The sequence below is a fragment of the Astatotilapia calliptera genome, chromosome 10 (genome assembly GCF_964374335.1).
Source record: "Astatotilapia calliptera chromosome 10, fAstCal68.1, whole genome shotgun sequence".
Lineage (NCBI taxonomy): Eukaryota > Metazoa > Chordata > Actinopteri > Cichliformes > Cichlidae > Astatotilapia > Astatotilapia calliptera.
The window spans coordinates 34,294,477-34,359,476 of NC_137431.1; the positions used below are offsets into that span (position 1 = coordinate 34,294,477).

At 45.5% G+C, this 65,000-nt stretch overlaps 6 protein-coding genes and 1 long non-coding RNA gene across 18 annotated transcripts; 2 read left to right on the forward strand and 5 right to left on the reverse strand.

Moving 5' to 3' along the window:
* Positions 1–10,484: 10,484 nt before the first annotated feature.
* LOC145431314 (uncharacterized) lies at positions 10,485–13,905 on the reverse strand. The gene is made up of 2 exons (XR_013911610.1): positions 13,265–13,905; positions 10,485–11,443 (listed from the first exon to the last, which is right to left on the reverse strand). It is a non-coding gene; the product is annotated as an uncharacterized LOC145431314 (long non-coding RNA).
* A 38-nt stretch (positions 13,906–13,943) lies between these two features.
* Positions 13,944–15,152, reverse strand: LOC145431315 (uncharacterized). Its single transcript, XM_080306930.1, has 2 exons — positions 14,627–15,152; positions 13,944–14,387 (listed from the first exon to the last, which is right to left on the reverse strand). The coding sequence occupies exons 1-2, from the start codon at positions 15,107–15,109 to the stop codon at positions 14,076–14,078; spliced, it is 795 nt and encodes a 264-aa protein (XP_080163056.1). The 5' UTR covers positions 15,110–15,152; the 3' UTR covers positions 13,944–14,075.
* A 966-nt stretch (positions 15,153–16,118) lies between these two features.
* LOC113030003 (uncharacterized) lies at positions 16,119–26,327 on the reverse strand. 4 transcript variants are annotated; one of them, XM_080307647.1, is made up of 6 exons: positions 25,548–26,327; positions 24,347–24,555; positions 23,924–24,044; positions 23,740–23,785; positions 23,560–23,697; positions 16,119–16,539 (listed from the first exon to the last, which is right to left on the reverse strand). In XM_080307647.1, exons 1-5 carry the CDS (start codon positions 26,070–26,072, stop codon positions 23,561–23,563), a joined length of 1,038 nt encoding a protein of 345 aa, XP_080163773.1. In that variant the 5' UTR covers positions 26,073–26,327; the 3' UTR covers positions 16,119–16,539; position 23,560. The 4 variants fall into 4 exon arrangements, with proteins under 4 accessions (XP_080163773.1, XP_080163774.1, XP_026036775.2 ...); XM_080307648.1 differs by lacking the exon at positions 23,560–23,697 and having other exon boundaries at positions 23,698–23,785; positions 25,548–26,326; XM_026180990.2 differs by having other exon boundaries at positions 23,560–23,785; positions 25,548–26,324.
* Positions 26,328–30,232: 3,905 nt separating this feature from the next.
* On the reverse strand, positions 30,233–34,407 carry LOC113031054 (acyltransferase PGAP2-like). Of its 2 annotated transcripts, none has more exons than XM_026182922.2 (6): positions 33,822–34,407; positions 32,809–32,977; positions 32,331–32,580; positions 32,140–32,246; positions 30,777–30,885; positions 30,233–30,693 (listed from the first exon to the last, which is right to left on the reverse strand). In XM_026182922.2, the coding sequence occupies exons 2-6, from the start codon at positions 32,974–32,976 to the stop codon at positions 30,563–30,565; spliced, it is 765 nt and encodes a 254-aa protein (XP_026038707.2). In that variant the 5' UTR covers position 32,977; positions 33,822–34,407; the 3' UTR covers positions 30,233–30,562. The 2 variants fall into 2 exon arrangements, with proteins under 2 accessions (XP_026038707.2, XP_026038706.2); XM_026182921.2 differs by lacking the exon at positions 33,822–34,407 and adding an exon at positions 33,452–33,792.
* Positions 34,408–34,560: 153 nt separating this feature from the next.
* Positions 34,561–43,470, reverse strand: LOC113031056 (acyltransferase PGAP2-like). Of its 5 annotated transcripts, none has more exons than XM_080307651.1 (6): positions 43,337–43,470; positions 41,488–41,704; positions 40,629–40,872; positions 40,444–40,550; positions 40,141–40,249; positions 34,561–35,632 (listed from the first exon to the last, which is right to left on the reverse strand). In XM_080307651.1, the coding sequence occupies exons 2-6, from the start codon at positions 41,653–41,655 to the stop codon at positions 35,289–35,291; spliced, it is 972 nt and encodes a 323-aa protein (XP_080163777.1). In that variant the 5' UTR covers positions 41,656–41,704; positions 43,337–43,470; the 3' UTR covers positions 34,561–35,288. The 5 variants fall into 5 exon arrangements, with proteins under 5 accessions (XP_080163777.1, XP_080163778.1, XP_080163776.1 ...); XM_080307652.1 differs by lacking the exon at positions 43,337–43,470 and adding an exon at positions 42,274–42,522 and having other exon boundaries at positions 41,488–41,656; XM_080307650.1 differs by lacking the exon at positions 43,337–43,470 and adding an exon at positions 42,274–42,510.
* On the forward strand, positions 42,815–50,363 carry LOC113031035 (uncharacterized). Of its 4 annotated transcripts, none has more exons than XM_026182882.2 (7): positions 42,815–43,136; positions 43,904–44,449; positions 45,575–45,783; positions 46,397–46,511; positions 48,056–48,242; positions 48,516–48,623; positions 48,764–50,363. In XM_026182882.2, the coding sequence occupies exons 1-7, from the start codon at positions 43,131–43,133 to the stop codon at positions 49,225–49,227; spliced, it is 1,635 nt and encodes a 544-aa protein (XP_026038667.2). In that variant the 5' UTR covers positions 42,815–43,130; the 3' UTR covers positions 49,228–50,363. The 4 variants fall into 4 exon arrangements, with proteins under 4 accessions (XP_026038667.2, XP_026038669.2, XP_026038666.2 ...); XM_026182884.2 differs by lacking the exon at positions 42,815–43,136 and adding an exon at positions 43,660–43,802; XM_026182881.2 differs by lacking the exon at positions 42,815–43,136 and having other exon boundaries at positions 43,880–44,449.
* A 2,155-nt stretch (positions 50,364–52,518) lies between these two features.
* Positions 52,519–55,077, forward strand: LOC113031048 (uncharacterized). Its single transcript, XM_080307649.1, has 4 exons — positions 52,519–53,185; positions 54,114–54,322; positions 54,412–54,529; positions 54,733–55,077. The coding sequence occupies exons 1-4, from the start codon at positions 52,691–52,693 to the stop codon at positions 54,907–54,909; spliced, it is 999 nt and encodes a 332-aa protein (XP_080163775.1). The 5' UTR covers positions 52,519–52,690; the 3' UTR covers positions 54,910–55,077.
* Positions 55,078–65,000: the final 9,923 nt, after the last annotated feature.

Below are 65,000 nucleotides of genomic sequence, written 5' to 3' on the forward strand. Positions count from 1 at the left end.
TTGTATTCTATTTTTATCTTATTGTATATTTATTTTATTCTACTGTATATAGTATTTTATTTTATTCTATTCTGTACAGCTGTGTACTGTATTTATTCTTATTGTATTCTAATTTTTGCCTCATAACTTTTGCACTGTCCACTTCCTGCTGTGACAAAACAAATTTCCCACGTGTGGGACTAATAAAGGTTATCTTATCTTATCTTATCTTATCATAGAATGCAGAACTATTGTGACTTATGTATGTATGTATGTATATATATGTATATATTGTACTATTCTTAGTTAGCGTATTGTCTGTCTTGTCTTAATGTTGGTTTAAAATGGAGCACTGTAACAAAAAATAATTTCCCCCAGGGATCAATAAAGTATTCTAATTCTGATTCTGATTCTGATTATTGTAGAGACATTGACACGGCCCTTAATATAATAAAGGCCTCACTGTGTTGTGAACTTAGGAGTAGATTGTAGGAGACCCCTCCCCCACTGAGTGGAAATTCCCCAGAGGATGTTTGGGTGGGGGTCTCAACATTTGTAACTGGATAACTGTGGTCTGGAAGGGAGATGGGTTTTATGACCTAGGGAGTCACCTACACCCACAGTGTTTTAACTGTCACGCACACACATCCACACGCACACTCACTCATGTGCACTCACACACACACACAGGTATGCGCACACAGTCACACACGAGCACTCATATAGGCACGCGGGAACGCGCACATGTAGGCATTCACAGGTTCGCACACACACAAGTGAAAGTTTGTAAACATAGTACTTAGATTTATGGCACCTTGTAGAGGGTTTAGAAGGCGGGTCACTGATACAAAACTGCATGTAACAGACAAAGGAGTTGAGATCTGCAGAGAAAGTCCGGGGTCCTGTACATCTCCCTTCTAGAAGGTATAATCAATAAGTGTGATCAATGAGTGTGGATTAATAAAAGTGTTGTGAATTGACTACTGAGTCCCCGGTGTTCTTTCTGGAGGCCTGACGAATCTACGAACCGGGCAAAACTGTGAAAAGGTAACAACAGCTAGCTGGTTTACAAGGCAAATGTCAGAAATCGTTTGCTAACATTAACAAACTTGTTAGCTAACAGCATGAATTCTAATAGAATTACAGAGAAATAGAAATCTCTAGAAAGATATTAAGAAGCATTAAATGATGAACTAAAATTAATAATATAAAATAGTTCACTACAAATTAGATTTATTGTTTAGTGAAAGCAGCACAATGCATGTGTGTAAGTTAAAGCAGCGGTCTGAATATTTCAAATGTATTTGAAATTTCATGGCTGAATAAACTCATAGATGATCGGCTGGACGTGGTGACTTAACCCTCATAATGTCCTCCCGATTTCCACACACCTGTTCTCCTGTCAGAAATGACACCACTTCATTTCAGTGTTTTTTCAAGTACAAAGTACAAATTGTCAATCAATTCAGTGTTACACCTTAGTTTTACTTAAGATTAACACATTAACACAAAACTGACCTTTCATTTTGCAATTTAGGGCCACAGACCTTGTTTACATAAAGTATCGTCTGTTTTTGAGCGAAAATAAAATGAAACAATAAAACGTTTAAATGATTATTTTGATCTGAATAACTACAGAGTGCTGTATGTTGAACTTTTGTGAGAAAGGTGTTTTTGAACCATTTATGAATTTTAAATGGCAGCACATAACCACAGCTGTGGTCCTCAGGGGTCAAAATGACACCATCTGGTTTGATTGATACTTAATTAATATGAGGTGGATTTTTCCCCCATTTTTAATTAAAACTTAATTCAAACATTTTGACACTATTTCTTTTTTCCATTTCAAATTTAAGTCTGATAAAACCTCATAAAACTTTTCTTTTTCTGCAGTTGCAGGCCAAGGGGCATATACAGTAAACAAGCTGTTACAGGTGATTGTTTTCTTTTGGAAACCTGCAATGTTAGGGACAACTCGTGTCCTGACTGCAGGACAGACGGTTTGCCATCGCACACGAGCATGTTCCATGTACAGCTGGACCTGCATCACATGCTGCCCATGTTTTTATCTCATAGTTCCCTGGTTTACTTGGATGTTCTGTTGGACAGAGTCCTCTGAAGGGGACTTGGTGCTCATACAGTCACATCAGTACCAGGATCTTACATCACAGCAGGAGGAACACCCACTTGTGTTTCAAGTCAAGTCAACACCAACACACATCATACACCTCAAATGGGAGCACGTTTGTGTCATGAACGACGATCATCTATTGTGTCTTTATCAAGAAATTATGTCCTTTTTGTGCTTCTATGATTAATCTTGTGTCAGCATGAAAACTTCTCTACCAGACTCAGGATGTCATAAACTGGCCGTAGCGACTCTACTGGATGCACGGCAGTAAGAATCAACACACCCACATATGCCTACAGCTGCATTCGGTCCATTTTTCTTCCTCTCTTGTTGTCCCTCCTTGTTCATCATTGAGTTGGCTGTAGAGCAGGTCATCTGCTAATTGGATGGTTGTTGGTTCAATCTCTGTGTGCTCTAGTCTGGAGTTCTTACCAAGGTGTCCTTGGGCAAGTTACTGAACCCCAACTTGGTCTCTGATGCATCCATTGGCATGTGAACGTTAAAAAGCAGAATACAAGCAGAATACACTGTGTGTAATGCTTTCAGTACTCGAGTAGAAAAGCCACTGAAGGAGTATGGGACCTGGCACATGTGCTTGGACTGTGGTAGATCATCTTTCTCTGAGGCACATGAGAGAGTCAGGCATCGTCTGTCACTGGGAAGGTTAGAAGACCAGATCAGTGTTTCCTCACGTTACTGCAAATATTCCTCTGTCTCAGCTGATTCCTCTTTCCTGCTTGATTCTTTGTCTTCATCATAATTGAAATGGATGATGTGTAGTCCTCTGACACATCTTCTATTTCAGTTTCACATTCTGAAAATTCAAGAAACTTCAAGAAGCCCAGTCACTTTCTCTCCAAGCTCCTCAGACTACCATGTCCTGGATGCCTGAGAACCTACTTGAACATAGTTCAGATTCTTCATCACTTTTCTTCACTTCATAGCCTTCTTCCACTTCTGCAGGTGGCTGATGTGCTTTTTCAGAGAAAGGGTAGCATGTGCTCTAAATATTGACAATATTTTCTATATCTTCTAACCCTGGATCTTCCTGAACATTGATTCTCCCTCCTCATTATACTAGAGGACAATATGTGCTTTGTCCTACTGCTCATGGTAAAAAAAAATAGCTCACAAGCCTCCAGTGCAGTGGAGGCCTGTGAGCTATTTTCTGTGTATGTATTATTGTAGGGTCGACCTTACAATATGAAGCACCTTGATGCGACTGTTGTTGTGATTTGGAGCTGTATCAATAAGATTGAATTGAATATAGAGCACCTGCCTCCTCATTGTGGTTTGTTGTTGTTGTTCTTGTGACCTTTGCTTGACCCCACACATCAGTGATCCAAGATCAAAGATGTTTGAAAGCAGTGTGGTGTGAAAATGTGGTCCTTTGCAACACTTTGTACTTTGGGGTCATTTGACCCGCGAGGACCACAAGTGTTATAAAATCCAATAAAAAAAAACATAAATGAATCAAATGACTTAAAACTTATTCCAATCATGCGTAGCATAGTACTGAACAACTCCTGTTATTTTCAGACCATTTGATGAAGAAAAAAACATTTTTGATGGCAAAAGATTTCTTTAGAGGACAAAACAAAGGTTAAAGTAAAGAGTAAAGTCGTGTTTAACCCTGGTGACAGTGAAACAGAGAACAGTGAGCTGAAAGGTCCAGATAAATCAAAATATTTGAAGATGATGTGGATGAAGCAGGATGAGTCCATCGGACAGGACCGACTTATGAAGGGACCAACACCGTCACCGAGCTCAAAGTCGCGTCCTCGTAGCGTGTGGATATCTGGAGACTCTGACTAAAAGATGCTCACGTCCGTCTGCACGCTGCTCACACGACATCAGAAAGTGTGTTAGAGACCACAAAGGGTTAAAGAGGCTGAGCTCTTTCAGGATGTCGTGTTTTCCTCTGGAGCGTCTCTTCATACGCAGGGAGCCACTTCCTCTTCCTGTCGAAGCTTTGAGACGTGATCCTGCAGTTTGTTTCAGGCCAAAGCTGCTCCTCTGTAGAGCGTCTGGATCAACATGTTTGTAGCTGATAAACAGCAACTGAGACCATAAACTCAACACAGAAGTTCAATTCACTTTTATTTATTTAAATCACAACAGCAGTAAATCAAGGTACTTTATATTGTAGGACAGACAATAATAAACTGAGCTCAGAGATTAAGGCTCTCTGACCTAGGAGCTACTTCCATCATTGTCTACAGTCTGTGGTTACAGATCAGGTGCGAGTGGCGTTTATTTCCGGGTCCAAACTGGACTTCAGCTCCAATGAAATGATCTCCAGCTGTGTCAGTAAAGTTTGATATCCAAGTGGCTACAGAGCTGTGGTTAGGCTCACGTGAACATGTTAGCAAAGATGGAGGGCGAGGGTCAAACTGTCCCACTGAGGCAAACGCCATCACACTGAAGGAGAAACGGGCCAAACTTCAGCAGAGAGAACGACTGAGACGATCCGTCCGGCTCATCAGACTTTATCTCCACATTAAACTTGACTCGCCAATATTTTTGAGGCCACAGGGGGCGCTGCTGAGCAGAAACATTAAATCCCAGTGGGTCAGGCAGGGTTGCAGCCTGTCAGCATTTTACCGTCTTTATATTTAACTTCACACTTACTAAAAGTAAAGCGAAGAGACTCGAATCAGCAGAAGAGCAGAAGAAGAAGTTGATGACATCAGCAAGTCACTTCTTGTTTTCCTTTTTGAATCAGTGAGAAGGTTTGATCGGACCGTGACTCACAGCCCAAACATCAGCGTGAGCCTCGTGACTCCAGTGACTCACCAGTGTTCCCAGTACGATGGACAGACACCGTCACCCAAACTCTCATGGTACTTCCTTCTTTGCATCAGTGATTCACGCAGCATGTTTAGTCTCTGCAGCGCCCCCTGCTGTGCAGACGCTGCCTTCACAGTTTTTGTCTAATGATGGAAACGACACATTTCCCAAAATGTGAAATGTCATAACAACAGACTGCAAAGATTTTCAGAGCTCATAAGCTGTCAGAGCCTGGAGATCTCTGAGGTCTGCTGCTCCGTGCTGCACCTCGCTCCAGGTTAAAGACCAAAGGCGACTGTGGTTTCGAGGTTGTGGCCCCAAAGCTGTTGAACTGGTTTCCATTGGAGTGACGATCTGTGACACTGCTGATTTCTTAAAAAGAAACTGAAAAGCACTGAACAAATAAAACATATTTACTATTTTATTGACAATATCAAAACTTAAATTAAATATTTAAACTGCAAAAACGTAACATTTTAATAAAGCTATGAGCTCAGTTTAAATGTAATGGTCTGTTTCCATGTTTCCACTCTAACATCAGTCTGGTCTGATGGAGGGTTCCAGCTGCTCAGCAGCGTGACCGCTTTGGTAGTGTCACAGGTAGCAGCGTTAACATGGCGGCTGTGGGTGTGGCTTCCTGTCAGCTGTTACCTGTTTTGTTTGTGGTAGCTTTGTTTACATATGTTTTCTTCAAAAATGTCCTAAACTCTTCAGCTTTAGGACTTCCAATCGCTCCTAAATATCTGAGCCACTGTTGAAGAGGATCCCAACTGGCCCCAGGATGTCAGGAATCTCGTGTGGACAGCTGAGGTGTAGTTTGACTGTAATACCTGCGTACCTGACACAAACAGTATGATAGCTGAACAAACTCTAAAAATAATGCTGACGGTAACAGAAGCTGAAAATAAAGATTGAAAACAGTAAAAGCACAAATGCTGAAACACCGGGAACAGAAAGAAACTAAATCTAATGAAAAAAGTGCTAAACTATCGTTCCTGGGACATTTAACCTCCTGGGACCTGGCGTCCACATACGTGAACATCACATTCTGGGACGTCTAGACCAAACTACAAGGGCCTGATGTCCACTTACGAGGACGTTATGCTGCCACTGTCCTATCAAAATTTGAAACAAATGTCCTCATATGTTGATCTCATTTTTCTCAAAAACAAAAATTAGGTAAAAAAATCTTTAATTCTTTGTTTGTACATTCATCTGGTCCCAATCAGCCCAAATTAAAAATGCCATGAAAGAGTTCGGGTCTTACGAGGTTAACACACTTTTCATGAGCACATTAACTTCGACCCGTGGACTTCATGAACTCTGGGTTTGCTGCTTCCTGGCTCTGCTGGTCCTACTAAACTGGTTTATTTTAGGATTTTTCAGGAAGCTGACTGAGGCTCATTTCACTGTCAAATCACAGCAACACCTGCTGAGCGTCATCCAGTGTGAACCTCATTTATTCTCCGTCTACCTGCTGATGATTAACTCGCCTTCGGCTCGTTTACATTTCATATTTTCATACCTACGTCTGCTGCAGGAGGCGGTGCCCAGTGAAAGGGTTCATCGTCATGGTGATAATAATCTGTCCCACGTCTCTGCAGAGTCACTGACTCACGTCAAAGGTGGACATATTTACTGTGACATCATCAGGCTGACTTGGAGTCGCTCAGCGAGCCATCAGTCAGGAGGTAAACCACCTCGCCAACAGACTTTACAGATAAACGCTGATGATGTTCAGCTCGCAGCTGGGATGAAGGTCAGAACATCTGCGGACGAGGTTCTCTGCTTGGAAACATTTCACTGCTCCTTCTTAGTGTCCCTTCGACTCTATAAGGACACTAACAAGCCACATGAGGATGTACAGCAGGAGGTTTAGGTAGTTTGAAGTGTCAAAACCTCCTCAGTAACCATGTGATCCTCCTCAAGTAGTGCTTGAATCACAACAGGGACAAAGAGGACGTATAACTGCACTCCCACAACCATCTCAAGTGCCAAAAGAACCTACCAACTGGTCCTTTAAGGCCATCCTAGGCCTACTAGGACTTTATAAGTACACAAGAAAGACCCCCAATGATATCAATGACCTTGACAAACCCACAGAGGGGTAACGAGAGCACATATAAGCACTCTCAGAACTTCACATACCAACCTAATGTAAGTGATCACCACATTTTTGTCCCAGAACCTCAATGGTGGCACCAAAACCTCTTCCAGCAAAGACAAATGACATATGTAGGCACTCCAACAACCTCAGGTACCAACGAAACCTGATAGACCTGATCTCTGAATCCTTCTTTGAACACTAAGAAGCACCTCAAGCAGTCCTGGACCTGAATGAGGGTATCAAACCTTAAGAACCTTGTAATTCTTCCCAAGAAGTCCAAAGAACACCTCTGAGCACTGCTATGGCCACCTCAAAGCTCAGAGGTCCGGAAATCCTCGTCTGTGATCACTGAGAGCTACACGGGGACAGTCGCAGCACTTTGGGAAGATTACAGAATCGACTGGTTCACCCAGCTAAGAGCTCATGGGGTGGGTTTTTAGATCAGCAGCGCCCCCTGCTGTCAAAAACTCAAACACTATTGATGGTGCAGCAGCACTTCAGCAGTTTTCTTGGCTGCTGAGCAGATCATATCAGAGCCTTAACTAACTAATATTTTAATTATTGCATAGATGATTAGTTCATCTTGCAGTGAAACACGTCTGCTATGAACCTGAAGACGATCTGTTTCCTCTACAACGAATAAAAATCTGAAGAAGAAACAGTGAAAAGAATGAAAAAGATTCAGTGGGAGAAACGTTTCATCATCATCAGGTGACGTCTTCAGTCTCAGCTGACTGCAGGTTTCCAACCTTACAAACAGGACATTTGCATAATGACTGAAAATAGCCCACTGAAGGAACGAAGGGCTGTGAGGTCACTTATGATAATTAATATGCACATTGGCATGACGATTGATCAACAACACTGATCGAAACACAAAGGCACCAACGACTTTGTTCAAACCCTTTGAACCGCAAAGGATTGTGGGAAAACTAAAGCTTATGACTGAACCATCGAGTCAAATGAATTTCAGATTCATGTTTTATGTAATGTAACTCAATGTAATGTAACTCACTGTAATTTAACTCACTGTAATGTAGCTCACTGTAATGTAGCTCACTGTAATGTAACTCACTGTAATGTAACTCAATGTAATGTAACTCAATGTAATGTAACTCACTGTAATGTAACTCAATGTAATGTAGCTCACTGTAATGTAACTCAATGTAATGTAACTCAATGTAATGTAGCTCACTGTGATGTAACTCACTGTAATGTAACTCAGTGTAATGTAGCTCACTGTAATGTAACTCACTGTAATGTAACTCAATGTAATGTAACTCACTGTAATGTAACTCACTGTAATGTAGCTCACTGTAATGTAGCTCACTGTAATGTAACTCAATGTAATGTAACTCACTGTAATGTAACTCAGTGTAATGTAGCTCACTGTAATGTAACTCACTGTAATGTAACTCAATGTAATGTAACTCACTGTAATGTAACTCACTGTAATGTAGCTCACTGTAATGTAACTCACTGTAATGTAACTCAATGTAATGTAGCTCACTGTAATGTAACTCACTGTAATGTAACTCACTGTAATGTAGCTCACTGTAATGTAGCTCAATGTAATGTAGCTCACTGTAATGTAACTCACTGTAATGTAACTCAGTGTAATGTAACTCACTGTAATGTAACTCACTGTAATGTAACTCAATGTAATGTAGCTCACTGTAATGTAACTCACTGTAATGTAACTCAATGTAATGTAACTCAATGTAATGTAGCTCACTGTAATGTAACTCAATGTAATGTAACTCAATGTAATGTAGCTCACTGTAATGTAACTCACTGTAATGTAACTCAATGTAATGTAGCTCACTGTAATGTAGCTCACTGTAATGTAACTCACTGTAATGTAACTCAATGTAATGTAACTCAATGTAATGTAGCTCACTGTAATGTAACTCACTGTAATGTAACTCAATGTAATGTAACTCAATGTAATGTAACTCACTGTAATGTAACTCAATGTAATGTAACTCACTGTAATGTAGCTCAATGTAATGTAGCTCACTGTAATGTAACTCACCAAATGTCGCATTAACAGCTTTTCTGATGTTTCTGATGATTTTTCTCCCACTTTTTTAAAAAGCATGTCCTAACCAGTCTATATAAATTATTTATTTTCATTTTACTTAAATTATATGTTATTGTTAAGTTAAAATATGTTTTTCTAATAAAGTCTATGTAATTGTCTCTATTATTGTCTGTACAGAATACTAATGTGTTACTTGATGGCATAACATTTAAGTTAAGTTAATTAGGATCGATATACTTCGTATATCCACAAGGCGGCAGTAATGCAAAAACAGTTGTAACTAGAAGAAGTTGCATTTCCTGTGAAAATGCAGTGTGAATGCAGTGTAGTGTAATCTGAAAATAGCAGAAGAAGAACTACCTGCTGGAAACTGAACTGTTTGCTGAAAACTGCTGTATTTGAAGGGGCACACTAAGCAGTGTCAATAACGCAGAGTGCATGCAAGCAGGAAAGATGCGCCGCAAATGTCACATGTAGGATTCGAACCTTTGCCACCAGACCTCATCGTGGCTGCTCAACCCACTGAGCAACGCCTGCTCTGGTCTCAAGCAAAGATATGATGAGAGAAAAAATATTCACTGTGCAGAAGAAGCTGAATTGTGCTGACAAGAGCAGAAGAGGATGAAAATTGTGCTAAGAAAAGGTGAATCAGCAGACTTTCTGCTGAAAAGAGGAAAAGAAGCTGAAGTTTGTGCTAAAAACAGCTTAAGAAGCTGGAATTTGTGCTGAAAAGTAGTGAAAAAGCTGAAATTTGTGTGGAAAAGAGTTTAAACAGTTGAAGTGTTAACTGAAGAAAATGTTGGCGTAAGCGGGACTTGAACCCGGACCTCCTGGTCTGAGAGCGGCTGCTCATCTCACTGAGCTAAAACAGCCCAGCGAGCTAAACTGGTGATCACGTCACACAAGCAGGAGTGAATTTTGTTCACTCAAATAAATAAAATAAATTTCTCCTCAAAATGCAACACTTGCACCTGCAAACTTTTTTTTACGTGCGCTCAATTTTTTTTTTGAGCGCACGTAAAGAAAAGGGTGCTTTGATTCATTTTTGGGGGTGCTGAAGCTGAAGCACCCCCAAAGATTTCTTACTTTTTTGACAAGATTTGCTGTTTGTGGGACACACTACTAAAAATATAAAAAGCATACAGTGCGTAATTGAGACGGAACACTTTAACAACAAAAGTATAGACCCCCTCCCCCCCAAAGTCTTAAGTCAAATGACTTAAAGATTTTTGCTTTAAACAAACACAATGTAATTTCATGGAACCTGTTGACAAACTAATTTTAATTAAAGTCAACGTTTCATTTTTTGAGTGTAGTTATTTTTTAAAAACACGATTTACAACCTGAACAGGTGATAAAGCGACAGATCTTTCAGCCCAATTCTACTTTTTCTACATAATCTATCATATAAAATGTAATCAAATGGAAAAGTCTCTTTTTAAAACTTGTTTTATTAGTTTTAATCTTTTAACTTTATGCATCAAGCAAAAATTTAATTATATGCAACATTCTCTGACTTGAATAAATTAGTTTAACATTTAAACCTATTTTCTGCACATTCCAGCACATAAAATAAAATATGTTTTGTGTTTACACTCAGTCTTTCAAATAGATGCAAGTAAAACACAGCAGAAAATAAATAAAATCAAAGACTCAGCGGGCCTGTTGCTCTGTTTTCACCTGTAAAGCAGGCGGAGGTGTGCTCTGGTGCAGGTGAGCTGCAGCGGTCATGTCAGTGGGAGGATCCGGGAGTTTCTCTGTGTCACATTCCCGTGGCAGCGTACTCGGTGCTCGCTCGGAGGTTTAGGGTTTTTTCGCTGTAAAAATAAGTTTTCTTCCCACGCGGCGATCAGTGGACGCTAATGTTTTTGTCACTTTTTATGGAATCAAACTCAAAGTAATGTGATTACTTCCACGCTTTAAACGCTGCACGCTCATACTCTCTCTGCACTCGATATATTATTCTTCTGTTTGGATCAAAGCATGAATAAATGAATAAAGTCATCTTTGTGTTTCAGATACAAAATAAAACCAGCTTTCACTTTGCCAAAATACTGAATCATTAACTTGTCCTACAAACAAACTGGTTTTAGTGATTTTTAGTTTAAAAAAAACAAATATGGAATAAAGTTTTGTACCAAAGCATAAACCTGGCATCTTCACCCAGTCCGATAAAGGAAATGCTGGTTTCAATTATGGATTAATTACCTTTGAAACTGAGCTTGAGTGAAGGCTCCTCCTCCAGCAGGGAGTCTGAGTCGGGCCACAATTGGTTAACCAAGATTTTAGCATTTTCAAAATGATCAAAATAGAAGTTGGGTGTGACTGTGGGTCTGTCTGGTTCACAGAATTTCAGGTTCTCTCTCAGTTGGTCAGAATCAAACTTCAGTACCTGAAAAAGAAAAAGAAAAGAGAGAGTGAACAATAAAGCTTAGTGACTACAAAGATTAGTTAAGAGCTTAACTGTCAGACACACATCAGCCTGTGAGTTTGTTCTATCCATCCATCTTCTTCCGCTTATCTGAGGCCGCGTTATGGAGGCCGCAGCCACCTCCTCCAGTGTTCCCGGGCCAGCCAAGAGATATAATCTCTCCAGTGTGTCCTGGGTCTGTCCTGGGACCCCCTCCCAGCGGAACATGCCCAGAACACCTCACCCAGTAGGGCACCCAGGAGGCTTCCTTGTTACATGGCCAAACCAGCTTAACTGGCTCCTTTCGATGTAGAGGAGTAATGGCTGTACTTTGAGCCCCTCACAAATGGTCAAACTCCTCATCTACCAATGCCCCTACAGTCAGAGGACACCCTTCAGTCCCTCTTCTTGAAGATGGTAACCACCATCCCAGTCTGCCAGTCCAGAGGTACTGCCCCTCTCCACACAACATTGTAGAGGCATATCAACCAAGACAGCCCTGCAAGATCCAGATCCTTCAGAAACTCAGGGCGAACTTCATTCACACCAAGGGCCCCGCCACCAAGGAGTTGTTTAGCTGCCTCAGTGACCTCACTCTGGTGATGGACTAGTCACTCCCCAGGTCTCCAGACTCTGCTTGCTTTATGGAAGACTGGGATTAAGGAGGTCCTTGATGTATTCCTTCCAACCCAACAATATCCTCAGTCAAATCAGCTGCATCTGGTTTGGGGGTTACCACCACGACAGGCACCAACGACCTTGCAGCCGCAGCTCAGTGCAGCAGTTGAAGATCTCGCCTCTGTCAGGTGTTCCCAGCGAACCCTCATTTTACGTTCAGGTGCACCAGGTCTGTCCACCATCGTCCCCTGCCACCTGATCCAATTCTGCCTCCAGGTGGTGATCAGTTAAAAGCTCACCATCTTTCTTCACCCAAACGTCCAGAACATACGGCCACAGATCTGATGATACAATTACAAAATTGATCATCGACCTGTGGTATGGGGTGTCCTAGTGCCATGTGCAGTTACAGACACCCTGGTTCACACAGGAGTCCAGCTCTGGTTCAGATCTGGCAGACCCTTCCTCCCAATCATGCCCTTCCAGGTCTCAGTGTTGTTGCCCGCATTAGTGTTGAATTCTCCCAGTAAGACGACAGCCCCCAGGTGGAGCACGCTGGCAGGTTACTCTGAACTGATGTTTGGCGCACAGGCACAGATGACAGTCAGGACCTATTCCCTGACCTGAAGGTGCAGGGAACATATCCTCTTGTCCACCTGGGAAAACTAGGGGATACTAAGATATCCACCCCAGCTGAGACAAAGTCCGGCCTGTCTCCGGAACCAGTCACCAGTCACCTGGAGGAGTCTCAGTAGCTGGGATCAGTTTGCCAGTGTGTGCTGGCCACTGCCCAGCACTCCGACAATAAAGCCTCTGGGATCACTGGGACTAGCAAACCCCTCCACAACAATAAATCTGCAATTCACAGAGGAGGTTAGTTTGTTGTTGTGGGGCGATCGTGGCTCAAGAGTCGGCAGTTCGTCTTGTAATCGGAAGGTTGCCGGTTCGAGCCCCGGCTCCGACAGTCTCGGTCGTTGTGTCCTTGGGCAAGACACTTCACCCGTTGCCTACTGGTGGTGGTCGGAGGGCCCGGTGGTGCCAGTGTCAGTGCGCCCCAGGGCAGCTGTGGCTACAATGTAGCTGCCATCACCTGTGTGTGACTGGATGTGTAAAGTGCTATACAGATACAGGCCATTTGATTTTTACATTTAATTGTTATTTACAGCCAGATTATCCCATAACCACCTGTCCGTTCTCCACATGCAGGGCGATGGCAACATTATCCCAAAGATAAAACTCAGGCTGTCCAAACAGCTCCAGAGAGTCCATCTGACTTGCATCAGGTCTGTGGATCAGCTCGTACCTGAGAGGAAGGCCAAAGACAAACAGTATCAGTGTGGCAGTATTATCTGACTCCACGTAAAGCAGACAGTAAAAGTCTTAAATATACTTAAATATATACATAAAATTATTGGAAAAGATCAGCTGACTGGATGTCAGGAGGAAACTTTTTAAAATTTGGTAATTGTCATTGCAGGGACTCCTCCACCATAGTTATAGTGGCAGCACGCTCATGATATTTGAGGGCTGCAATGTAGATTGAATGTATTTGCCTTCAGATTGAGCTCCATCACAAAGGTCTGGTGCACATTACTGAGGATGCCCCCCCAACCCCATCCTCCACCTTCCCATCACTTGTGAATGAGGCACATGATTTCTCTGACTCAGGGCAGTGACTCTAACTAACACATTTTTACTTTTGTGAAACCCGCTGAATTAAAACTGAAAGCGTGCACTTCAGTCACATCTTGATTGTTGGAATTAAAATGACGCACGCAAAACTACAAATGGTGTCATGGTCCAAAAAGCTCTGCACCGACCTGGATGCCTCAGATCAGATGTACGACAACTAAGCTGATCACTGACCTGAACACAGCGTGTCCTGGTACAAGTGCATTCTGGAGCAACCTTATCCTGTAACAGGATGTTAAGGGTGAAAAACCAACACCACTCTGGTTTAGATCAGGCTGTTCCTGTCTCCTACATCCAAGTGTTCCTACCATCCCAGAGTCTCCAAGAAGCCCAGGTGTTCTTCCCTGCTGCTCAGCATGAGCACAGACAATAACTTGTTGACCCTCTTCCTTTGTCTGTGAGCGTTTATCTGTGTCTCACACATGGCCTCCGACCTCCAGATGAAGCGTCCGTCTCTGTACGCGCAGACAGCGTTCGGGTCATTACCAGGAAGTAATGGAAACTCTGAGAAGAGCTCGCGATTGGCTGGGCTGTGGACCAACACAGAGTACTGCACTTCCTTTTTGAACAGGCAGGTCCTGAACACTCTCATGATGGGCGGAGCTCCGAAGCAAAACTGGACACAACAGAAGGTCTTTCAGTGGGAGACTCACACCTGTCACACACCTGAGGTAATGTACATGATGTACTGATAACATCATGTACATTACTGTTCCTGGTCACACGGTGTTTATTATTTTTAGTGTGTAGCTTTGACACAAACTCAGACTGTTGTGGATAAAGAGTTGTTGAGTTTTGAATAATGTTTGTATCTTCAGGAAGAAAAAATTCCCCCCTCTGTAAATGTAAACATACCTGCTGGCTGTAGGCGCTCAGCACGTCCTGCAGGGGGAAGGTGAAGCGGTACGATCCATACCTGGACTTCTCACTGAAGGCAGGAGAGGTGGCAAATCTCCACAGGAAGCTCTGCTGCTTCACAGCCTGCTCCTTCGTCCGGTTTGGGTAGGTCTTCTCCAGGAGCCTCGTCTCGGCCGCCTGGATCTCCTCGGGCCCCACAGCCAGACTCCACCACACCAGGGGCCATTTGTGTGGATCCCTGAAGCCTCTGTGAGGATCCTTGAAGCCGCCGTCTGTCCTGATCCAACATAAAGCCCCTCGCTCTGTGTCGTGTTTCAGGTGCGACACGTGAAACTCGGGTCGGGGGTAGTCAGGGACGTTTTCTTTTAGGAGATACGGGTTCTTCAAGTCATGAGCGAGCTTCTTCAGCTCATTCAGCCACAGATGCTTACAGTTTATGAAGTGTTGTATATATCCTCTCCTGTTTCTTTGTGTCTGCATGATCAGGTGGAGGCTGATGCTTCCTGTCAGGAGTGTGAGTGATCTCTGAGCTTATGAATATAAGCCTGGTGATCAGGGGGCGTGGTGGGCGTCTGGATAGACCACGCCCCCACTGGACTGTGGGGCGTGGTCTATTCAGACGCCCACCACGCCCCCACAGTCCAGGGCATGCAAATGGGACAAAGCCTGAGCGCCCTCACACAGGAAATAGTCTAAACATCAGCTTTCATATTTCAGCACCAGCACTGATAAACATCACACAGGGAAAGAAAGAAGACACGGGTTCTTCAAGTCATGAGCGAGCTTCTTCAGCTCATTCAGCCACAGATGCTTGCAGTTTATGAAGTGTTGTATATATCCTCTCCTGTTTGTGTCTGCATGATCAGGTGGAGGCTGATGCTTCCTGTCAGGAGTGTGCTTGCCTTTACCACGTCCCCACAGTGGGGGCGTGGTCTATGCAGACCCCCACCACACCCCCGTCCAGGGTATGCAGGAAATAGTCTAAACATCAGCTTTCATAATTCAGCACCAGCACTGATAAACATCACACAGGGAAAGAAAGAAGACACACTTCCCCTGCAAAACCACCAAACTCCTGTCATCTACCTCTATTTCACTGTTTCCGCTTCTGTTACAGGTTCAAGTGTTAATGAAGTTAAACCCGACTGCAGCTCAGACAGCAGGCTAATGAAACTCATTAGTAATTCATTTAGCAGATTACATAGACACATAGAGTTTAGCAGATGTTTGCTTGTTAAACACCTGCAGACAGCAGCAGGATCCATGTGAGCGTCTGCAAAGTAACGTCTCTCAGTAGCTGCATCGGACAATACTGTGATATTGAAAGGTTAAATATACAGTAATATACATATGATAACATTCGCCTGTTTCTGGAACTTTAAGATCAAAATTTAATCTTAAATTATTATTTTTTCCAACATTTTTGATCTCTCATATGTCACAACCCGGCTCAAGGACGTGACAAGCAAGTGGGAGACCACACACAGGCTTTTAAAGGCTGTGAGATATTTTTAATGACGATAAGGTGAAAAAACTTAAACACAATTGAAATGATATAACAGCCATAACTGAAGCCTCAAATGAATCTGATGGGTGCCAGATGGAGAGAGCCAGCGAGAGCCAGAGACCACGCTGGTTCAGTCAAGGTGTCTTTATATACACTGGGTGTGCTGCATCTATAATTGGGTCAGCTCCACCTACCTGCAAGAAACAGGTAACAGAAAAAGCAAAACACAAGGCCAGCCCACTGGCCGTCAGGGCTGAAAAACACATTTAAACTCTGTTAAAGACGAGATGGGCACAAACTGTCCTCAGTGGTCTCCTGCAGCCACCTTTGACCTTTTGTTCGATGTGTTTTTGGAACAGGAACTATTGATGAGGACTTCCTGCTCGTGGATGTTGTGTGTAATCTAGAGAGATGTGGAACACAGGCTGAGGTCAGATGCTTTGGATTTACATATGTTTTACTTTCACTTCATCATCCCCTTGAAAAAGCTCTCTGAGTTTCTTTCACGTCTCATTCAGCGTTCATCGCTCGTACGTATCAGTTCTGTCACTTGTGAGCAAAAATAAACAAATGTAAGTCTGTTAGTAGCAACCGACCCGGAAACTTAAAGATCCCTTTGTTTGCAAACGCTTTAGACTGCGATGACTGAGAACAGTGAGAGTTTGTCTCCATGCTGTTCATCAACCTTCATACAGGTCTGAAGATCACAGCCGTGTCACTGCGCAGAGATTCCTGCAGATTCTCTGAATCCTTTGATGATAATATTACTGTAGATGATTCACAATTTCACATCAAGAAGAATTGTTCCACATTTTCCAGACACAGTTTTTTGAACCTTAGCGAACCTCTGCCTCTTTTATACCCAATCATGTTGCCATGGTTACGCTCCTCCAGCTCTTCCTTTTGTGCCGTTTACCTTTTCATCCATTTATCCACAACATGATTACAAATAGCAAATCATACAATAAGTGGAGCTTATTGTATGATTTTTACAGTCTGTCATAGAAAGTATAAGATTAAAATCTGGACAGAAAAAAAAGAATACAGATGATTACAATCAGAATAATCAATAAATGCTCAATCCATTTATTGATTATTCCTCATCACACATGACAGCAAACCAAACATCAAGTTTTTAACTGTCATTCAGAATAATGTGGACGTCTGAGTTGAGAAACAGCCATCTGTCAGTATTTAGTCATTTATTTTTTGAGCTGATAATTTCCTGATCAATAAATAGTGCAAATATTAGTGTCTGATGTGATCTGACTACAGCCAGGAAAACCACCGAACTCCAGAGCTGCTGCACCGTCAGTGCTGTTTGGGTTTTCGACAGCAGGGGGCGCAGCTGGGCTCATAAAGCTTAAGAGCATCCTGTGGTTGTCCTGGTGTAGGTCTGAGTGAGCACAGAGGAGGATGACTCTGAGTTTGTTCCTGTTCTCCTTCAATGATGTCACTTCCTTTACTGGCACACGCTCTAAAAACTGTAACTTTAACATTTATTTCTTAAATCCAGCTTCACAGAAAGAGTTCTGTGGCAGTATTTTAGAGCTCCATGCTGCACATTAGAGCTGGGCGATAGAACGATAACGATATGTATCGCGATATAACTTTTTCTCGATAGAAAAATTAAACTATCGCGATAGACCTCGCCGCTCTTGTCCTCTTAAAAAAAAAGAAAGAAAAAAAAAGAACAGCCAATCCAAATTAAGTAGCGCAGAGCCGAACCAATCACAGCCGCAGCGTCACGTGACTTGTTACGTACAGCACAAGTGCCAAGCCGCACATGTGTATTTGTTTGGGAAGCAGCCAGCCACCGTACCGCCCGGGTAATGGAGGAAATGAGTGCACCGACTAGAAAAATCAACCGAGCGTGACCGAAGAGAAAACAGATGATGGTTCCAATGCCGGAGAGATTGTCGAACGGACGAGCCACAGAAGTTCCGTAGTGTGAAGGTATTTCGGCTATTTCAAGTCTGACAAAAAACAGAGTAGCGTGCACTGTAAATGTGCCGAAAGCAAGTCTGGAAATACAATAAACTGGTGCATGCGCAGATTTTTCTATGCGTTTGCACCTTTCGTCCACACGTAAACGGCGTTTTTGGTCACTGAAAACGAAGATTTTTGAAAACTCCGTTTTTGCATTTACGTGTGGACCAGAAAAACGGAGAAAACGCAGCGTCAAAGGTGTGCGCCTTTTTTGACGTCACACTGTGCGCCACGTTATTGTTTCGGTGAAATGAATTTCTACAATACTGTTACTTCTACTCTCTGCAGTGTTTAAATGCTTACATATACACACAGTTACTGTCCCTCCACACATACGACTCGGTTCTGCTTCTATGCCCCAGCTTTGTTTACTTTTTCCCACCGAGGCTTCTAGACTTCTGATTGGCCAACATTTCTGCACGGTTAGGAATCTAGCGCCACCTGCTGCTTTGGCATGTTCATAGCAGCGTTTTCCTTCATTTCTGCCTTTATGTGTGGACGGGATTATTTTTTAAAATGAAAACTGAAAATCTCCGTTTTCAAAAATACCCGTGTACGTGTGGACGTAGCCTCAGTCTCTGACTGGAAGCGCTAATTCGTCATTCGGCTTTTGTCAGACTAAAGTAACTGTTAAAACTGTTTGAAAAGCTCAGCTATACAACAAGGAGAGATTGAGAATTTCCTTTTAGTTCTCAGTTTATTTGATATTGACAAAAGTTAGTCAGTTTTGTCTGTTCTTCTGTAAAACAAACTAAGATTTATTTTTAGAATTAATATTTTGTTTCTAAGTGGAATTGACAGTTTAGTCTGTTTCGTTTGTTCTATTTTGAAACTTAAACGCTTTAGCGGCTGCCTTTTGTGTAGTTTGCAATATTTGCCTTTATTTATCTGAAAAAGTCTCATGTTCCTTAAGTACATCTACCCTGTTGAACTTATTATGGGAAATAAATATTTAAATAAAAACAAGCTGCTGATTATTTCACATTTTACTTGTGAGCAACGGCACATTTAAATCTTACAAATATAGTTATTTGGCTGATATCGTGATAGATATCGTTATCGCCTGAAATGGAAAAAAACATATCGTGATATGAAAAAGTCTTATATCGCCCAGCTCTACTGCACATTAGCCTTCATACATGTGTGTTTCGTGTGCACTTTAATGTAACAGAGTAAGGAGCAGGTTCTTTATAGAGTCACTCTTTTAATGAATATGTTCAAAACAAAATGAAAAAAGCCCATCCTGATGTTCTTAAAGGTTTGAGCTGAACGACTCAGATGCATTCATATGGTCTACATTTTTGTCATGCTCTCCAGGATCTCTGGGATGTTGTTTCTTGTTGTTTTGCTGTTTCTCACCAGGGCGGAGTCAGGCTCCGGTCCCCACCTCTGTCCTTGTCTGTACAGCTCTACTCAACTCCCTCTCATCACGCATGGTAACTCCTGCACCACTCAAGGCCCCAGTGGGGTTTGCTTCTTTGCTGGATCGTTGTGCTAACCTGTGTCAGTGTAGCCCTGGTTCACCGAGTGATCTCGTATCTCGTAGTGCTCCTCTCTAACGTATATCTCCTCTCCTTGTACAGACTTCCCTGGACCTTCGCCTGTTACCCCGCCCTGTGGGCCTCGTGTGGATGTGGGTGAGGTCTTTGTGGACTGGACTTGATGTGACTGAGCTGCTTATGTGAGCAGAGTACTTACTGGCTGACAGTGTGTGTGAGGAAAGATGGATGATACAAGCACCACCTAACAGTTATTATTACACATTCCTGGATGTTCAGTTTGAAAAGGGTGAAAAGGTGTTCTGAGCAAATTTTCCATCATCAACTTAGCTGAAGTACTGAAACCCAAACTATGCTGTTAAACATTTAATTTTAAAGATATCTTTACACAAACCAATTCAAAACTTTTATATTGATTGATGTAGGACCCACTACAGTTTGCATACAAGGCGGGTGTCGGAGTGGAGGATGCCATCCTGTACCTCCTACACAGAGCCCACTCACACCTGGATGGGGGAAAAGGCACGGTCAGGATCCTGTTTCTTGACTTTTCCAGTGCCTTTAATACCATCCGGCCCTGTATGCTTCAGGAAAAACTGAACAGGATGGAGGTGGACCCCTGCCTGGTGGCTTGGATCTCCGACTACCTCACCGACAGACCACAGTACGTCAGGCTGAAGGACATCACGTCTGACACTGTGGTCAGCAGCACAGGAGCACCACAGGGAACTGTGCTGTCCCCTCTTCTCTTCACCCTGTACACCTCTGACTTCTGCTACAACTCTGAATTATGCCATATTCAGAAGTTTGCAGATGACACGGCCATCATGGGGTGTATCTGGGATGATCAGGAAGAGGAGTACAGAAGTCTGGTGAGGAACTTTGTCGCATGGAGTCACACAAACCACCTGCAACTCAACACCTCAAAGACTAAGGAACTGGTTGTGGACTTCGGGAGGTCCAGAGAAGGTCCACTGCCGGTTCAGATAGAGGGGGAGGAGGTGGAGGTGGTCAACAAGTACAAGTACCTCGGGCTGTGGGTGGACAATAAACTGGACTGGTCATGCAACACAGAGCACCTGTATAAAAAAGCCCAAAGCCGACTGTACTTCCTCAGGAGGCTGAGGTCTTTTAACATCTGCAGGAAGCTCCTGAGGATGTTTTACCAGTCGGTGGTTGCTGGAGTACTTTTCTATGCTGTGGTGTGCTGGGGGAGCAGCACAGCAAAGAAGGACTCATCCAGGCTGGAGAAACTGATCAGGAGGGCTAGCTCTGTGGTCGGCATGAAGCTGGACACTCTGGTGACAGTGGCAGAGAAAAGGACATTAAAGAAACTGATGGACATTATGAACAATGCTGGGCATCCTCTGCACACGGCCATAAACAACCAGAAGAGTCTGTTCAGTGACAGGTTGCTTCTCCCCAAGACAAGAACTAACAGACTTAAAAACTCCTTTGTCCCACACGCCATCAAACTGTTTAACTCCTCTCTGGAGGGGAGAGGGAGGGGAAACAGGAGGACAAAGGAGGGGGGAACAACTAAGCTGTAGTGCCTCTTCACCTCACTGTACAATACCTTTTGTAAATAGTCAACAGTGCAATAGACTCAATACTTAAAATGTGCAATTCACTTGTATTTTTATTTTTATTCCTATTTATTCTATTTATCCCCTTTGTATATTTTATTTATATTGTCTCTGTATTTATATATGTGTGTGTGTATAACTCTGTAACTTCTGTCGGTGCTGTGCTTTTTTGGAAATCGAATTTCCCAGAGGAACCCACCCGAGGGATTAATAAAGTTCTATCTAATCTAATCTAATCTAATCTAATGTATTCTTGGTAGACTGTCCTGTCCACCAGGGAGCGCTGCTGTACCACCTCCCACGTCCTTAGCACACGCACACATTTATACAGATAGCATGGATCCGTTAGCAGATCCACAGAGCCCAGAGAGTCCTCAGCCTCCATCAGGTCCTGCTGTAGTTCTCCAGCTGAGAGAGCGCAGACACGGACATGTTAGAGGTGAGAGTGTGAGATGAGACTCCGTCCATCTACAGTTGTACTCATCAGTTTATGAACCCTGACAGAATTTGTGATTTTTCTGCCTGGTTGTTGTGTCCTTGGGCAAGACACTTCATCTACCACCTGCTGGTGATGGTCAGAGGGGCCGATGGCGCGATATGGCAGCCTCGCTTCAGTCAGTCTGCCCCAGGGCAGCTGTGGCTACAACTGTAGCTGCCTCCACCAGTGTGTGAATGTGAGAGTGAATGAATAGTGGAAGTGTAAAGCACTTTGAGGGTCTCGAAAAGCGCTATATAAATCCAATCCATTATTATTCCTCAGAGAACATGAATAATTCTATACAACTTTTCTGTCTGTGTGAAGCTTCATTATCAAACTTTTGTGTTTGTGGTTCGTAATACGATGTATCGCCTCCTCTCATATTAATGGCAGCTTGTTATGGTATTTGTGTTCAGGGAACTTTATTGTCTCAGATGCTAAAGCTGCTGCCCATTCCTCTTGGTAAAACTTTGGCCTGTTCACATCTTTCTGGGTCTGTCTGGAGCTGCAGCTCTGAGATCTCCTCAGAGTGGCTGAATGATGCTGAGGTCAGGAGATGGAGAGGACCTCTGCAGAAGCTTCATTTTAGAAGAAGAAGTTTCTCTGTGCTGTTGGCTTATTGTAAACAGGCAGTTTTGTGGCATTGGCGTAGTAACGACTTTCTTCTTAAGACTCGACCATGCAGCCTATTTTTTCCTTGTTGTGCATCTTGAATCAGCTGAAGTTGTTGAATCAGCTGGTGTTGAACGAATCTGTCATTTTTCACCTCTTAACTAGAGTTTGGACATTGATGATTAGCATCCTCAGTTCCCTGGATATCGTTTTATATCCTTTTGCTGTTTTTATAAAGTTCAACTATCTTGTCCTGCAGATCCGTTGATAATTCTTCTGTTTTCCCCATGGCTCAGAATAAAAGGTCAGTGCACCACTGAATGAAACATAGAATAGAATAAAATAGAATAAAGCTTTATTATCCTTTTACATGTACAATGAAATTATGGTTTCTCCACACCAAAAACGACTTGGTCTGAACAGAGTGTGAGTGAGCAATGAGGGTTACTCAGATCATGGCTCCGACTGATGAGGTGGATAGGTGGATGTGTCTTGGATGACCTGATTGACCAGAGGGCAGCGGGTCAAACAGGTGGTGGGCGGGGTCACCTGTGATGGTTCACCTGACACAGGAGGAGCTGGCGATGGCCTCCAGGGTTGGCAGTGATGTTTTGGGTGGTGTTAATGACCCTCTGTGCAGCCTTGCTGTTCTCAGTCGAGGCCCCTGAATACCAACAGCAGGCAGGAGGAGCACGCTCTCCACTGAGGAGGGGAGAAGGTCAGCAGCAGCTCCTGGTCCAGGTTCTTCTTCCTCAGGACACGGAGGAGGGGCAGCTGCTGCTGGGCCTTCTTTACCAGGGTGATGGTGGTGTGGGTCCAGGTGAGGTTGGTGGAGATGTGGGTGCATAGAAACCTGAAGGTGGAGACAGATTCCACCTGTTCTCCATTTATAATGCCGGGGAAGGGGGGGGCGCTGTCTGTGCCTCCTGAAGTCCATGATGAGCTCTTTGGTTTGAAGGACGTTCAGCTTTTCAGGTTATTTTCTGAGCACCAGCAGGACAAGTTCTCTACCTCCACCCTGTTCTCTGTCTCAGCTCCATCAGAGACCAACCACGGTGGTGTCATCAGTGTGAAACATGCAGTGACCTATCTGCAGGCCAGAAACTCACTGACTTTTCACACACGCATAATTACAAGCAAATAGATCCCAGGTGAGGATTGTTACCTTCACCTTTAGTAGTTGTGTAAACCTCCATGTGTCAGCGTTTGTGTATTTGTAATGACAACAGAAACTATTCCTTTAATTACTGATTCATTACCTTAGAAAACAAGGCTGAGTGAAGGCTCCTTCCCCAGCGGGAAGCCTGCGTCAGGCCACAAATGTCCAACCAGTGATTTAGCATTTTCAAAACTGTCATACTGGATTCCAGGTGCAGCACTCTGTTCAGGTTTCTCACCTAACGAAAGCTTTGTTAGAACATCCTCTTCAGGTTCCTCACAGTACGTGAGGTTTGCTCTCAGTCGATCACAGTCAAACTTCAGCACCTGAAAACGAAACCGAGCAGAGAAACAAGGTGAGAAACTTCAACACTTTGTTTTAATTTTTACCAAATTTATAGGCAACAGCTTCTTGTAAAATGCTTCAGGTGTCTCTATAGACGGAGGAGTAGGAGGGGCAGGTACCTGTCCATGATCCATGTGCAGGGCGATGGCGACATTATCCCAAACATAAAACTGACGTTGAAAAGGATGTAGACCATGAGCTTCCATCTGGTTTTTGTCAGGTTTTTGGGTCAATTTCCAACTGAGAAGAAAGTCAGAGACACAACCAATCAGCTCACAGAGGACTTCAGACTGCTTCCCTGACAGAGCTCTCAGTGCCAGCATCAAATCTGATGCTCAGGTCGAGATGAAGCACACTGACCAATGACAAATTAAAGGAAAAATCAATATGAATATCAGACACTGCATGGACTCGTTGTGTCCATCATCTTTGGCTTTGTTTCTGGTTTTTATAATATTGCAGCAGATCTTCATCATCATCAGTGGTCGATCCCATCAAAGTGATCGATCACATTTATTTCAGTGGAGACTTTAAACACTTACCTGTGTGTCTCGCACATGGCCTGTGACCTCCAGATGAAGTGTCCGTCTCTGTAAGTGAAGACGGCGTTCGGGTCATCATAAGCAAGCGAAGGATACTCTGAGAAGAGCTTCTCTCTGGCCGGGCTGTGGACCAGCACAGAGTACTGCACTTCCTGATTGTAGAGGGCGGTCTTGAACACCTTTATCATGGGCGGAGCTCCGGAGCAAAACTGCAGACAACAACAGGAATTTCAGTGTGAGAGACACACACAAAGGTCACTAACCTAACACACTGTACACCGTTTAACAATCACACAACAATATAATCCACCCACTGTTATCATCTTCAATGCCCTGTACCAACACAGAGCAGAGCAGCTATCTGAACGCTACCCCAACAGAGGTCGATCATCTTGTTAATAATTTCACCTCCTCACTACATACGACTCTGGATACTGTAGCTCCTGTGAAAACTAAGGTCTCTAATCAGAAGTACCTGACTCCGTGGTATAATTCTCAAACACGTAGCCTAAAGCAGATGACTCGTAATCTGGAGAGGAAATGGCGTGTCACAAATTTAGAGGATCATCATTTAGCCTGGAGAAATAGTTTGCTACTTTATAAGAAAGCCCTCCACAAAGTGGACTGAACCACTACAGATTAGAAGGGGGAAGAAAAAAAGTTGTCCAAAAGTAGTTCATACTCGAATTGCACAGAATGGAAACAAGTTAACACCCTCACTACACCCTAACTACACACTAACTACACACTAACTACACCCTAACTACACACTAACTACACACTAACTACACACTAACTACACCCTAACTACACACTAACTACACACTAACTACACCCTAACTACACACTAACTACACACTAGCTACACGTTAACTACACCTTACAATGAGGTGACTGTTGTTGTGACCCGCCACTATATCAATAAAAATGAATTGAATTGCACAAACACACTGGAGCTGGTTGGCAGATTACTCCTGGTCACATGACTTTCAAGGTTTTTAAGTGGCTGTTAGACCTTAAAGCCTTGAGGAGTTTAAGGTCTTAATCCAGGCCATCGTGTCTCTTTCAGTCTGAGCTGATGGATAAACTCAGTGTTTTAAAAATAAAAGTACTAATGAAATTATGTTTTCCTAACATGCAGAATCAATCAGTGAGCTACACATTGATTTAACCCCCCCCCCCCCCCCCCCACCACCAGTACCTGCTGGCTGTAGGCGGTCACCACTTCGTGCAGGGGGAAGGTGAAGCGGTACGATCCAAACCTGGACTTCTCTGTGAAAGCCGGAGAGGTGGCAAACTTCCAGAGGAAGCTCTTCTGCTTGTTCAGGTCTGGGTAGATCTCGTCCAGGTAGCTCGGCTTCTGTTCAGCCTGCTTCTCTATCCGGTTTGGGTAGAACCTGTCCAGGAGCCTGGTCTCAGCAGACTGGATCTCCTGGGGACCCACAGCCAGACTCCACCACACCAGGGACAGGCCGTCTGCATCCTTCAGGCCTCCGTGAGGATCCTTGAAGCCTTCGTCCTTCCAGATCCTCAGTAACCCTCCTTGCTGTGTGTCGTGTTTCAGATTGGACACGTGAAACTCGGGTTGAGGGTATTCAGGGACGTTTTCTTTTAGAAGATAGATGTTCCTCAAATGCTGATTGTGCATTTTCAAATCATGCAAACATAAATGATGTTTGTGAATAAAAATCGCATTCGATCCATTGTTCTTTCTCTGAGCCTCCATGTCCACGGTGCAAGATGATGGTGCTAATGAAAAATCTGTGATACAGAACAAACCAGCCGATCTCCCAGTGAGCCCTGCTACACTCTGCTCAGTAAGACTTCAGTCGACTCGTCAACCCAACGCGGAAGATTCCCAGGTGTGTTCATGCTCCGCCCATATTTAGGAGGATATATCAGGTAGTGACTCATTCCCAGGTACTCTGGGGACGTTTGAGACATGTTGGCTCCTGCTGAAGGGGCGTCAGTTAAACAGAAATGTTTCCGTTACTATTCAGGAGAAAAGAAACTGAAAACCTGAAACATCATGTTCAGGTTTTCAGTTTCTTTTCTTCTGAAAAGAAACTGAAAACCTGAACATGATGTTTCAGGTCAGTTTCTTTCTTCTGAAAAGAAACTGAAAACCTGAACATGATGTTTATGAAGAAGCCCATTTATCGTCTCACAACATGAAACTTATGTAATCACCCCTGTAGCTGGGGTCAGGGGTCATCTGCACCCACAGCACACGCTTCAGATCATCTGCTCTGGATGCTAGTCTGTTAGAGCTGTCAGAGCGTGAACCTGCGACGCACTTGAGCCCAGAATCATCCTGATCATATTTCAGCTCAACACTTCCTGTTTCCTGTTCAACACAGCAGACACTCCTGTACAGATGATTTCAAAGAAACTCTGATTTACACAAAATGTGATCATGTGTTTAGTCTCACGTCACTATATTCGTGTGATGTTCGTAGTTTATAAGTACCGTAAGTCTGGCCGACTTCCGGAGCAGCACATGGAATAGACGCGTTCCCTGACGCTCCTCCGTGCCAAACGGATTTTTACGGTCTCCTAATTCATTTTTCTCTTCCCAAAAAAAGCCAACAATTGAAGCTTATACCGTATACAACAAAAGATGCCCAGAAAAGCTGGTAAACAGATTAACTCTTCATCACGAATTATGACTTCGGCCAACGCTGAACCCAACTGTTCGCATTGGCTATTATGGGAGAAGATCTCCGACAAAATTCTCCGTCATATAAACGAAAGGTTTGACAATTTGGAGCATACTCTTCATGCAGTACAGGAATCCCAAAGAGACCTGCTGGAGAAAGTGAAATCCATGGAAGAGCAGGCTCTAGATCAGGAAAATCGCCGGTCCCGCTTGGAGAAAGTGGTCTCCAACTTGGAGAGCAGGAATAAAGACATTAAAAGTGGATGACTTGGAGGGTCGATCGCGCCGAAACAACATTATGATCATTGGCATCCCTGAGAAAGCAGAGGGACCCAGACCGGCTGAATTTATTCAAGATTTGATCCCTAGACTCGTCGGGGAGGATCATCTTAAATCCCCGGTTATTGTCGACCGAGCACGCCGCTCGCTGAGACCTCCACCGGCGGCAGGCGCAGCACCAAGACCAATTATTGCACGAATCCACTTTTATCGGGATAAAGAACTCGGCTGCGAAGAGACCGAGCGTTGGAATACCAGGGCCATAAGGTGCTCATCTCTCCGGATTATACACCGGAGGTGAGCTCAGCGAGGTGTTGAAGATACTGTGGGAGAAAAAAATGGAACTTCAGTATCCAGCTGAACTTCTTGTGAGATATAACGGACACCTGAAGGCCTTTTCTACTGGTGTCCGTGTTTATAAACTCTGAGCTGAATAGTTCGTAATAGAGCTGCATGAGTTAAGCTTCTTCTGTAAAAGATTCTTTAATGTTCTGAGACCGTATATTGATTTTTTCCTATTCAACAGTTTGTTTGAGCACAGAGTGAAGCCTAGTGCTTTTTTTCTGATTGAATTGGACACTCTGTGGAGGGAGGTGTGGAAGGCCGAGAGGGACGCCAGTACTTCATCTCAGAAGTGCTTTATGCGGGGGTGGGGGGTGGATGGGGAGTGCCTATGGGGTTTTTTGTTTTAGGCTGTTTAAGTGCGGTGTTTTCTTTTGTGTGTGTGTGTGTGTGTACGCGGATGGCAGTCGATATCTGATGGAGTCGACACATGATGTTTGGGTTAAACAATGAGGTGAGCTTTGAGGGAAACGATGTAAAAATAGTTTCTTGGAATGTAAAATGTCTCGGACATATAATTAAGAGGTAAAGTTCTCTCCTTCAGGAGACTCATATAAATATTAACGAAGATTAAGAGCAAATTGGATATCTCAAGTGTATCAGGCTCCTTTTACCAGCAAGGCCAGAGGTTGTGCTTCTCCTTAAAAAGAATTTTCATTTGGTTCAGACTTTTGGTGACTTTAGCTGCTTTCTCGACACTTTTTTGGATAGACTATCTATAAAAGCCCCTCTAATATTAAGTCAGTACAAACTCTGAATGATTTACTTGATATCTGGTGCTTACAACATCCTACTGAGAGGGCCTATTCATTTTTCTCTCATGTCCATAAAACCTACACTAGAATTGAGTATTTTCTGATATCCTCGGAGCCGCTGCCCATAGTTGTTGATTCAAATGACCATAATATTGTAATATCTGATCACAGCCCGGCTTCAATAGTCTTAAAAATAATGATAAATAATGATAACGGAGAAGTTTCGGATTCTACTTTATGGGAGACCTTAAAGTCGTGATGAGAGGTCACATTATTTCCTTTGAATCTCCCAAGAAAAAAATATTGGGAAAAAGGAAATGAGCTTCCTGAACTGGAAGGGGAACAAGCAAAACGAGCAAGTCAAAAAGTGATAATGAAATCCGTAAGTAAGTACCAATCCAAAGGAAATTAATACTTGTTTTACCAAATGCTATAAAGATCTGTATTCTAGGAAAATTAAATCCTCTCAAAGCGATTTTAGCAACTTCTTCGATCTATTATCTATCCCCCATCAGATGAAGCCCTGAGAGATGAAATCGATTCCCTGTCTCTGAAAACCATCTTTTAGGAACAATCCAAGCCTTCCCACAGACAGCTGGCCCCGATGGATTCGGTAATGACAATTACTCCTCTCATGCTTAGGATGGTAAATGACTAAAAATAAAAGGTTACCTCACTTTACGACCAGCACATTATAGACCCATTGCTCTTTTAAATTGTGATCATAAAATCATAACCAAAGCCTCAGCTACAAGATTGAGCAAACATGTTTCAACAATTATACGTCCTAATCAAACAGGATTTATTCCTGGTAGATGGTCATTTAATAATGTCCGTTTATTATTAAATACAATTTACTCAGGTTATGGAAAAGAGGCTAAAACAGCAGTACTTTCTCTGGATGCCCAGAAAGCGTTTGATCAGATTGGTCTTATATATTTGAGACTCTACAACAATTTGGTTTTGGGGAATATTTTAGGGATTGGATTAAAATGATTGAGAGAACGGCACAACTATGGTTAAATAAACATCTACTATATTAAAGGGGACGTGAAACGCTGAACACAAAGGCTAATGTCCCACACTGACACAGCTGTAACTGTCTGTGAAGCTGGGTTTAACAAATCAGTGCATAAAGCTTTAAAACATGTTCATAGATCCATCTGTCAAACGTGAACATGTGATTGGTTGGTTGTGGCTAACAGACTCAGGCTAACTCGTGACAGAATCGATCCCTCAGAGGAAAATAAGGACAGTGAAAGTAAACAGTGTGAGAGGCTCACTGTAGAGCTGCAGCGGTGAGCTGTCCACTCCACTGTGTCCATTTATGACAGAACGTATTATAACCAGTGTGACGTGGCGCGATGACCTCTGTCCTTCCAGGGGTCACAGGAGCCTGGACCCATCAGGAAGCACTTTGATCACGACACAAACACACGTCAGTGAGATTGTGTCAGTGTTTTCCTCTCAGTGATTCTGTCACTAGTTAGCGAACATTAATGTAAGTCTGTGAGCCTCCAACCGGCGCGCAGCTTTCACGTCCTGTGGAACTAAAACGATTCCTGTGTGCTGCAGGATTGTTTAAGATACAAACACTGCAGCCATGAACCTCCTCTGAGGACCTCCCCCCGCCCGGCAGCTCCGCCTCCATCCTCTGCACATGCTCAGACCGTCTCAGCCTCTGATTTCTGTCAAAACATTTTGTTCTTTACTCAAAGGTTCATTTTTATTTCTTTACATTTCCAACACTTTCTCCTTCAGCGTTTATTCATCGTCCACTTTGGAAAAGCTTTTCTTCTTTTTATAAACTAAACACGTCAGGTGACGAGGATGAAGAACACCACCATGAAATCATCATCATCACATTTATTTTGTCTCTGATGGTTTTCATCTGTGTGGAAATAAAACCATTAAAACCCTGATCAGCTGTTTCTGTAAACAAACAAGTGTGACATCATCACAGCAGGCTGATCATCAATGACATCATCAATACGCATCATTTCTGATGATTTAAAGACACAGGCGCACTAGAGAAACAACAAGAGAAGAAGAAGAACTCTGATCCACGTCTCCATCACGCCGTCCCGCTCCGAAGGTCAGGGTGTCGTTGGAATGATGTCATCAGACTCCTCTCTCTTCGCTTGAGTTCAGAAATTGTAGAAACTCCCCGCCCCCTCCTGCTCAGTATCGTTTGTCCTCCGGCGGCGTGGCCACGGTCACCTCTTTGCTCCCGAAGTCCCAGAAGGCCGTCATGTGGAAGGCCATGTTGGAGAAGACCACCAGGTACTCGAAGGCGGCGAACAGGGAGTAGACTGGAGGAGAGACGGAGACGGCGTGAGACACGGAGACGGCGTGAGACACGGAGGGCAGCAGCACAGAGCAGAGCGGCACTTACTTCCTGCTTCACAGTATTTGTTGTGGCGTCTGAAGAAGTAGGCGGCGATCACAAAGCAGCTGATGTTGAACAGGAAGAGACGCAGCTTCCAGCGATATGATGTCACTTCCTGAGACGGACAGAGAGCAAAATCAACATCAGATTTATGGAAAACTACCAAAGAAATGAAAGACAAAGAGACAAACTGGCTCCATGTGACCAGAGGTGGACGTTACTGTCTGACACCAAACTGTCCTGCAGAGCCCTGAAGCTCCCGAGGAACCACAGAACCACCGCGAGAACCGAAGGAACCCACCAAGTATCCCAAACTCTCCCTGAGCACCAACAGGCTTTCAGAAAGACGCTACACGCACACAGAGGTCACCAGCACAGGCGACCAAAACAGAAGCAATGCTAGAAGGTTCTGCAGACCATAATAAGCCTTACAAGCACATCTCAGCAGGTTCACTAAAGTCGGGACTGGCTGCAGGAGGACTCACTCCTAGAACTGCCTCAGGTGCTGACAGGACCAACCCCAGATCTTCTAGGACTCCTGGAACAAAGAAGGCCTCCAAACCTGCACAGAACCTCAGAACGGAGGAAACACTCCTGAAAGAGCTCCACGCCCACAGCTGGCATGTGTTAGTGTTTCTAGAGCTACATCACGTTCTCACAGAGCCTACGGGCGTATCCTTACATCCTCCTCAAAACAACAACAGGGATGCTCTGAGGTACATGTGGAGCCTCGCCAGCAGCACCAAAACCACCTCCTGAACCACCTGACCACCTCAAACAGAGACAGAACCTGATCCTTCGTCCTCAACGACGTCCACCAGAATCATGCGATCCTCCTCAGAAATTCACTTAACCACCATAATGACAAAGTACCAGAAGGACCTACTAGTAATCCAAAATCCTCCTCAAGGACTCAGAAGTGTTCGAGTCCTTCAATCATGCCTGGAAGAAACAAACCTGCCCCGGCGTCACCTGAACCCCAACAGGAACAACATGAACCACCGTCAGGATCTGAAATCCTCCACAGACGTGGACGAGGACGCGGTGGGAACCCTCATGATGCCTTCAAGTACCACAAGAACTCTTCAAAGACCTGAACAAACCCCCATAAACATTTACAGACTGATCCTCTCACAGAGCTTTGTAACATCAGGACTCTGAACTCGCGGCGACCGACTGATCGAGCAGTTTGTCTACAGAAAGCTTTGAAGGCATTTTAAACTAATTCATTACGTTTCCCTCAAACAGCTGGTAAAGGAAACGAACACTGAGCCTGAGAAACCGCGCTGACTAAAGCTCATCTGTTACGACTAAACGAGACAAACGACTGAAGTTTGTGGTCGCACAGCACGCTGACAGGGCGGGTTACCTCTGGGTTCACGTAGTGTCTCTTGATGACGTACCACAGCCAGCACGTAGTGAGCATGTGCACCAGCGAGCTCCCTATGAACGTGATGAACCCGTACTTATGAACACCTGTGGAGACAAACGACCGTCAGCACGTCTGAAGGGCTAACTCCTGATTGGAGGACCTGGGTCAGCTGACCGCGCCGTACTCACTGTAGGTTTCCGTGGACGACACGTACGTGAGCATCACCAGGCCGGTGTTCTCGGCGAGGCTGCAGAGGAGCGCCAGCCCGCTCAGCAGCAGCTCCCGCAGCCTGTTGGCGAAGCGGCTGCGGTAGAAGCTGAAGTAGGCGAAGGCCACCAGGTACCGCGGCGCCGAGTGGAGCCCGATGCAGCCGCGCCAGATGTAGCGCTCCGGCACACCGCTGATGGCGGAGCTGATGGACGGGAGGTAGTTGGACACCTGGAAGAAAAATGACTTCAGGTGAATCAGGTGGGCGGGTCCTGATGACACCTGAGGCTGCGGTGTGGCGTGGGAGCGTCATCACCGCACCGCCACCAGGTAATGCTCTACCCAGACGTTCAGCGCGAGCCTGAAAAGCCTGAAATGCACATTTTGACTCGTCAGCTGGCTGTGGTTTCAATAAATCAGCAGCTTCCTGCTGACGTGTCCTTCGCCATCAGCACTCACCTTACAGTGCGTGTACGTCGCGTCCTCGTAGTGGTACCAGAGGGAGATGAAGATGCAGGCGATGAAGCCGGTCACCGGCAGCAGAACCGTCCCCACGGCGAAGCTTTTGAAGGGCAGCCGGATGAGGAGCCGGTCCCGGTCCAGGCTGCTGTACGGCCCCTGGAGCATCCTGGGGGGGTGGAGCCATAAACAGGTAAACACACCAGGAGTTTTCCCGCTGTGGTGATGTCACCGAGGTTGAACATTTAAGAGCTATCTGCGGTTTCTGCTGTTTGTTCGCTGACACCTCAAACACACGAGCCTCTGAGGTTGTGGGGATAATCCACCAGCTGCTCTGGATCACACCGTGCACTGAAAACTGAATATTCACCATGTTTAAACCAGGCATCAGGTCAGGTCATCGAGTGCTGACGAGCGGGGGGTTAAAGGTCACCTGCACAGGTCGGTCACGGAGAACATTTTAATACTGTTTGTTGTTCTGCAGAGAAATTCACCCACAGCACAGAAACATTACGTAAAAAGCTCGGTCCCGTTACTCGTGTCTGCGCTCTGAACACGTCCCTGTTCACCTGTACAGGTGACGCAGTCCTCTGACGTGGCAGACGTGCGGCTGTGAGCAGGTAGGCCGGGTGACAAGACTCACCTTCACGGCTCCCCGGGCTCGCTCCTCCCCGCTGCCATCGAGCCCCCCGCCGGTGTCCTCAGCCCCGGAGCTAATCCTGTCAGCCCAGCTAACCGCAGCAGCTAGCAACGTTAGCCGACAACTTCCGTGACTGTGACGGAAGCGCCGCTCCACACCTGTAACAGCGTCCGTTTCCCGCCACACGGCTGCTGCGAAGCTGCTCTCACCCGTTTAATGTCGCGCGCACACTGTCTACGCTGTTTATAATACAGTTTACCGGTTATTTCACCGGAGGACACAGACACGCTCCGGTAACGGCAACAAACTACTACTTCCGGTAACCACGTCCTTCAGAATAAAAGTCTTCCTGTCGCCTGCAGCTGTCACCCACCCAACGTCTCCGTCCAGTATAAGGATGACACCACCGTGGTTGGGCCCGTCTCTGATGGAGATGACACAGCGTACAGGGTGGAGGTGGAGAACATGTCCCACCGGCGCTCAGAAAGTAACCTGAAGCTGAACATCTGATAATGGACTTCAGGAGGCACAGACAGCTCCACCCCCTCTCACTATAACTGAAGAACAGGTTGAATCTGTCTCCACCTTCAGGTTTCTACGCACCCACATCTCTGCTGATCTCACCTGGACCCACACCACCATCACCCTGGTAAAGAAGGCCCAGCAGCTGCACCTCCTCCGTGTCCTGAGGAAGAAGAACCTGGACCAGGAGCTGCTGCTGACCTTCTCCCCTCCTCAGTGGAGACCATGCTCTCCTCCTGCCTGCTGTACTCTGGGGCCTCGACTGAGAACAGCAAGGCTGCACAGAGGGTCACCACCCAAAACATCACTGCCAACCCTGGAGGCCATCGCCAGCTCCTCCTGTCTGTGAACCATCACAGGTGACCCCGCCCACCACCTGTCTGCCCTTGACTCTGCGTCTCTCTCCTGTTTGCAGTTTATTCCTGATGTCTTTAGTATTTATATTCTGTTTTTACTCCTGCACAGTGGCGTGGAGCTCTCATTAGTTTGTTGTACATGTACAATGACAATAAAGGGCTGTTCTATTCTATTCTATTGTATTCTATCACACTGTGTCAGTGGACAATAAAGATGAAGAGCAGCCATAAACCAACAGTTCAGCGTTTTGGTTTAATTAAGGAGCAGAACATGAATTTATCAGAGAAACAGAGACAGATGTTTAAAGCAGCGTGTCACAGTGACGGAGGAAAAACTCTGGAAACAGAAAAATAGAATAATATGTAAGAAACATTTAAGAAAAGGTTTTAAAAGCTGACGTGACAGGACAACGACTCCCAGCTATAACATTTGTAATATATAACAGTTAACAAACTTTGATTTTATTTTCAGTTGTAAGAAGGTTTTATTTGTTTTGCTGGAGCTCAGACTTCTTCTTCTGGTGGAGCACTAACCGCACAGCAGCCGCATGATTGTTCAGATAACTGCATTAAAAACGCTCCAGCAGCTTGCAAACAGAAGATGGACGCAGCCTCACTGCACTGACACAGACTTTAAACCCAGGTGTTTAAAAGCAACGATAGAAGAAGAACTCTCTGGGCGGAGCTCAGTGTCGTATCAGCGGCGTGGCCACGATCAGCTCTTTGCTGCCAAAGTCCCAGAAAGCCGTAAAGTGGAAGGCGATGTTGGAGGAGACCATCAGGTACTCGATGAAGGCGAACAGGGTGTAGACTGGAGAGACAGAGCAGACAGGTCAGTGTATCCGAGTTACAGCAGCGATGAAGAATCAGTTTTCACACCGTCTCCGTGAGGCTTCCAGACGAAGGTCGCTCCGGTCTGCAGCGCTGATCAAAGTGTAAGTCATGGCACTTCCTGGTGACGTCTAAACTGTGCTCAGGCTGAGACTGCTGTCAATGAGAAGTTTGGGCCAGGCTGCACAACGCATCCGCGAGCAAACCAACGACTGAACCAACCAAACACCTGCTCGTCTGCAGCAGAGACCAGAGTCCGTCTCCATGGATACCAGCTGAAAGACTTGATGTCCAGATGGTTCTGGGTCTGATTCACGACCTCCCTCTGGTAGGAGATGTTCAAAACACCTCCTCCAGGAGGCACCATGTGACCTCTCTAATGCTGGCCATGCACTGAGCGAGTTTTGGCCCATTTTGAGACGATTTTTCAGTCGTTTTGGGGATCGGCCGAGTTTCACTTCATCGTGTAGTATACCTGGGGTAACGAGAAGCGATTAACACCCCACGACCACCCGACCATCAGTCGTATGGGTGTAAGAAAATCAAACCTGTTTGAAATCCTGTCGGACGCACAGTGTGACTCAGGTCGCATCAGAGCATCAAACAACAACAACAAACTTTATTTATACAGCACATTTAAAAACCAGTGGTGCACCAAAGTGCTTAACATGCAAAGAGTAAGATCAGTAACAGGGAGCAGGGCTCTAGAGTGCGACCAATTTGGTCGCATTTGTGACCAAATCTTTCAGTGGTGCGACTAAAAAAAAAATATTTGGTTGCACCTGTGCGACCAACTGTTCGGGTAGCAAAAAAAATAAATAAAAATCTGCAAGCTTCCCTGTGGTCAGCAACAGACACACATTTTGCCCCTATCATGGACTAAACCAATCAGAGATAGTCAGGGGCGGGACCTCTCTGGTCCGGTTGAAAGTGCAGGTGGAAGTGGGAGGTGAGTAGCTTGAATAAAGCGATATTATTCATTAATTCCTGACTTTTAAATATAACTGTTTTGCCAGAAACGCCAGATTCTCAGATTAAAGCTCACAAAACCATTTCAACAACAACCAAACAGCAGATGAGAGCAGGTACACGGACTCCACACAAAGACGTAAACACAGACCGACGCATCAGAATCAGCTTTGTCTTTCTCGGCTTTCTCACCCGACGGCCCGCAGACGGACACGCTGTCGGAGCTCAGCGATCCTGATGCGTCCGGTCCGCGCTGTGTTTACGTCTTTTTGCGCTGATTCTGAGCTGCAGGTTTTGTCTCTCCAACCAAAATCCACCGAGCCAGCAGCAAAAGAAGCAGCAAACTGCGCTTCACATTTGATCAATGTCGTCATGAATTTTGCTGTTTTGCTTCCACGACTATTAAAATCACACTCCATGCACAGCTCTCTCTCTCTCTCTCTCTCTGTACTTCAAGAACAGTTCCCGTCTCCAATCTCTGTTTTCTGTATTATTCATTGGCTTATTACCCACCAGTCTACCGTTGTTTACAGCGCTGTGGCTGCTGTCTTTTTCTTTTTCACTTAAATGACCTCGGACAAGAAAGCCTGTTTTTTCTGTTGTTCAATACTGAAGAAATTTAAACTTTATATGCAGAACATTGTAGAATATTTTTAGGGTTTTCTGCTATAAAAAGCCAGACCAGGAAAATCTCCTTCATGCTTTTCTGTTTTATTCTCAGTTACTTTCACACAAAGGCATCTGCTGTGATGTTCACAATTCTGATGAAGTCAGTGCTGATAAATGATCAGAATTATAATATTTCTGACTGTCTGAGGCTAAGTTGAATCGAATCGGGACTTTGAAAACCGGAATCGAATGGATTGTAGAAATCAGTGATGATACCCAGCCCTATGAGCAGCCTAGGCACGACAGAAGTGGATGTAGCTGTAATAGGAAAAGAACTATTGCTAACTTTTCTGTTAAGGCCTGATCCTTCTGAAATTCATAGCCAGCTCTGACGCGGTGTCATCAGTCTTTGAATGCTGGAAAAGCACAGTGTATCCAGAAAAACACATTATATTATATCAATTATTATAAAATTTGTGTGCGCCTAACTTTTTAAAGTTAGGCGTACCGGTACGCCCATGGCAAAACGTTAGTCTAGAGCCCTGATGAGGATGAAGCTGTGGCAAAGTACCAACATGGTAGCAGGTTAAATGGCATTAAAAACACAGAAGCCAACGAAATGCATATAAAAGCATAAAAGAACAATATGTGTAAAGGATAAAAAATTAAAATGATTAAAAGTAATTAAGAATGGACCAAAGATAGAAATAAGAGTTAAACTAAGTAACAAACAAGCATTAACTGGTAGAAAAGGCGAGGCTGGTTTTTAACCGCGGTTTGAAGGATTGACAGCGATGGGGGTGGGGCAAACGCTCGGTCACCTCTAGTCTTCAGCCGGGACCTCGGCAGCACCGAGAGTGGCTGGGAAGATGATCTTAGTGCTCTAGCAGGGGTGTAAGTAGCTCAGTGAGGCAGCTTGGTGCTGTATTGTTAATGATTCAGAAGGTGAGCAGCAGGATTTTGAATTGAATGCGATACTTAACGGGAAGCCAATGCAGGTCAGCAAGGACAGGGCTGATAGAGACACGCCGCCCACCACCCGTGAGGAGACGAGCAGCCGCGTTCTGAACAATTTGCAGTCTATGGAGGAGAGTAGAGGTAAGACCGAAGTAAAGGCAGCTGCAATAATCCAACCTAGATGTCACAAAGCCGTGGATCAGCTTTCCAGGTCCCTGTGCAAGACATAATGTCTGGCCTTGCTAATAAGACGCAATTAACAGAAGCAAGATTTGACAACAGAAGACACTTGTTTGTTGAATTTAAACGAGCTATCCAGAAACACCCCCAGGTCACCAACAGCGTCGGTGAGGAAACTATCAACGCACCTTGCGACGTGAAGGCACGAAGGGTGAAGTTCAGAAGTTAACATCAAAGACAACAGGAAAGTGATCAGAAATCCCAACATTGCTTATATCCTTGATGCTAATGTCCAAGCCATATGAAAACCAGATCGAGGGTGTGGCCCCTGGCGTGGGCTGGTTGGTTAATGCAGGGAAATCTTTGGCTAACGGATCATCGTTACAGCAGATATTAAGGTTAAAATCACCAACAATAAGCACACAGTCATATTTAAACATAACTGAACCAAGAAGGTCAGCAAATTCGTGAATAAGTCTTATTATATTTAGGTGGCCGGTAAACCACAACAAACAGAGAAGTTCACGTCATCTCCAGACGTTGAGCCTCGTAGCTGAGGTAGGAAGGAGAGGGTAGCTGTCGGACTTTGTATTTACATTTAGAGACCAAAGCCTCGGGGACATAAAAAAGACACAATCTGGGGGGAGAAGCTCCGAAAAGGGAGGCGACTCACCAGGGCGAATCCAGGTCTCCGTCAAAAAAAGAGCACCAAGGCTCGTGGCAGAAAAAAGGTCTTGTTTACCAGCGACCTGACGTTGAAAAGAGCCATCCGTGTCCAGGGCGCAGCATCAGCAGCAGCGCGTCGCAGGGCTCTGAGGTCGCTGTGGTTGACACCACGTCTGTACGAGGCGATCCAGGTCCGAGCAGGGAGGCATGCCGCTGGAGGCGCTGGGTAAGCTTGCTGTGAGATGGAGCAAAGCCACTGGTGGCCAAGCAGGGAAAGAGCGTGGCAAGTCCCCAGAGGCCTATGGGTAAACTGTAGCCCGTGCTTCAAGGTAAGCCTTCATACGCACACGGAAGCCACCCCTTTACCACGTCTCCTGTATCGTTTCTTATACAGGATGAAAGGGGGTAGGCAGGGAGGGCCAGCGGGGCAGTCTGGCTGTAGATCGAAGCGATGTGAATAGGAGAAATGGAGGTCCAGGGGTGTTTGCTGGTCATATGTTAATAATGCACAGCCACCCAATGAGCGTAATATGAAGAAATAAAGAGTAGTCAAAGGAGCTTGCAAAGAAAAGCGTCTGGACTTCTTTAAGTTGCTTGAAGACGTTTCACCTTCATCCGAGAAGCTTCTTCAGTTCTAAGGTCAAATGGTGGAGAGTCCCAGATATAAACCTAGTGGGAGTTTCCCCCCACAGAGGGACGAAAGGACCCCTGATGATCCTCTAATCACCTGAGCCAAGGTGTGAAACTGGGTGTGGGTCACAATCAGCCAGAGTTTCGGGTGAGTTCATTGTGAAACCTGGCCCCACCTTATCATGTGAATTCCTGAGGTGAGCGACCATCTTTGAACAGAGGCGGGGTTTACGACATCAACTCTCTGCCATCTATAATCCAGTTTTGAGATCCCTCCCCAGACGCCTTAACGCCCACTCACATCCTGGGCCATCTGACCTCAGGAATTCGCATGATAAGGTGGGGCCAGGTTTCACAATGAACACACCCGAAACTCTGGCTGATTGTGACCCACACCCAGTTTCACACCTTGGCTCAGGCGATTAGAGGATCATCAGGGGGTCCTTTTGTCCCTCTGTGGGGGGAAACTCCCACTAGGTTTATATCTGGGACTCTCCACCATTTGACCTTAGAACTGAAGAAGCTTCTCGGATGAGAGGTGAAACGTCTTCAAGCAACTTAAAGAAGTCCAGACGCTTTTCTTTGCAAGCTCCTTTGACTACGATGACCTGGATGACTGAGAACCTTCACAGACAAAATAAAGAGTAGTATGCCGAAATCCAAGATAGAGAGGGTAGAGAGCAAAGGGGCAGCGAGGGCGAGAGTCCAACACACACCAGGAATACGGAGCAAGCACTCGCTGCTGTTGTACCAGGAGCACGTATCAACTGTCCTGATACCCCATCATCCTGCTGATGCACCACCCACAGCACCCACAGCCTCTTGTAATCCTAACAAACCCCAAACTAACGCAGAGCAGCCCGGTCTGACACAGGCTGAGGACTGCGCTCCCTCTGGTCTCAAAGACTGGAACCGTCCTGCAGACAGAAGTCCCTCTGAACCCGGTTATAAACGTGACCGAGTCAGACTTACCTCCAGGTTCACAGCGGTCGTTGTGGCGTTTGTAGAGTAAGCAGGAAGCCAAACAACAGGCGGCGTTTAAAACAAAGAGACGCAGCTTCCGACGATAGGATACGTCCTCCTGAGAAGGACACAGCGTGGGATTAACAGCTCTGCAGATCGTTTACAATTAAATAATAAAAGGAGAGCGATGAACTTAAAGTGACGTTTGTAACGTTACTCCAAAGTTCACAGATTTAATCGTCGTGTGACGGATGCACAGCTGCGTTATCTCTGTTCCTGGTGACACACAGGACCCGACGGCGGTCGAGTTACCTCTGCGCTCTCGAAGCTTCTCTTCATCACGTACCACAGCCGGCATGTAATGAGCATGTGCACCAGCGAGCTCCCTGTGAACACTCTGAACCCATTGTCATGGTAACCTGCGGAGACAGACAGTCATCAACGTTTCAGATTAGAGACGTCTGACGCTCACAGTCAGCTGACCGCCGCGTACTCACGGTGATTTTCTTTGGACGACACGTATGTGAGCAGCAGCAGGCCGGTGTTCTCGGCGAGGCTGCAGAGGAGCGCCAGCCCGCTCAGCAGCCGCTCCCGACCGCTAAAGCGCCCACGGTAGAAGCTGAAGTACGCGAAGGACATCAGGTACCGCGGCGCCGAGTGTAGCCCGATGCAGACACGCCAAATGTAGCGCTCCGGCACGTGGGCGACGGAGGAGCTGATGGACGGGAGGTAGTTGGATACCTGGAAGAAGAAACTCTGAAAGTCACTCCGCCGTAAACGCCTCTCCTGCTACAGCACGCCGTTAAAAACAGGAAGTGCTGAACATTTAACACGCGTTTAAAGCCCAGATTTCCTCGACAGGCCCCGCCCTTCCCTGAGCCTGGTTCTGTCTGAGGTTTCTTCCTGTTAAAAGGGAGTTTTTCCTTCCCACTGTCGCCAAAGTGCTGCTCACAGGGGGTCATACAGAATAGAATAGAATAGAATAGAATAGAATGCCTTCATTATCACTATACGGATGAGATTATGATTGCTGGGTTTCCTCGGTCTTCTTTGTCTTATTGTACGTCCTGATGATTTAAAGCGCTGCGGCGACTGCTGCTGTGATTGGGCGCCGTGCAAACTGACTTAACTGAAGGTCAAACATAAACGCTGCCGGTTAAAGAGACGACTAAAACCAGGGTCACGACCCTCGCCAGGTGGAAGTGACATCATTTTGTCTGTATCATGAAGAATTACAGACATTTAGAATGTTTTACTGCTTCTAATTTCAAAATAAAAGACACTTTGAGTGATCTTCTTTAACGTCTGTGCAGAGAAACGTGCTTCCTGCTGGCGTCTGCGTGCTTGCACATTTACCTTACAGTGTGCGTGCGTCGTGTCCTCGTAGTGGTAGATGAGGGAGACGATGATGCAGGCGATGAAGCCGGTCACCGGCAGCAGAACCGTCACCACGGCGAAGATCTTGAAGGGCAGCCGGATGAGGAGCCGGCCCTGGTCCGGGTCGCCGTACGGCCCCTGGAGCATCCTGGAGACAGGAGAGCTTCAAGCCTGAGACAGGTGAGACTAACACCACCTGCAAAGGATGGAAACGAGCTCGTCTTTAGGATTCGGTTCTACTGCTCCTGAGTTTGTGGTTGTAATCCAAACATGCTTTAGTCTGAGACATTTTTAAAGCTGTGACACGCATTGATTACTTCCAACGAGGGATTTTTGCACTGCGGTGCTACAACATCAGTTAACTTCAAAAGATATTTCAGTGGTTTGGTGCCCTGTTTGTGTCCACAGGCAAATATTAGCCTGTGTTACTGAGGCGGGTATTAAAAATGAGAAGAATTTAAATGGAGTTTGGTGCAGTGTGTATACAGAACTGCAGAGAAGGTCACTGGCCTCACGAGCCGTCAGGAAGCCAGCATCAGTCTCTGCCACTGGTTCAAGTACCGTAAAATGTGACGTTTTTTAAACGGAGTCTGGTCTGCAGAGAAACATCCGAGTCCACGGAGCCAGCATTGATCAGTGTTACCGAGTGTGGATTTTAAAACGTGACGTTTTTTTAAACGTAGTCTGGTGTGCTGCATGAACGCTGATCCAAGCAGGCAGAGGACTTCAGTTTTAAACTTTGACAGAGTTCTGGGGCTGTCTTACCTGAACAGGTGCGGTCCTCTGACGTGGCTGACGGCAGCTGGGACCGGAAACGAGCTTTAAACCGGACAAAGAGTTTTCCAGCCTCACCTAAAGCTCCTCGCACCGTTTAACGTGTCACACACTTCATACGTGCTATTTAACTTAGTTTAATGATTAATCTAACCGGAAGTGGCAGGGCTCCTTTGCTGACAACATTAATAACTTCCGTTGATTACATCTTTCAAAATAAAAGTCTTTAACCTAAAGCGTGTAAAAACAGCGGCAGGTCTTTAAATCTTTATTAAACAAAGCAGTGAGATGACATCACTGCGTCACTGCGACAGCACGTGATGGGAACAGCTGGTCGCTCACTGCTACAGGTGTCTAGTATGTGACGTCATTTGACCACGATGCATTCACATTTTTATTACGCGTTTTGTAAATTCACGTGTGTGTGTGTGTGTGTGTGTGTGTGTGGTGCCTGCCTCTGCAGCAGGGGGCGCCTCACACGGGGTGAATAGTCACGTGACGCCATCAGCTGTTATCTGCCTGTTTACAGGTCAGAGTTCATATCGCAGCCGGCCACGCCCACAGGCGCAGCTGACACGGCACCGTGGAGTCTTCAGGTGACAGCCGGACCGAGCTGTCACACTCCAGCTGTGACAGCTGCAGGAAGTTTACTGCGCATGTGCGGTGTGTCCGGGAGCCGCTGGGAGGATTTTAAACCGAGCCGGACACGCAGGGATGACTCCGTGGATCCGCTGAGACTCTGAAAGAACAGCAGGAAAACTCATCCCCCGTGACTCATGCCGGCTGTGGAACCAACACGCCACCTGCCGGAGGACTGAAGGGGCAGGCCTGCCCTGCTGCTGTGCTTCATGGAGGTAACTCATTCAGAAAATGTGTTTATGATAGAAACACGACAGATTCACTGCAAAGTAACTGACTGACAAAGAACAAACACTGAACACAACAACACAAAGAGTAACTGAGAATGTTGGATTATGTGTCCACAGGTGTTTGTACTTTGTGTCTCAATAAAATGACGGTAAAAGGCCCCGCCCACATCCTATCTATGTCTTACCATGCAATGACTCTGTGAATGGACTGGAGAGGGGTTGTGGTAGAGTCCTCCGTCAGGAATGCGATGTATGTGTCGACTTTTTATTCTCCCTTAAAAGTATTATGCCATAAATGCTGCACAGGGCAGCTCTGCTAACAGAGAATAAACAAAGACACAAAAGTGTGTGAAAGGACAAAAAAGAGCAAACGTGGACACAAAGCACCAGCAACACACAGTCCACGCAGACTCGGCATGATGGAAAAGAGCAAACAACGATGATAAAAGCAAAAAGAGACAGAGACACTGCAGGGACACGGAGACGGAAAAAGGCTCAAAGACACCAACAAGGGGATAAACAACGAGACAGGAAGTGAGATATTGTGCGCACAAACACACAGAAGCACCTGTTAGCAGCGAGATCACTGAGAGTAGGACACACTGCAACCAGGCAGGAAATGACTTTGCAGTACTCCAAACCACCGCAGAGGTGCGACCGTCAGTCCAGCTGCTGATTTCTGACTCAGCCGAGCTTCTCAGACTCGTCTAATCCTCAGTTTGACGCTGATGATGACTTTTTGTGCTTCGCAGCGTTCGTTGGAGCAGAGAGACAGACGTGAGCGTCTGCAGGAACAGCTCCACCACAGAGACTCGGATGGACCTGTGATCATGCGGACACAGAGAAACAGGAGAGGACGTTTAGAGCACTTCCTGTACTGTAAGCACTCCAGGCTGAATCATCTGAAACAGGAAGTTCAAAGGTATGGGTTGGACAACCAGTACATCTTCAGTGAAGACATCCCTGCGTACCCCCGACCCGAGTTCCACGTGAGCCGTGTCAAACACGACACGGAGCGACGGGGCTTATGTTGCATCAGGGTGGACGACGGCTTCGGGGATCCTCACAGGCAGGTCCTGGTGTGGTGGAGTCTGGCTGTGGGACCCGAGGAGATCCAGGAGGCCGAGACGAGGCTGCTAGAGGAGACCCACCCAAACCGGACGGAGGAGCAGGCCGCGAGGCAGCGGAGCTTCCTGTGGAGGTTCGCCTCCTCTCCGGCCTTCGGCGAGAAGTCCAGGCTGGGCTCGTACCGCTTCACCTTCCCCCTGCAGGAGGTGCTGACGGCCTACAGCGAGCAGGTACTCCTCTGTCAGCACACGGGCCCAACAGTTCAGTGAGAGAGTGAAGCAGAAAGACTGAGTGTGATTAAGAGGAAACACTAAACAGACTCAGCATGAACACGAGTTCAGATTAACGGAACCACAGGAAGACACAACACTTCCATCATCACGTGGTGGATGTCAGGTCATTTTGGGCTGTGAAGGATTTCTTCTTTCACAGGGTGGCGACTGTGCAGCAGACGTCTTTAATGACATTAACAAACAAATCATCTCTGATCCACACAGGATGAGGAGTACGCATACACTCAGCTGAGTCTTTAATGAGTGCTGCTGAAATGTGAGGGTGCTGGGTGCTTTTATTTTGAAGTCCACTAACCACTCTGTCTTTTGAGGTCAACTTCCTGAAGGCTAGATTGCTGGAGTGCACATGATGAGGGAATTCCCTAATTATCCACCGTCAGTGGGATAAACCATTGGATGAGAGCTGAGGGGGGAGCAATCTGAGTCTGTAGTTTGAATTGATTTAGTTAGTTTGTATCTTATTTAACTGCGTTGTAGTCAGATGTGGCGTGTGTTAACCGCTGCAGCTCACTGTACATGTTGATTTGTAGGTGGACTTTCTGCTGGTGTGGTCTGCATCTATTCAAGGAGGTTTAGATCCACCAGGGGATTTTCTGTTGACATGTGCTGTGGCTGTGATGTTAATGTTAAGATGTGCCGCTGGTGAGATCGTTGACCCTTGAAAGAAATGTGTTCAGAGCTCAGGTAAACTACCTTTGTTCCTCTGGTGCCCTTCATGTCCGCATGCACCGTCCTGTCTCAGGGGTTATTAACAACCAAGTCGATGGTGAGACGACACAGACTGAGCCGTTTGGCCACAGCGGTGAAAGCTGAAGGTGAAGCTCTCAAAGCTCAGCACTCGTCTGACCCCGTGTGGGTCGGAGAAAATCTAAAATAAATTCAAACATGTGCACCCTGCTCTCATCTGCTGTGCGATCGTCCACCCCGTGAAAAGAAGTCCAGAAGGAGCTGTGCCCGTGATGAGTGGAAACTGTAAAACCACAGCTGTGCACAAATCCACCACACCAGGTTAGTGACTGCAGGCGTGTAACAGCTGGAGTCTTCTGCTTCTATCATCTCCAGTTTTGCTCCGGAGCTCCGCCCATCATGAGGGTGTTCAAGACCTCGCTGTACAAACAGGAAGTGCAGTACTCTGTGCTGGTCCACAGCCCGGCCAATCAGCTGCTCTTCTCAAGGTTTCCTTTGCTCCCTGATGATGACCCGGACGCCGTCTGCACTTATAGAGACGGACGCTTCATCTGGAGACCGGAGGCCATGTGTAAGACACACAGGTAAGAATCACACAGGTAAGAATCACACAGGTAAGAATCACAGAGGTAAGAATCACACGGGTTAGAATCACACGGGTTGACACAGAGCATGTGCAGAGTGTGTACTGCTCTCATTGATGCCGTCTGCCTGCTTCTTCATCCTGATGTGATAGATGGAGATATGGAAGCTTCATCCCAAAAATGTGCTCGTGTAGGTCTTTGCTTTCTGCAGCAGCTGTGGGTGCAGCGTGGATCCGGTCCTGTGGACATTTAGCTGCAGGTTCTGAAGGTTTCAGGGTTCTGGGTCCTTCTCACCAGCATTTTGTTTCCTTGTGATGTTTCTTTGGCTTCATTAGTGCTCAGCAGTTATGTTCCCTGTTTAGCTCCTTGATTATTTAGTATTTCCCCCTTGTGTCTGCCCTGTGTGCATCTGTGTGCATCTGTGTGCATCTGTGTGCATCTATGTGTGTCTGTGTGTGTCAGTGTGCATCTATGTGTGTCTGTGTGTGTCAGTGTGCATCTATGTGTGTCTGTGTGTGTCAGTGAGTGTGTTGGCTCCTCTCACAGCTGCTTCCTGACAGTTTGGCGTGTTTCCACTTTCCCAGCCTCTCAGTCGTGTGCGTTGTTCCCACAGTTACGAGCTGACCCACAGACCTGATGGGAACCACGTGGATGCTCAGCAGCTGATTCGACGAGTGTTTTATGTTTGGGACAATGTCGCCGTCGCCCTGCACGTGGAGAACAGACGGGTAGCTCCTCCTCATCACTCTTTACACCTGAAGCATGTTGAGTTAGAAAAGGAACATTTTTGTCTTCGTTTTTTTAAATATATATTTCATATTATGAGAAGATTTCGTAGCCTGTCAGTCTGCATCCACAGGTTGTATGAAGGCTTCGTCCTGGCAGCAGGGTGAGGTGAGCGATCCTCTGCAGCATGCAGGTAGATGGTCATGAGTCCGAGCTGCGGGAGCGGCGTCGCTGCTGCAGAATATGGACCCAAATTCTTTGTTTCTCTTCATATTTTCATTTTTCCTCCATGGATAGATGATCCAATAGTCTTTGCTCGAGACAGGTGAAAAAACAACACTTTAGTCAAACAGTCTGTGAAGACCGTGTCACCGTCCACCTGTCAAAGAGGCCACGCCCCTAATAAGCCTTAATGCAATTTAAACAGGTGAATTCTAAAGATGTGTTTCAGGCTGTAAATGTGTTTGTTTCTGCTGTGGTTCTAACATCTATGGCCGGACCCGGACCTAAACTTCACAAAATATTAAAATACTTTTGACGAGGCGATTGAATTTTAAGCGGTAATGTTACCTTGCATTAATAGACCAGGGAACAGACAAACCAATTGTGTGCGAGTTAAGCCACCCATGTGACGCTACTCAGCCAATCAAATCTGTGCATTCAAGGTGATCGCAGACACCGACAGACAGAGGAAAGAGACGGTGAGAGGCGAATAACAAGTGAGACGATTAACGATACAGGCAGTCACAAGAGGTACAACAACGATGGCGCTTTCAAAAGCGAGAAAAGTAAAGACCGAAAATAGAACTTTCAAGACTGCACCGACGCAGACGTGCTCATTCTTCCAGCAAACGCCACCATGAGACAAAGCACGAAGAGCCGGAAAGTCAGGAAGCACCAAACTTTTCTCTCTTTTTTAATGATGGAAAAACATGGATATTGTGGCCTTTTTGGTTGCTATCACTTCACACCTGAATGGACTGAATTTGAAGCTGCAAAGACGATCCAATCTGTGAACCGATGACAGCTGTCCGCTGCTTTCAGAGGAAACCTGAAGTGTTCCTGCAAGGAGACTATGCACACTTCCCAACAGTGAAGGAACAGGTTCGGGGAGATGTGTCCTCTTTTGTTGACTTTGTTGATAAGCTGGTTGAAAACTTCAGCAAACGTTTCGATAGCTTCAGCTTTGGACAGCAGCTCACCATGTAAAGAACCCATTTCTCTCACTGATGTCAGAGGGTTCTCAAAGGAAGTCACACAGCACTTCAAGTGGGCAAATGGGCAAACCCCTAATCTATTGAGACTCACTGCTGCCTCTGCTGGGCGTCAGAGGAACTGCAGCTGTTGGCGCTTCATGCTTGAGAAGCTGGTTTATGTTTGACTGCAGGACCTCGAACATGATTATTTGTTGTGATCATGTAGGTTCACACGTGTTCTCTCAGCCTTAAAGTTTCCGACTGTCCCTGAACGTAACACTCCTGCAGGTGTACCGTCAGAGTTCAGACGTTTGCAGGTTTCCTTTAAAAACATCCTGTTGATCCTTCAGGTGCTGACGTTTGACGCTGACCGCCTGAGACAGAACCTCAGGTTCTGTTGGCCGGAGGAAGTAACAGCCAGAAACAACGAGGAGGATTTCGATGATTTCGAAGACGCTACAAACTTGGTTAAATGCCTGTGGCCGGGCTGGCACCTCCCCCTGGAGGAGGAGCGCTCGCTCCTGCAGCGTTACACAGGTATCACATGTGCACACTGGAGACTGTGACCCCTCCCAGTGTGAGGTACACCGATCTTTGCGTTTCTGTAGAAAGCAAGTCCAAGTTGTGCCGTCCTCGGTACTTTGCACTCTTCCTTTAAAGCGTGAGGGAGGGGCTGTGTGACATCACGAAGAATATCGATGACGACTTTAAAGCGTCTGTCGTTTCATCTCAGACCCACAGAAACAGGAAACACGGAGCTTAAAATGATCCTTTAAATCTCGTTTTAACAGCAGACTTTCTCCATCTCAGTGTCCAACATCAGACTGGTTCTTGTTGGGAGGCCTGGAGTGGGGAAGAGCTCCACTGGGAACGCCATCCTAGGAAGGCTTGCCTTCAGTCCAGGCGGTCCATCCTCCGGTAAGGCTAACCCGTCTGTGGACTGATTTAGCCACAGCCTCTTTAGCTCCCCTACACGGCTAACATTAGCTTAGTGTAGGAGGTCAAACGCCTCAAACTGGGAGCATGTTCAGAGTAAACTGGTGGAATCTTCTCCTCAGGGACGTCATCGTGCTGCTGGCAGAGCGAGTGGGTGTTCGGCCACCAGGTGACCGTAGCCGAGACTCCCGGTCTCTCGGAAACATCAGACGATGCCGTGAAGAGGGACATCTCCACATGTGTCAACATGCTGAGGCCCCACGCCGTCCTGCTGGTCACCAGGGTGGGGTCCTCCACCGTGGAGGATCTAGCCACCATGAGGCAGGTGGAGGAGTTCTTTGGGATGGACGTGTCGAGGTACACCAGGATCCTCTACACCTATGCTAACTCGGCGGCTCCAGACATCGAGAGACAGCGCCGGGCGGCAGGACCTGAGCTGCTTTTCAAAGTGGGCTACAGGTACCACGTCCTCAACAACAACCCGGACCATTGGGACGGTCAGCAGGTCTACGATCTGGTGCAGGCCGTGGCGAGGATGGTCATGGCTAAAGGAGGGGAGGTCTACTCCATCAGGAGCACCGTCTGAGTGCTGGGTGATGTTGTAATGTTGTTTACACTGTTTACCCTCAGGTGATGGAGTGTGGCGTACGATAAATGCACCAGAACACCCAGCACAGCGACACCTGCTGGCCTTAGTGAGGAGGTCACCTCCCAGTTTAGCTTCCATGATGCATCATGGGAAGTCCCCCCCCCATACTGACGTCAGCAGGTTTGAAAATGCAGTTTGTTTGTAGCCGACTGCGAATGTTTAAACTGTGAATATTTATTTTGTGCAACGATCCAAAAGCCTTTTTAAAAAATCCCAACAGTGCCGATCTCACGAAGATCATTCAAGACACACGTGTGTCTGTGAGGGTTTGAAAATGACAGGAAGCCAAAACAGGAGAAATCTGCTCTCTTTCTAGTCCCTGTCAGGACTCTTGCTGCAGCATTTTGGATCAGCTGAAGGCTTTTCAGTGAGTTTTTAGGACTTCCTGATAATAATGAATTACAGTCGTCCAGCCTGGAAGTAATAAATGCATGAACTAGTTTTTCAGCGTCACTCTGAGACAGGATATCTCTAACTTTAGAGATGTTGGTCACATGAGAGGAATGTGTGAGTGACCGAACAAATGAACCTTCTGAAGTTTGGAAAACTGTGTCCACGAGGACTCCAGCATCACCGCGTCTCCACCTGCTGGTGAGGACCCGCCTCTGCCTTCGTGCAGACCAACTGCTGCACAGCGTTACTAACAGGAGGATCATTTCCATGGTGGACACAATCAGAGTGCTGCATCTGCCAATCAGCAGTGATTTTCTCTGTGTAGCCCCTCCCACAGACACACCTATGGGCCCAGTTCTCACCAATGCAGCACCGACAGCCTGTCAGTGGTGACCATTTAAGCCAATCAGCTGCCAGCACCTGTGTAAAGATGAAACTGAGGAAGTGAAAATGAAAAAGCACATCATCTCTGATGTCTCCTGTAACTGATTCAATAACGATGCTAATGATGTTTCTGCGGTCAGGTTTTATTCTGATTTTATTCTGATTATTAATGAGCAGTATTGAAATGAACTGTTTTAACCTTTAAAGCTTCTTTTCCTTTGATGTCTCCTGTTTCACTGTTATCAGGAGTGTTTTGTCTTTGTGGATGTGCCAAATAAAATATTTTTCATATCGTTTTAAGACAGTAAACTTTAATTACGTTAAATTAGAGCTTAACGATCCTTTTCACCTCCTGCTGTGAGACCTGGTTACCCCATAACAGAATATGTTGAAATAATTTCTCACAGTCAGCTTTTGCAGTCAGACTATAAATACATAAGAAGACGTAGTTTTAGAGCAAGCGAGGGATATCAGTGGAAAATAAAACCTGACGGGCCTCAGCTCTCCGGAGTGGAGGGAAATGAAGCTACTTCAGCAGCGAATAGAGGCTAACAGCGGCTAACAGCAGTGAATAGAGGCTAATAGAGGCTAATAGCAGCTAATAGAGGCTAACAGCAGCAAATAGAGGCTAACGGCAGCTAACAGCAGTGAATAGAAGCTAATAGAGGCTAATAGCAGCTAATAGAGGCTAATAGCAGCTAATAGAGGCTAACAGCAGCAAATAGAGGCTAACAGCAGCAAATAGAGGCTAACGGCAGCTAACAGCAGTCCATATTGACAGAAAGTTCAGCATATTTTCAACAGCTTGCCTCAGTATCACTGTCATCAGACAGAAGTGAGTTTCACTCACTCACTGATTCCTCCAAACTAAATACAGGTGGACACCAGCTGACACCAGTGATCTGACAGCTTACACTACAGATGAATGTTATTTTGCTGACTTCAGGGGTGAAAATGTTAAATCCTGCAAAATACTTGACACATATCTGTTTCTTATTTCTGATTTACTGCTAAATGTTGATATTATTCAAATATGTTAAAATGTAATGTGAATTAAATGTTTTTATATAGAAACAGTAGTAGAGGCCAGGCGTGGCCATTACGAGGCCTAACAACAACAGTTAGAAACAAACAAATAATGGTGCAGTAACATCGGCTGTAGATGTGATCATCACAATGAATCCAGGGCGCTTCTGTCTGGTGACCTCGGCATATCAATGTCGAAAAAACTGTGGGAGGAGCCACGGGAGTTCAGGGTCGGATCTGAGACCCCTTAGGAAGGACTTTCATTGGACGTCAAAGAACTTCTGTCCACGAGCTCAGGAAGTTCTCAGGGCGTGCAGGGGAACAGCTGACATGTACTCGATTTATTGTCGAGGGTGGAAAGAGGACTTTGAGGAGCTCCTGAGTCTGACCGAACCTTCGTCTGTGAAGGAGACACAGCCTGAAGATTTGGGGGAACCTCTGCAGATACACTGGCAGAGATGCTGTCTGGTTCAGGACGTCAGGACTGACTCAGACTTGTCCTGAGATGATAACGGCTCTGTACATCACGGGCTGTTTGGGCTTTAAGGTGCGGACAGCACCTTTGTACTGGCAGACTGAGGTGGTTCCCTTTGGAGGTCTTCCAGGCAGGAGACCCCGAGTGAGACCAGAACCTGCTGGTCTGGTTAGGAAGGCCTCAGAAGTCTGGAATACGGCTCAGCCTGCAGGTGACCTGACTTTGATGGATGGATATGTTTTTACAAGCAGACACTTCTGATGAGCGCTGGGGTCAGAGCGCAGCTTGTTTTTGTAACGTTTTTTATTGTTGGCAAGAGTGTTAATAAAAAAATCGTTAATCATGAAACAGAAACACGAGAACACAAAGAGAAGAAGAGCGTTGGGTCAGGTCTAAATGACCTGTTCAAGTTCAATAAGCAGAAAGAGGTGAACATGTTTCAGTAAAACGACCCTGATGGTTTCCATCACAGCACGAACGTCCGGCTCATATCGGCCTCGGGTGAATTCTGCTCAGCCCGGACGCAAGTGAAGGAGGAAGAAACCACAGTGACATCAGAAACAGTTTGGCACCCGCACTTCCTGTCTCATTACATCACACAGTTTCCTACAACTCAGAGGAAATACACCAGACAAGCCTTTTATGGAAATGTAAGGTCGGTTAGGTTCACTGAACAAAACCATGACAGCAGGTCCTCGGTGATGAAGCAGAATTCAAACAAACAACAACAAACCTCAAACATCTGAAGACGAATCAAACTGAAACTTCAGGCAAGACGTGCAGTCAATGAACCAAAACCAGAACGCTGTGTGTGTGTGTGTGTGTGCGTGTGTGCGTGTGTGTGTGCGTGTGTGCGTGTGCGTGCGTGTGTGTGCGTGTGCGTGTGTGTGCGTGTGTGTGTGTGTGTGTGCGTGTGCGTGTGTGCGTGCGTGTGTGCGTGTGTGTGTGTGTGTGTGCGTGTGTGTGTGTGTGTGTGTGTGTGTGCGTGTGTGTGCGTGTGTGTGCGTGTGTGTGTGTGTGTGTGTGTGTGTGTGTGTGTGTGTGTGAGAGAGACTGGGTGGGGTCTGAATAAAAGTGTGTCCCGTCAGATATCAGAGACTACTTCTCTTCAGCTCACCCTCCATGATCATGCAGACGCAGACAAACAGCCGAAACTATCCTGAACATTTCATAGAGGGTCAGCATGTGCGGCTGAATGATTTAAGAAGTACAGCTGAGCGTCAGGGTTTGGAGAACCAGTACCTCTACAAAGAAGACATCCCTGACTACCCCCGACCCGAGTTCTACGTGTCTCACCTGAAACATGACACAGAGCGACGGGGGCTATGTGGGATCCGGAAGGACAGAGGCTTCAAGGATCCTCGTGGAGGCTCCTCGGATCCTCGCCATCTCTCCCTGGTGTGGTGGAGTCTGGCTGTGGGACCCGAGGAGATCCAAGCGGCTGAGACGAGGCTCCTGAAGAAGACCTACCCAGACGGGATGGAGGAGCAGGCTGCAGAGCAGGAGAGCTTCCTGTGGAAGTTCGCCTCCTCTCCAGCCTTCAGGAGGAGGTCGAGACTGGGCTCGTACCGCTTCAGGTTTCCTCTGGAGGAGGTGCTGACGGCCTACAGCGAGCAGGTAATCCTACGTTTAAATGACTGTTTGCATTCACAGAGCTGACATCACCGCCCGTGAGCACCATAAAAGAGTCAGAGATGTCTGTGAACTTCATGTCAAACACTTTTCAGAGGCAGAGTTTGAACATGAATATCTAAAACACTGTTAACAACAGAAACCTGACAGTTTCACCCACATGGAAAAGATATGAATAAATCTTATAAAGTTTGTGTCTGTCTTGTGTGAAACTTGTATGAAAAGCATAAAGAGTGAAAACACATATAAGAGCCCTTGAAAAATTATATAATGAAACTTGTATGTTTTGGATACTTACTAAAACAATATATGAAAGTAATGAGAAAGTGGCCACTTTCATGAGTAAATCATATAAGTTTTTACTATTTCTTTTCCATATGGGCACTGGTGGGTCTTACCAGAAACATGAAACAGGGTCTAGTATTCAAATATCAATGCAAATTCAAATAATAGTAGTCCTGTAAAAAAACTGCAAACAATAACCTGGGACTGTTTCTGAATGATGCATATTTATATTTCTCCATAATGTTAAAACACTGAATACTGTAATATTACATTCTTAGTCACAAACTGAAGAACGTGCTTTTTTCGTTCAGCTTACATGGACTCAGTAAACATTTCAGGTGGAAACACAAACATCAGCCGACTGGAACAGACCCAGACTCAGCTGATGATGGTTCAAATATACTCGCAGACAAAACCTGCAGATTGTTAAAAGATTCTTTTCTCAGTTAAAGCTCAAATAAAGTGTAATCACAACATTCCTGACAACACTGAACAACAGGGCACTTCCATCCTTCGTTTACAGCGAGCTGCTGTCGTGACTCAAAGCGCACGTCGACCGAAACTCGCTGTGCCGCGTCACTCTTTCTGTCTCTGGAAGTAAAACTGAAACTTCTGTTATCGTCCCCAGTTTTGCCCTGGAGCTCCGCCCATCATGAGGGTGTTCAAGACCTCGCTGTACAAACAGGAAGTGCAGTACTCTGTGCTGGTCCACAGCCCGGCCAATCAGCTGCTCTTCTCAAAGTTTCCTTTGCTCCCTGATGATGACCCGGACGCCGTCTGCACTTATAGAGACGGACGCTTCATCTGGAGACCGGAGGCCATGTGTAAGACACACAGGTAAGAATCACACAGGTAAATGTGGAAATGACCTCCAGTGAGAGACTAAAAGCGCCCTCTGACCTCTGTGTCTCTGCCCGTCCTCTCAGCTACGAGTTGATCCGAGGACCTGACGAGAACCAGATGGACGCTCGGGGGCCGATTAGGCACCCAGAGTTTTATGTGTGGGATCACGTCGCCGTCGCCCTGCACATGGAGAACAGACAGGTACCTTCGCTGCTCCTCCTCCTCACTATCAGCCAGCCGGCTCCTCCAGCCCGCCCCAGACTGCATCCACCACAGCGTGAGCGCTGAAAGGCTTTGAATGAACCGCCGTGTGAAGAGCTCAGAGTGCTGGACCATCACGTCTGACTCTGACAGTTTAATTTGTGACTGAGCTTCAGTTTCATGGTTGTCTTTTTCTGTTTCAGGTGCTGAGGTTTGATCCTGAGCAGCTGAGAGAAAACCTGAGGTTCTGCTGGAGGGACAACAGGACAATCATACCCCAAACACGCTTTGATCACTTCTGCAGAGCCCACTCCCTCCTTAGACGCCTGTGGCCCAGATACTCCTGGCTGGAGAAGGAGCCCCCACTCCGGCCTACCTGAGGCAATGAATCCACATTTGTCCTGACAGCTGCCTCGAGTGGACACTAGGAGAACTGCAGTCTTTGTTTTCTTATTAAAAATACTCTAGTAAAAGTAAAAGGTATCTCTGAGGTTGTGTCTACTATGAATGTGATAAAAATAAAGAAATAAAGATGAAATGAAGATAAATGAACTCGGGGTGGCATAAGCTCCACCCCCGGCAGCCCTGAACTGGATCAGTAGAAGATGATGGGCTCAGAGTTCCAGCAACACAACTTCTATCACACCTGGAGACTGATGAGGTACAATACAAACAGTACAGCGAGTAGCTAGGACGCCAATGTCACAGCCTGGCCCTCGCCATAATTTGTATCATGGTGGCTGGACTTTGTTCTCTGTGTTCTGTGCCTTTAAATGTCTCTGCAGGTCCCTGCTGATTTGAGAGCTGGCAGCTGCTGATTGGTTCCCTGATCAAGTGGCTTTTTTAAAAACCCTCCCCAGCAGCAGCAGCTGAGCTGTGTGTGTGTGTGTGTGTGTGTGTGTGTGTGTGTGTGTGTGTGTGTGTGTGTGTGTGTGTGTGTGTGTGTGTGTGTGTGTGTGTGTGTGTGTGTGTGTGTGTGTGTGTGTGTGTTCGTGTTCCTGTTCCTGTCTAGCTATCTTTATGAGGACGGAAAGCTGCATTCTACTATACTTGTGAGAACCAACAGTCACTCTTCATGCAGCTGAGTACATCAAGTGTTTAAAATAGAAGCTGTGCAGGTCTGAGATCAGCAGCTCTCTGAAACACCAAACTGAGGTCCTGGTAATGCTGATATATAGTGACACAGTTACATGAGTGATTCAATTCAATTCAATTCAATTTTATTTATATAGCGCCAAATCACAACAAAAGTCACCTCAAGGCGCTTCATAGATACAGAGAAAAACCCAGCAATCATATGACCCCCTATGAGCAGCACTTTGGCGACAGTGGGAAGGAAAAACTCCCTTTTAACAGGAAGAAACCTCCGGCAGAACCAGGCTCAGGGAGGGGCGGGGCCATCTGCTGTGATTGGTTGGGGTGAGAGAAGGAAGACAGGATAAAGACATGCTGTGGAAGAGAGACAGAGATTAATAACAGATATGATTCAGTGCAGAGAGGTCTGTTAATACATAGTGAGTGAGAAAGGTGACTGGAAAGGAAAAACTCAATGCATCATGGGAATCCCCCGGCAGCCTACATCTATTGCAGCATAACTAAGGGAGGATTCAGGGTCACCTGGTCCAGCCCTAACTATATGCTTTAGCAAAAAGGAAAGTTTGAAGCCTAATCTTGAAAGTAGAGATAGTGTCTGTCTCCTGAATCCAAACTGGAAGCTGGTTCCACAGAAGAGGGGCCTGAAAACTGAAGGCTCTGCCTCCCATTCTACTTTTAAATACTCTAGGAACAACAAGTAGGCCTGCAGAGCGAGAGCGAAGCGCTCTAATAGGGTGATATGGTACTACAAGGTCATTAAGATAAGATGGGGCCTGATTACTTAAGACCTTGTATGTGAGGAGCAGGATTTTGAATTCTGGATTTAACAGGAAGCCAAAACAGGAGAAATCTGCTCTCTTTCTAGTCCCTGTCAGGACTCTTGCTGCAGCATTTTGGATCAGCTGAAGGCTTTTCAGGGAGTTTTTAGGACTTCCTGATAATAATGAATTACAGTCGTCCAGCCTGGAAGTAATAAATGCATGAACTAGTTTTTCAGCGTCACTCTGAGACAGGATATTTCTAACTTTAGAGATGTTGCACAAATGGAAGAAGCAGTCTTACATATTTGTTTAATATGTACATTGAAGGACATGTCCTGGTCAAAAATGACTCCAAGGTTCCTCACAGCGTTACTGGAGGCCAAGGTAATGCCATCCAGAGTAAGAATCTGGTTAGAGACCATATTTCTAAGATGTTCAGGGCCGAGTACAATAATCCTTTTTTGTCTTTAACTTTATCAATAAAACAGCTGCAGCCTTCACTACAGCACATGTGGTACTTTAACCTTTGTACTGTTTTCCTCACTTAATTTTACAGTTAAAATGTGAACATGTTGGATGATCTGTCTGCTGTCACTGGGTGGTGCTGAGGTCTGAATCTGAGCGCAGCTCCTGTAATCACAAACTGAAATATAAAGTTGATCTCTTACATCTGAAATAAAGCTGATCCTTCTGACCTCTCACACTCAGGATCTGAAGCTCTTCTCTTACATTTTTTAGTCCTACAGTTCTGCTGATATGAGCTGTTTTTTTAAAAAAGGACGAAGCCTTTTAAACCAGCAGATTATCCAGTATAATGTTTACCGTTGACTTGTTGGAGCTTGTAAATGCAGGTCTACAAAGATGAGATGATGGAGCAGGTTTGAGTCCTGGTTCAGTCTGCTCACTGATAAAAGCTATTTTGGAGAGAGGTATAAATAATCTATGCAAATCATATAAAATTTACTCTATTATTGCACTCAGCCAAGGAATTATAAAGTAATGGGTTAATTATACTCTTTTCTTAAGAGTAACAACATTACATTAAAAAATGCAGTAAACTATACCCCCAAACCGTGAGTCTTATGTTCCTAATTGCGCCAGACCGCTTTTTGACTGAGCGGGACAGCAAGAAATTCTGTGTCTTTTCTTCGGCTTCCATCGAACCGATCGAACCACAGAAGTGAAGGTAAGCTATTTACACAGGGTGAATAATATATAATAGCGCATGCAAATGGTAATTTTTGATGTGATGAGCTGTTACACTTTACTTGTATTGCTTAGGTCTGTGTAATGCACCACAGACCTAAGCACAGCATTCCACAGCCACAAGAGTAGAAAACACAACCCACATTCCTTGGAAGATTTCAAGACTAATGTTCTTCATCAATACCAAAAGAACCCGGACGAAGAATGTGACATTGTTGACGCTGACAATGAATGTGGCTCAGTCCTTGAGGTGGACGTAAACAAAATTATTACTAAGAAAGTGGGGCTACTCCTCCTGAAAATGGAGAGCATTTTCAATGTCTCCAATTCATGCATTGACGAACTAGTAGAAGAACTTCATTTCCTTACAGCATCTGCATCTGGTCCCATCATTAAAGAAATAATTCTGAGCACTTTGAGAAAACATGGCTGTACATTGGAAGACTCAGTGATTTCAGAACTGGTCAAAGACCTTTGCCGGCTAAGCCCTGTCTGTGCTGCTTTAAGAGTGGAAGGGCCTTTAAGCAGTCAGTTCAGAAGGGAGCAATTTAGAAAGGAGCATCTCTCATTGACTGAACCTGTTGAGTACATACTTGATAGTATAGATAATAAAACATTTCAGTATATACCAATCCTCCCATTATTATCTCAACTTGTGGACAACAGAGACATTCAAAACACAATATTACAAAACAAAAGGCCATCTGATGTCTCTTCGGAATACAAATCATTTAATGATGGATCTTTGCTAAGAGAAAACAGCTTTTTATGTGAAATGTATTGAAAAAGCAACTAAATCAGTTTCCCTCTCTCCAATGATTGGCTCCTTTGCTTCACTCTGGCTGTGAGCATCAGTGCGATGGACTTGTCACACTGCAGCAGGCTGAAGTCCTCTGTCAGCTGATTGGTTAAAATGCTGTGTGTGTGTGTGTGTCTCTATCCTTCCTCTCAGCTATGAGTTGATCCAAAAACCTGACGAAAAGCAGATGACCGACGTGAGTAGGAAGACTCCTTATTATTATGTTTGGGATAATGTCGCCATCGCCCTGCACGTGGAGCGCGGACAGGTACTGTCACCTCCTCCTCACTCTGTACAGCAGGTGTCTTTGTGTGATAAAGTGTAGTGTGTACTTGTGAGCGTTTCGTTCACTTTGTTTTGTAGTTTCTCCTTGTAAACGCTCGACTTCTCTGCTCTCTGTCAGGTGCTGAAGTTTGACTGTGACCTTCTGAAAAAGAACCTCACATTCTGTGAGGAAAACCCTGCGATATCCCTGTGTAACACCCACTTTGATGACTTCAAAGTTGCTGAAGCCTTGGTGGAACGTTTGTGGCCTGACTCAGGCTTCCAGCTGAAGGAGGAGCCTTCACTCGAGCACTTCAAAGGTAATAAATCTATACATCTCTTATTTGTGAGCCTGCGCTGGCTCGTCTGACCTCCTCTCTGTTTCTCTTCAATAGAAGAACCAAAGGAGGAACCAATGGAGCATGAAGACTCCCAGCAGTGAGACGACTACTGTGTTTTACTTTTATGAAAACCAAACACTTCATATTCGCGTGCTCTCAGCCTGCAGCTCTGAATCTGATGTGTCCCCATGCTGTTAGCGAGGGGGGCGGGGTTTAAATGCACGCTGTCTGTGTTCACGTGGAAGATGGAGAATAAAGTTGTTTTGAATCTGTGCGTCTGTGTGTAACACCAGCTGCATCCACTGACCGTGTAACCGTGGTGTTATAGTGGTACATGTGGTTGTAGAGTCAGGAGCACAGCGTTGGCCTTTCCTCTGAAATACACGTTCACCATCGATCAGGATTGTTGATTTATTCCTGAAAGTTTGCAGAGCTGAAAATGTTTGGAGGAGTTTTTTAATCTGAAACTAAGGCTACGTCCACACGTACCCGGGTATTTTTGAAAACGCAGATTTTTCTATGCGTTTGCACCTTTCGTCCACACGTAAACGGCGTTTTCGGTCACTGAAAACTGAGATTTCTAAAAACTCCGGCCAGGGCGGATATTTTTGAAAACTCAGTTTTTGCATTTACGTGTGGACGAGAAAACGCAGCGTCAAAGGTGTGCGCCTTTTTTGACGTCACACTGTGCGCCACGTTATTGTTTCGGTGAAATGAATTTCTACAATACTGTTAATTCTACTCTCTGCAGTGTTTAAATGCTTACATATACACACAGTTACTGTCCCTCCACACATACGACTCGGTTCTGCTTCTATGCCCCAGCTTTGTTTACTTTTTCCCACCGAGGCTTCTAGACTTCTGATTGGCCAACATTTCTGCACGGTTAGGAATCTAGCGCCACCTGCTGCTTTGGCATGTTCATAGCAGCGTTTTCCTTCATTTCTGCCTTTATGTGTGGACGGGATTATTTTTGAAAACGGAAAATCTCCGTTTTCAAAAATACCCGTGTACGTGTGGACGTAGCCTAAAAGTCTCAGATTTGTGAAGAAAACACACATTTGGCTCACACAAAGAAGCCTCTGTGTGACTGTGACGTGTGTGTGGAGGGGCAAGCATCACGGGGGCGCTTCACACAGGCTTGTTTACGTGCTGTTCGTGGTGAATCGTCACATGACAGCATGTTTCCTCAGCGCCATCAGCTGTTATCGTCCTGTTTACAGACTATAAAGAGTTCATATGGCAGGTGTGTTTGGCCATGCCCACAGGCAGAGCTGACACTTCATTATTCTAGGTGGGGTCTGAATAAAGTCTGAGCTGTCAGAGAGGAGAAATCACTAATGCTGAGAGTGAACTCAACGTCTGATAAGGACAATTTTCTTCATTGTTGAACTAAATCATCCTCTGTTGGATCATGCAGTCACAAATAGAGTATGAAGTAAAAACTATAAAAAGTTAACATTTGAGCCTGAATGACCTGAAACAGGAAGCCCAGGATTCCTATTTCTGCAGAAATTTCTGCACAAAGAAGACATCCCTGCATACCCCCGACCGGAGCTTCATGTGTCTTGTCTGAAACACGACACAAACCGACAGGGTTTATGCGGGATCACGGCTGACAAAGCCTTCAAGGCTCCTCAAAAACAGTCCCTGGTCTGTTGGAGTCTGGCCGTGAGGCCCGAGGACCTCCAGTCAGCTGAGACGAGGCTCCTGGATGAGACCTACCCAAAGCGGACAGACGAGCAGGCCGCGAAGCAGGAGAACTTCCTGTGGAGGTTCGCCTCCTCTTCAGCCTTCAGTGAGAAGTCCAGGTATGGCTCATACCGCTTCACCTTCCCTGTGGAGGAGGTGCTGACCGCCTACAGCGAGCAGTTACTGACCAACACTTAATGTTTACACCTGCAGAGGTGATGAATAGTTTTTCTAGCAGTAGACCCAAACATGAACGTGAAGCTCACTAACTCGCTGTTCATGATCACAAAGACTCAGTACTGCTGAGCAATGTTCCCTCTAAGCTGCGCACGTGCGCAATTGCATACTGGTGGCACGTCTCTGCGCAGAAAATCTGCGTTGCGCACAAAAAAAAAACGAACCTGAATTGGAATTAAAATTAAAACTTTAACAATTCTGTTTTGCAGTGTTAGTCAGTGACTGGCTGCTCCCGTATGGGATTAGAACGATGCCACCTTATCCAGGGCTGGACTGGGACAAAAAATCGGCCCGGGCATTTTGACTAGAGACCGGCCCACCAAAAATGTGACGTCATTCAGGGGTAAAACCGCAAAGGATTCTGGGAACGTGTGGCAAGAGGTACTACCGCATGCAGGCTTTCAATTGAACTCAGTTACACAGCGATAAAAAGAAACACAAAAAATGGCAAGAAGCTGTTGTATTATTAACTGCAATAGCCGGTGTTGTGCCAAAAACTGATTGCTCGTATTTAAATTGCTATAAGTAACTTGTTGGGCTATAATATGTGAAACATATGTCAAATGCATCCCTCATGGATGACATAAATCTCTCCATCTCCATCTCTCTCTCTGCTACTCTTCTGTCTCCTCTGTCACAGACTTCTCCACTTTTGATGATAAATCAGCTGGTGCAACATGTAAGGATTGGCACAATTTGTTAAGATTTTGAGGAGTTTGAGAAACTAACCTTAAGCATAAAATAAAATTTACTATCAGTAACTTCATAGCACCCGCCCAGCAGTATTTAAACTCCGTCATGCTAGCTAGTACGCAGTACCAGTTATTCTAAGCGACTGTAAAAAGTCAGCACAGCGAAAACAAACTCCAACTAAACTTGGTTTATATCTGACACAGACAGCAGGTCATAACTTCTTACCTGAAGTTCAGTTCCTCTGCCACCATGACCGGCGGCCGCCTCGGGTCTCTCCTCCTCTTGCCTCCCCTTTTCCTTCATCCACCTGCTGGCCTCCACCACTTGCTGATGTTGCTAAATCTGTGGAAGCTATGCCATAGCTACCGCCAAACAATTCAGTTATTTTTACACATCTGGCAGCGTCTGCCTGAAGGGCTTGTTTCGTTTTGGCCCTAATTTTCTCTGCACCTCCTTTCCATTTTTTGTTCTCCATTTTCTTTAGTTCGTCTATAAGATTGCTAAACAAGGGGGAGGGTGCAGCCGACCTCCTCGGCTGTAATTGGTCCAGCCCAGAGTCGATCATGACCAATTGGCCAATCCAACACCTTTCATTATTTATACCCAAAATCGATCGGCCCATAAAAACAAAAAATCGCCAGTGGCCCGGTATGCCCGATGGCCAGTCCAGCTATGACCTTATCCCACAGTCCAGACTCATGTGATTCACATTCAAGCCACGTTAATGACAACGTGTACAACCATTGGAGATGTGAGCAGGACAGACGGAACAACTGACGGGAAAAGTGTGGACTTTATACCAGTTTTTAAATTGTGTTGCTCGGCCACGTAAAAGAGTTATGATAAAAATATCTGCAATGTTTGTTTTTCTTCCTGAATACTATCGTTGTTTACTGCGGGAAGAAATGGTAAAAACAGCGTTTTATAAGGAAAACACTCGAAAGCCTGTGAGCAAAAACCCCACCCTTTCCTATTGGTCGACAAAAGTACCATGTCGACCATTTACGTGAAAAGGGAAAGACCATCTCTGAATGGAGGAGGGGCCTAAGGGAACATCTGTCACCATCTTACATGCTGTGATTGCAGCCATTCCTCAACTCTCTGTGAATGGGACTCATGGCCATTGATCAGTGGTTGTCGATCAGTGGTAATTTGCATATTAATGATCATAAACTGACCTCCCAGCACATTGTGAGTCACCTGATGATGACAAAACATTTCTCAACTTTTTGAGAATCTGCTATTTAATATGTAAATTTGTAGAAAAATAGCACAAACTGAAAACACAACATCTAGCATCTTTTGATGAACATACATGATAAGTAATAAAAACTAGTGATGTGTTGGTTGCGAACGAAACGGGTCTTAGAGCCGAGTCTTTGAAGTGAACGACACGAGCCGTGGGTTTTTTTTCTCTCTCTCTCTCTCGCACTTTTTTTTCACTTCACTCTGCACGTGAGCCTTGTGCTTTGCGCTGAGCAGAGGGGGGAGGGGCGGTAGTTACACTCGCACATTAGACCGTCACATTAGAAGAGTATAGTAATCCTCTACAACTATTTTAAGTTGCAGATGATAAAGGATTCAGAAAGTTTATTCATGCAGGCCCATATGACAGAGAATATGCATCTTCTTTTAGTTTTCATATTTCAATTTATATTTAATTGTATATTTCAAATTATATTTAAAAGAAGCACGCAAAAACTCCATAGCATGTACAAACTCCAAAACACGTAAAAACTCAGATGCACGTAAAAAAAACAAACCCCGAAGCACGTACAAACCCCGAGGCACACAAAAACTTCTTGTTGTCTTCTTGTTTGATGGCAGATACTCCCTTCACCCTTGTCAAAAAGGCTAAAATGACCAAAGAAAAAGTGGAAAACAGTTAAACATGAGAGGTTTTTGGACAAAGTTTGTGTTTTTTCCATTGTTTAAGCACTGCTTCCAGCCAAGAGTGATACTATATATGCCCCATAGCTGCAGAAAAGGCTAACATTGTTATCTTTTTACAAAAGAACAGCTGAACATTTGGACAAAGTGTGTGTTCTCCATTCTTTAAGCACCGGCACCGTTTCAAAAGTACCAGTTTGGCACCAGTATCAGATAAAACCTAAACCAAAAGCACGAGCTGATCAAAACTCTCCCTTTTTGATCAGCTCCCCTATCTTTCCTGCTTGGCTTCTATGTCCTCGTCTAGTGTCGTCTAACTCCAACCCTCAGAGAGCCTCTCTGTCTTGTTCTTGTTCTTGTTCTCTAAATCCTACAGAATTATGGGTTTGGTCAACTGTTAATGCAGACCTTCCCAAAGTGTGGGGCCTGCCCCCTAGGGGGGGCACAAAGCCATGGCAGGGGTGGGGGGGAGGATGAAAAGGGGGGGGGAAACAAAACGCTTGGACACTGCCAGCACGGGGCTCCCACACAAACGCAAAGCAGGACATGAAGCATCGCTGAATATGTTTCCAAACCAACTTCATTCTAAGCCAAAGACTAGAAAATATGGTGAAGCAAATCTGCCCTTTGGCTTCACCTGCACAGGTGCTGAGGTAGGTCTCCCTGCAGGGTTGGTTTCCTCTTCTTCAGGAGCAGTGCTGGGCTGTTTAAATCACGGACAAACAGGATCCCACATTCTTGATTTTTAGTTCAAACACTTGTTGCAATGACTAACTGCTCCTGACATGTTGGAGATGTTTGCTCTTTATACAGTAAAGTTACAGCAGGATACAAATAACATCAGGCTGATCCTGCCACGATTTGTTCCCCCGGTTCAAATCACGGACTAACAGGATCCCACAGCTGTTTATGTTTTTGAACACATTTTGCACAGAGAGACATTTATTGAGAAATGTATTAGCAATATCAATGTTGAACATTGTTACACAGGAAAAAACAACTACACGTAAAATAATCCCACCGTGATGCCTCTGCCTTTGTAAATGGAGGGGCAGTAACTGCGTGTAAAACCTGCAGATAGACACAAAATAGAAAACAAAATAAGATAGAGACAGAATCTGCAATTCATCTCATGTAAACAATAACGTGGCGCACAGCGTGACGTGAAAAAAGGCACATACCTTTGATGTTGCGTGACGAACTCTGTATTCCTCGTCCACACGTAAACGGGAAAAAGGAGTTTTAAAAAATCTCAGTTTTTGGTGATTCGAAACGTTTTCAAAATCACCCGTGTAGGTGCGGACGCAGCGTAAAAGAGTTAGTAGTTTATTTCATTACTACCTGTAATTCATTGCAGGTTACTTGTATTTGCTTAATTGTTTACTAAATGTTTGAGGTGTGAAATAAACCGCAATGGAGCAAAATATGGGCGTGTGGTTGGAGGATGTGTGCGGGGGGTCGCGAACATTTTTCTTGTAAAACAAAGGGGGGCC

What these genes read in the sequence shown, in the direction of transcription:
- LOC145431315 (XM_080306930.1), bottom strand. Translation starts at nt 15,109, where the DNA reads ATGCAGACACAAAGAAACAGGAGAGGATATATACAACACTTCATAAAC. An exon ending in TGAGCGCCTACAGCCAGCAG is followed by an intron (nt 14,388 to 14,626) that starts GTATGTTTACAT and finishes TGTTGTGTCCAG; the next exon opens with TTTTGCTTCGGAGCTCCGCC.
- LOC113030003 (XM_026180990.2), bottom strand. Translation starts at nt 26,072, where the DNA reads ATGGAGGCTCAGAGAAAGAACAATGGATCGAATGCGATTTTTATTCAC. An exon ending in TGACCGCCTACAGCCAGCAG is followed by an intron (nt 24,556 to 25,547) that starts GTACTGGTGGTG and finishes TGTTGTCTGCAG; the next exon opens with TTTTGCTCCGGAGCTCCGCC. An exon ending in TGCACATGGATCATGGACAG is followed by an intron (nt 23,786 to 23,923) that starts GTACCTGCCCCT and finishes TTTCGTTTTCAG; the next exon opens with GTGCTGAAGTTTGACTGTGA.
- LOC113031054 (XM_026182922.2), bottom strand. Translation starts at nt 32,976, where the DNA reads ATGCTCCAGGGGCCGTACAGCAGCCTGGACCGGGACCGGCTCCTCATC. An exon ending in CGACGTACACGCACTGTAAG is followed by an intron (nt 32,581 to 32,808) that starts GTGAGTGCTGAT and finishes TTTTTCTTCCAG; the next exon opens with GTGTCCAACTACCTCCCGTC. An exon ending in GACACTACGTGAACCCAGAG is followed by an intron (nt 30,886 to 32,139) that starts GTAACCCGCCCT and finishes TGTCCGTCTCAG; the next exon opens with GAAGTGACATCATATCGCTG.
- LOC113031056 (XM_080307651.1), bottom strand. Translation starts at nt 41,655, where the DNA reads ATGCTCCAGGGGCCGTACGGCGACCCGGACCAGGGCCGGCTCCTCATC. An exon ending in GTCGTCCAAAGAAAATCACC is followed by an intron (nt 40,551 to 40,628) that starts GTGAGTACGCGG and finishes CTGTCTCCGCAG; the next exon opens with GTTACCATGACAATGGGTTC. An exon ending in CGACCGCTGTGAACCTGGAG is followed by an intron (nt 35,633 to 40,140) that starts GTAAGTCTGACT and finishes TCGTTACCCCAG; the next exon opens with GTATACTACACGATGAAGTG.
- LOC113031035 (XM_026182881.2), top strand. Translation starts at nt 43,880, where the DNA reads ATGATGACTTTTTGTGCTTCGCAGCGTTCGTTGGAGCAGAGAGACAGA. An exon ending in TGCACGTGGAGAACAGACGG is followed by an intron (nt 46,512 to 48,055) that starts GTAGCTCCTCCT and finishes TTGATCCTTCAG; the next exon opens with GTGCTGACGTTTGACGCTGA. An exon ending in TCCAGGCGGTCCATCCTCCG is followed by an intron (nt 48,624 to 48,763) that starts GTAAGGCTAACC and finishes TCTTCTCCTCAG; the next exon opens with GGACGTCATCGTGCTGCTGG.
- LOC113031048 (XM_080307649.1), top strand. Translation starts at nt 52,691, where the DNA reads ATGATCATGCAGACGCAGACAAACAGCCGAAACTATCCTGAACATTTC. An exon ending in TGACGGCCTACAGCGAGCAG is followed by an intron (nt 53,186 to 54,113) that starts GTAATCCTACGT and finishes TATCGTCCCCAG; the next exon opens with TTTTGCCCTGGAGCTCCGCC. An exon ending in GCCATGTGTAAGACACACAG is followed by an intron (nt 54,323 to 54,411) that starts GTAAGAATCACA and finishes CCGTCCTCTCAG; the next exon opens with CTACGAGTTGATCCGAGGAC.